This window comes from Cnephaeus nilssonii (genome assembly GCF_951640355.1).
Source record: "Cnephaeus nilssonii genome assembly, chromosome: 5".
NCBI lineage: Eukaryota > Metazoa > Chordata > Mammalia > Chiroptera > Vespertilionidae > Cnephaeus > Cnephaeus nilssonii.
The window spans coordinates 87,784,342-87,853,557 of NC_137076.1; the positions used below are offsets into that span (position 1 = coordinate 87,784,342).

Below are 69,216 nucleotides of genomic sequence, written 5' to 3' on the forward strand. Positions count from 1 at the left end.
GAAAGGTGCAGAGAGCCCTGTGGGGGCGGGACAAAGGGATCCCTCCTATAGCCAGGCTCTTTCTCCAAGGGCCGGGAGGTGTTCTTTCACAGGGAAGTCTGGATTGAAGGGAGGACCCCTGCATCTGCAGGCCTGGCTCTCCCACCGCCTGCCTGCCTGCCCTGTGGCTTGTGGACATCAAGCTGTGACTGAGCAGAAATTCCATCTCTTTAACGTGACCCTTCCTCCTTTCTGTCCATCCACTCCCTTCCTTAATCATTAAACCCTAGGACATCAGAGTCAGGTCAGCATCAAACTATCTTAAGAACAAAGCCTCGGGTCTGTTGACCACAGAAACAGAGCTGTGGTCAAGCTAACGATAACTTCTTGACTTCAGTCGTGTTTCAGCCCAAGGCCCATGAAAGTGGAACAATCCTTCGGACCACACCCTCATGAAACCAGACAGAACACTTCCCTGGCTGACGTGAGACCTGACCTACTGCTCCCTACTCTGGCCCTGGGGAGGCAGTTAGACATGAGCAGAGCTAGGATGATGGGCCAGGTACAGAGGTCACCAGGGTGGAAAGCCCCAAGTGTCTAGCAATGGACAATCAATTGTAGGTGGAACCTCACCCCCAGGGTGACTCTCCCTCCCCTAGCATGTCCCTGGTTGTGGGGTTTGGACCCTCTGACATTTCCTCCCTAGAGAGAACATCTAGGCCTCAGTTGAATTTCAGCTCCAGGCCCAGATACTCAAAATCAGACTCAGGACCAGCTGCATTGAATCAAGACCCCCTGCCCTGGTGCCGGCCAATCCATCAGTGGAGACCACAACCCTGAAAGGACACACCTGGAAAACTGCTGAATATTCTATTGAGATCTTCCCCCGGGACCTCCCCTAAACTCTCCACCCTTAAAACCCTTAGGGGAGGACCAGGTGTGCTCTCCCTGCAGGGAACACGCTCTCTTGCTCAAGCCTTTTCCTTCTCCCTTCCCCTCTCCCCTTCCCGCCCCAGGCACTTACCATTAGCCCCCTCACTCCCAAGCTCCAGGGGCCCCTCCTTTACCTCTATAACTTGTTTCCTATGTCCATTTCTTTTAGGAATTATTTTTCTACCGCTATGATTTACCAAATAAATGTTCTTTGACAGTTTGAGTCTTGGCTCTGAATTCTTTTCTAGCCAGAACCCAATAAACAAGGTTGCTGAACCCAGTTTTGGTCTGACCCCACTGGTCAGACACTTGGTGCCGGTTCACCATCTCCAACAGCCCCAGCCAATCAGTAGAGCCCATGACCCCAACTCCTTTAACGGTTTAATGGTCTTTTCCCCTATGTCAGTGGTCGGCAAACTCATTAGTCAACAGAGCCAAATATCAACAGTACAACGATTGAAATTTCTTTTGAGAGCCAAATTTTTAAAACTTAAACTATATAGGTAGGTACATTGTTATTAACTTAATTAGGATCCTCCTAAGCTGGCCTTTGCTAAAATCTCAAGGGGCCAAAGAGCCGCATGTGGCTTTCGAGCCGCAGTTTGCTGACCACTGCCCTATGTAACTCATCCTCTGGAAGCCATCAGGGAACCAGGTCTTTTAGACTGGCTTACCTGTGACTCCAGGCTTGGCACCATTTTCTCAACTAATAAACTATTTTCTTAGCTACAAACTCCTGTTTGAGTATGATTGGGCTTTGATGCACCCAGGTGAACAGAGATCCCCTTAGTCTGGTAACCAAGCTCCCATTCTGGGCTCTTCTCCCTCCTGCAAAATATAGGGCCTGGCCAGAGTCTCCAGGGACTTTTTCTTTCATTTTACAACCGTATCCAGAGAGCCCACTGCACCCCTGGTCTCTACCCTGGGATCTGGGCCTAAAGGAACTCGGTCCAGGTGTGTCCTAGAGCCGAGCCTAGGGTCACCCACTGGCATCTTTCCTGAAGGGTGAAGGGTGAGGCTGTTACCTGCTGTGGGTGTGTCCAGGGTAGGCTGATGTTTTGCCTTGTCCTCATGGTCCATGTCAACTCCCCAAGGAAACAGGCCAAGCCTTATATTTGAAGACACAGTAGAGCCCTGCCTTCCAGAGCCCTGAAGTCACTCCTAACCCCTTGCAGACACACTGACAGGCTCCTGGTGGTCTACGATGTAAAAGCCTGTTTCTATCATCTGGTCTTCGTGAGCCCCCCAGTTGAGGCACCGCCCCATCTTTCCCCTTCCCCACCTGCACTCAGCTCTTCAGAACTCTCCTTGGCCTCCTCAACCCTCAGAGGACATCCCTTTCCACCCTCAGCCCTTGCTTTGGCTCTTCCTGGAAAGCCCTCAACTCCACCAGCGAGACATTTGCAAAGTCCTTTATATTGACCTGTTTTACAAAACATTATTAAATTATCATAAAAATTTCATGGGGTAAGTGTCATCCCCTCCTATAGAGCTGAGAAGTTGAGTGATTTGCCTAAAGTCAAACAGCTAGTGTGTGGGGGGCTGGAAGCCACGCCCAGACTTCCCTCCCCGCCACCAGAGACTCCAGTGCTGAGATCTTGACCACACACAAGCTTCTCCCAGCTCCTGTCTGCAGGTGGGTCTCTTTGCTCCAATAGACCTGAGTTGTCCGAGGCGAGGCCGGCGCCTCCTCGGCCTCGGGGTGTGGCCCATGGTTGTCTAGTACATGCTCTTTCCCCAGTGCCACTGGGAGCATTCCCCATTGCCCATCTCAGGGCTGAGAGCAGGCTCTTCCCCGGGCAGCCACCCCGGGCTGGACTGGCTTTTCCAGGTGGCCCCAGCCTTTTCTCCACGAGGCAGGTAAGGCTAACTGCTGCCCAGGCATGCAGCACCCATGACTCATCCACAGCAGGACACCACCCCAGCCGCCCCAAGAGCTGGGGAAACCAGCTGGGTGGGTCCAGCTGGCAAAGCAGTTGGCCTGCCCACTTTCCCTACCAGCTCAGACCTCAGCCATGTGGCCCTTGCTATTCCAACTGATAATAAACTTGGACGATGATAAACTTAACATTTCAATCCATCAAAATCCACCTAATCTACTATGTTCCCCAAGATCATGAGAAAGATTTCCTAGTGAACCAGGCCTCAAATTCTGGGCAGCGCCTTCCCCTTGGATATTAATACTGGCAGCTAACAGTCAACAGCTCCCTGTGTGCTTGGCACTGTTCTGAACATAGCAAAGCTTTCACCTTCCCCTTGATCCCAGGTAGGAGGATAACACAGAGCAAAATTGTGTATCTAATTGTTCAGATGCAACACCTGAGTCTCTGGTGGAGAGGCAGCTAACCTGGGTTACGGTCGGGAACAGAGTGAAGTCTAGCAAACCTCATCTTCTGTCTCCACTAATATTTCCAAGGTCTCAATCAAGCTGCCTTCCAGAAGCTCAGAGGATTCTGCTTTTGTTTCAGATCAAAGGTTAATGCAAGAGGAAGTTACTGATGTACACACACAGCTTTGATGTTATGACTTCATCTTTATTAGAAATGGGAGCCAGCCAAGGAGAGTGAGTCCTGGTGAAACCCGAGATAATGAATGTGGTCAGAAAGAGGCAAGAATCCAGGTTCAGATACAAAAGCCAAGTTAATGCCCTGAACGAAAATGCTAACGGGGGTGAGTTGGGGCCAGCACCACAATTCTCTAGAGTGGTCTAGTGCAGTGGTCAGCAAACTCATTCGTCAACAGAGCCAAATATCAACAGTACGACGATTGAAATTTCTTTTGAGAGCCAAATTTTTTAAAGTTAAACTTCTTCTAACGCCACTTCTTCAAAACAGACTCGCTCAGGCCGTGGTATTTTGTGGAAGAGCCACACTCAAGGGGCCAAAGAGCCGCATGTGGCTTTCGAGCCGCAGTTTGGCGACCACGGGTCTAGTGAATGGGGTAGAGCCAGCTAATTCCCTATGCTGTGTCAGAGCTGATTGTAAATGGCTCAAAAAGCTGACAGCGAAAGCTTTCAGGAGGTGAATGTGGTAGGTGAGCTCTCAGAGGCCATCTCTTTGTGGATGCTGTTTTTGAGAGCCACACCATCATTTCAGATGGCTGCTTTGATTTGCTAATTACACAGGGTGAGTCTTTGTCTCGCAGAGTCAACTCGGAGAGAGGTGGTTTGAGTGGGAGGCAGAAAACAATCCTGGTTTTCAGCTCAAGAGAGTTTCTAACACCAGATCCAGAGATTTAAACCTGGAAAGCGAAAGGAGTGAGGACAGAACCGGAAGAAGAGTCTCAGGGACCCCAGGAGGGTTAGGACCCTGAGGGCCGAGGCAGCCGGGCCCCTCTCCGGGGCCTCCAGCCAGTGGGCGTATTGTAAAACTGCTCCACCTTGTTCTAGAAGCTCCTTCAGGGAAGCAGCCTTAGAGAAAAGAGGTCCTGGCACAGCACTGAAGAAAGATCTAATGGAGTTGCTCACTGATTTTGGATCAAAGCGCTCTAAGTGATTTTTGGCGTCTATAGCATACACAGGAGATATTGCGGCTTCGGTTCCAGACCACCGCAGCAACGCGAGGATAGGCAGCTTAGTTTGGAGGAGAGAATGGAAGTTGTCAGGTTAGGCCTGCAACACACTGACCCTTTGAAAACTTAAACACAACATATACATACACATGCCCAGGATCAGGCACTGACAAATTCCTTTCACAGCAGGGAGATTACAATTCTATATTCAGGAAGCTGAATCTGGAGAGTTTAGGTCTGCTTTGGGGATGGTGCTGATTAATGTTGGAGCCATTTAAAAGTTTTGAATCTAAAATCAGCATGTAAGTATTTATTTTATTTTTTTTTGCATAGGTCCAAGATAGATGTGGCCTGGCAACAGACCTTGAAAAGAAATAATGCAGGATTTTAATTGACCGCAAATCCAATGACTCAACAGCTTACTGGTGTGGAAAGCAAGCTAATACTATTCTAGTCTGCATTAATATTCAGCAGCAGCTTTACGGGTGACCTTTTTGTACTAGGCTCTATGAACACAAGGGGAAAAAGAAGCTATGGCTTCTGCCCTAAAAGACTCCTCTTCCAGCAGGGGAGACAGGCTTTCCTTCCGAATTCTTATGCCGAAATAGAACTATAGCCGCCACCTCCCCCCAACGTCAAGCAGCTGTTGGTCATTTATGGGAAAGTTGCAAGGCTAAACCCTCAGCAAATAGGCAGGTTATTTCTTGCTGTGTTTACACATTTCCTAGCAACAGGAATGCATGGCTTGCTTTCCTGTGTGACAAGCCCTGAGGAGAAGCGAGGAGCCGGGCCAGAGAGCCGTCAGGGTTAAACTCCAGGCTCTGCCTTCCTGGATCTAGCCTGCACACCCGCCAGTTCCAACAGCAGGTCCCTGACACACCCAACTTTCTCTACAACAGCACTTGCAAACAATCCGTGACCAAGAAGATTAGAACTTCCGAAATACTTGTCCTTTTCCCTATATTGATGAGGGTTCTTGGCAGATACATTTTAGGTCTTACTAGGTCTGGCCAATGGTCGTTGAAAAAAAAAAAAAAAGCGATACACATCACTCCTGCTGAGGCAGTTCATTGCTGGTGTGCCTCCAGATCTAAGGAGAAATGCATTTTTCATAAAAGTCACTATTCTAGAATTTGTCCATGCCGGCAATTAGCACGAAGTACCTTGACTAATACAGCTTCTTCCTCCACCCCCGGCTGACTTTCTGGAGGTCCTCTTTTGTAACTACTCCCCATCCTCCTTCAGTAATTCATCCTGCTTTATCCTCCTATGCCCCAGAGTTCTGTGTTCAACCTCTTCACATCCAGATCAAAACTGAGCCTGGAAAAACTCACTCCTAGTTCCACTTATCGCCCTTGTAGTGACAATTCTCCACTACTACATCTCTCTCACCCGGGGCACTTCTGACCCCAGGCCTTAGTTATTAAAAAGTATGAGGCTTCACAGGATTTAGAGGAGTTGATAGAAAATGAAGTCCTTAGGTTGTGTAAGCCAGACTTTTCTCCTAAATTAACTTTTTTTAAAGTTTGCAACTTACAAGGATTCTAACTATCACTTAAAAAGTAATTTTAACTCAAGTTCTGAGAGTTACAAACCAGGACAAGGGACTTTGTAATCGAGCCAGTGGAGTGCTGGGGGTGGGAGTGGGCGGGCAGCCCTGGTTATATAGGGTTTTCCCATTTCCACCACAGCTACTTCGAGTTAACGTGTCACAGGGTGTGGAACTGGGCAGGGATGCTTCAGCCTTCCACTGTCTGGGGCAAACCTTTTGACGTATATGGTTTTTCTGACCACTCCAGACTCAACCAGCAGCATGGTGACAGCCTAGTGATTATTCCTTTTATAGATGAGGAAACTGAAATAGATCTTTACACTTAGGTCTCTTGCCAGTTCATTTTGGCCAGTGTTTCTCACTTTAGTGCTGATTCTGCAGGTCTGGAGCAGGGCACGAGAATTTGCATTTCTAACAAGTCCCCAGCTGCTGCTGGTCCCGGAACTAAGGATAACTGCCCTGGGCTTAGTTTAGTGACAAAAAGGCGCCAGCTGGGTTCCGTCCTAGCCCTGCCACTAATCAGCTGTGACCTTGAAGAGGATATTTCATAGATCAGAGCTTCAAAATGCAATGATCTTTGTTTACTTTCCATGCATTGCTATTTTCTTGCTTATCCATCTTAGCTTGTTACCACTCTGTATATAGTATCTGGAGACAAAAGGCATAGGGTTGGGTATCTCGAGACTTTGAAAGCTGCAAAATCTTATCAAGGCTCCTGACAATGCACACTTGAGTAAAATTAATGTCTGGAATTTTCCTTCCTGATGCCCAGTTATAAATATAGCACATTTCCTGCTAAAGATAGAAATCAAAGATGGACAAGTGGCATTTAAAACATTAGAATATATTTAGACCATATGAGATTATCAGCCTTAGCATCCAACAGACTTGCTTCAATGTGATTGAACCCAAGGAGTCCTCACCACAAATTTGAGGCTGTTTTCACTTTATCCACCTCCTCGGTCCCCATTTACCTCATTATCATTCAGATCTCCTTGTAGACCAATGACATTGTCTTTATATAGACATGGCTGGCTGAGACTTTTCCTTACTCTAAACTTGACTTACATACTACTCAGGACAATCTCATTATCTGATAGATGTGAACCTCTAGCACTCACCACCTGTATCACTCATCTTGGCTCTATTACACTATTCACGTGGGTGTTTTGCTATACCATTCTTCCAAGGTTAGTTTCTTCAAGGTGAGTCTACTTGGCCTCGTAAAATCATACTCATCCTTCAAGATGCAATTCTGAGATTATCTTTTCTGGTCTCCATCTGCTCCACAAGTATTGCATTCATTTTGGCAAACATCCCACATAGCAAATACCCCAGGGAGTAGCAGTTTCTGGCACTTGAGACTCAGCAAATGCTCCTTAATCACTCTCTATTTGTGAGTAAAATTAATCCTTATCACTGTTTGTGCAGAACTTGCACTTTTGTATATAGGCTAAAAAAATGCATGCTGTCACAAAATTCAAGATAAAGAAGCAGCTCTTCACTATTTGACAGGGGCCGCGGGGTAAAGACTGTTAAAAATTGTTCAAAGTATTTTCAGATTTTTTTTTTTTGGTGGACACACACACACAATCCAGAGACTAATTTATGTTTTTGTCTACATCTATACTAAAACACCACTCTTAACAGAGCTGCAAGCTAGCACAGTGCAAACCAGTCTTGCAATTAAAAAATATTTACTTAGCAACTGCTGAAAGCAGTTTCTAAAAATATTCATCTCCGCCTTTCTTCCAATCCTAAATGTCTAACGTAGCACTTTATCACCACTATGACTTGTGCCACTGTCCATTGGCAGAGAACCAATGGACGGCTGCCTGACATCCCAGGAATTGTTTCCAATGGTTACTCAAATTATTTCATTTCTTTGAATCAGTAACATTGCTGACTTAATATGGCAATGTTAAGAAAGACTACATTTTTTACCCAGACATTCCATTCCATAAATGACATTACCAGGACAGTAAAGAACTTTAGTACTTGGGGGGAGAGAAGCCTCCTTCAGTAAGTACCAGTATATTAGAATAGCCTATACAATCCTAGTTACATGGAAATGCTCCAAACATGGAAATAAAATATTCACAATTGCAAGCAAAACGATCAAATTTATCTAGCAGAATACAAATTTTATTAATGCATCCTACTCCTGAATATCATAGTGTATCTTAAATCCACCTCATATTAAAAATTTTCATCAATGGTTAACTGATTAAAAAAAAACTAATTTCAATTTTTATTAAGACTGTAGTAGCAAAACTGGCTTTTTCTTGCTATCAATACACAGCTGAGGTACTTTGTGATAAGTAAAGGTTGGCTGACAAATGCAATATAATAATTGCTCTGGCTTAACGGTGTCACTAAAAATGTTTTTTTTTTTTAAAAATGTGAACAGTACTATTTGGCCCTGGTGATGGTACTCGTCGTGGGAACCTTAACACACCTGTACATCTTTTTGGGCTTGACTTTCACAAACTGATCTCCAAAAAGCCCAAGAAAACAAGATCTAGCATTTAGTCCTAAATGTGGACCCTGACAATCATTTGAGTGGATGACTTATTTATAAAAACCCTCCCATCACATCATCCTATTTGATATTCATTTAAGACACCAGAGAACTTAAGCACCCCCTCCAATCCTGTGCTTCGGTGTCCTCAAATGTAAAGTGGGTCCAGACTTACCTCATGGAAGCTGAGGATTAGGTAAATTAATACTTGTAAAAAACTCAGAAAAATACCTGGCAGATAGCACTGAGTGATATATATCACTTTGAATTTTAAATGGTGATAAAAAATAAAAAGGGGACATCATGGTTTTAACTGTATGAAAACTTAAGGAAATCAAGGTTCAGTCCTGGCTATGAAAAATTTACCAACCCATTTCAGCTTTAGTCCCACACTTTTCTTGGTTATCTAATGGGAATAACAGTTAACCGTTTCTTGCAAGATATTCCATAAAAGCATAGCAATCTTTAAATGGGGATGATCATACTTCCCCACTGAGAATGAGGATAAAAAATGTTAATGTCTGAAGTGTTCAGGCCAAGTATTTTTAAGCAAGTAAGACCCTTTATGGCCCTGGCTGGGTAGGTCAGTTGGTTAGAGTGTCATCCTGATGTGCCAGTTTCAGGTTCACAGGTCAGGGCACACATAAGAATCAACCAGTGAATGCATGAATAAGTGGGACAAATTGATGTTTCTCCTTTCCTCTCTAAAAATCAATAAAATTAAAAAATTTTTTAAACAAAGAAACTCCCTCAACAAGTAATGTGATGTATAGATATTTTTAAGACAATGTAAATGTTCTCATCAAAGTTGTACTTGCTTTTAGGTAAATGATTGTCTGATGCATTATTACATTTACCTTTATTAGCTGACATTCTAAGAGCTTTCCCTTCTCCCCATTTTTTTATATCAATACTAGAGGCCCGGTGCACGAACTTGTGCATGGGTGGGGTCTGGACTGGACCAGCGGGGGGGGGGGGGGGGGGGGGAGCTGCAGGCAGTTGGCTGGGCAGCCCCGCACCCGATTGGGGTGTTTCGGGCTGGCCGGTGGGGGAGCCGATCTGGGCGGGGGAGCCGATCTGGGCCGGGATCAGGCTGGTTGGCTGCTGCAGTGCATGGCACAGCCACCAGTCGTTCTGGTCGTTCCACCATTCCGGTCGCTGCACTTTTATGTATATAGATGAGAATTTTGGGTTCTCATTCACTGAGTTATGTTACTACCATTATTTGAATAATGTATTTGATGTAGATTTGGCTAATAAGAACCCTTCAAGTGGTTCCCATGCCCTTTGGACATGTACCCATCCTTTTTTGAGATTTCCTTTCTTCCCGAGAACAACAGAATGTTACAGGTTCATCTTGTACTTTCTCTGTCCCGGGATTGAAGTCAGACATTTCTCCAAGAAGCATGGTTCCTTTCTGTATTTAGAAATTGAGATCTGGGTATTAGGTGTACTCATTGCTGCTGTAGTTACTACAGGTTTTAGGTCCTCAGTGAACACAGCTGGGAAATAAAACATTACATACACAATCGCAAAGTCATGAAAGACAAATTAAGGTCACTACACAGACCCACTCAACAACTGAACACAATACATGATCCTTGCTTTGGATCCTAGACAGAGTTTGAAACTGAACAGACTGAACTACAAACCTGTGTCAATACTAAAGTGTCCTGATTTTAGTAATTGTACTAACCACACTAAAAATATTAGGTGTTTAAAGAGACAAGATCTGTAACCTATTTTCAAATGGTTAAAAATTACAGAACAAATGAGACAAAACGTTAAACAGCCTAAGGGAGAACCACTGTACTATTCTTGCATTTTAATATCAAAATTAAAAGTTACAAAAAGCTTAAAAGCAACTTGTAAACTGAAGGATTACGAACCACATGTTATTTCTAAGGGTAATGACTCAGATCACTGAGATGGCCTAGTATGAGGCTTGTTCTGTGAAAGTTTGACCCGTATCGCATTCATTATTTAGTAGATAAATGGGGCAATTTATTCTTTCTTCAGAGACAAAAGCTTTTATCTTAACTGAGGATAAAGTTAAAACAACTTATATTAATATTTAAAATGGTATCAAAAGAAACTTTTACATTTTACTACGGGCAGTTTTTGAGAGTAACTGGAAGTAGTTCCATACAGCTGCTCAATTTCAGCCTAACAGGGAATGATCCTTTCAAGCTTCCCCCAGATGAGATAACTGAAGTTGGAGAACTGAGATTTGGAATGAAAACAGACACAAACCCCTTTTAAACCCAACTACGATTCTTGTCACCTTCAGCCAAGATGATGCTTCAGTCTTTTTCACGCTTTTGACAGAATAAGGCATAAGCTGCAGATTCCACCCTGTCCTCTTTTCACTACCAATGGATGAGCCAATCCTCTCCGTTTTTGTCTAAATTTCCTTCCAAAGGGCACTTCCAATTTTGTCCATCCCTTTAATGGCCCTGCAGTTATTCTCTTCCTGACATTTTCAGTCCTATCCTTAGTTCAGATTTTTCATCTGCTGCTCTCACCTCTGTCTAGATTTCTAACCTACTCTTTCCAAAAGCCTAAACAACTTCAAGACTGAGTTGGCTGTCCTTGCTAGGTGCTCCAATAGAATCCTAATACTTCCTCCTTTGCAATGTTTATACTGTGGTATAAAATTGCTCTCTTTTCTACACCGTAAACTGTTAGGATGAGATTGTTTTGATCACTTCTGAGTTCCCTATAGCTGGCACAGCTCCAGACAGCCCAAAGGTACACTGTGATGCCAAAGCAGCTCAGTTCATTTCTTCAAACTCTTCTGCATATATTTACCTATGAAAAAGACATGCTTGGGAGTGCTAAATGACTAAGTAAAACAGAAAATCCTAAATTTAAATAACTATAACATATACTCTGGGTGGCCACCTCACTAGGAAGAATGTGGACCTACTGGTCTAATAAGACTTTCTCCACATCCATTTTATTCTTCCATTCATTCAGAAATCACCCAATGTATCAGGTGCTCTGACTCTACTCTTGGGGTAGTACGGACACCAATCAACTCATCACTGCTCCCAATACTTAAAGCAACCAATATTACAAACATTTCTTCATTATTCTGATTGTACATTAGAGACAACAGGAGTACCTCAAAAAACCTCTTCAAGGGATCTGGTTAGACAAAGGTAAAAGGTAGACTGAACCCATTCACCCCCCCCCCGCCCCGCTGGAAAGGAGCACTGAACCCATTCACCCCCCGCCCCCGCCCCCCCGGCTGGAAAGGAGCACTGAACCCATTCACCCCCCCCGGCTGGAAAGGAGCACTGAACCCATTCACCTCACCGGGCTGGAAAGGAGCAGACACCAAACCAAAAAAATTAAGTGGGAATTGTCAGGTCTCTTAAACTTGCTGAATCTGTAGTACCACAGAATTCCGGTCACTGTGAGTCCACAGTGTCAATCAAAATAAAAGGCATTTGATCAACAACTTGAAACGTGTTTTACAGTTACTCTAATAGTTCTGATACTGCTCAATATTTTCATTACATTTTTGCATATACAGTATCATTTCCGAAAACAATCGTTTTACTTCAATTATATACTGGTTAATGATTAAATACAGAATGCATAGCCTGATTAAACTTATACTTGATTCACCATCTCTAGCCTTTCCAGATAAAAAGTAGACTAAAAAGTTTGTCATTATTAAATATATTCTAAGGAGGAAGTGGAAAAATTTGTTTTGGGAGTTAATCCCCAAAATGTTGTGAGCAATAGAAATGTGATTAAAGAAAAGTAGTCTCACGAGTCTATTTTAAAGGGGAGAGCACATCTGAGATACACCACAGACTGCTGAAATGCAGCTGAGCTGAAGCATCTAGGCCACCCCTTCTTGAAATTCTCATGGTTCACTCTAGACAAGTTAAGAACTTATTGATAGCTGGTTCGGCAAACATCAGGGAAAACTAGCTCATTGGCTCGGGTTCTAAAATCCTTGTTTGTTCTCTTTTATTATAATGAAATTAAGTTTGTAATTGTTACAGTATACTCTGCTTAAAACATTAAACAGTACTGCAAGGACTGGTAGAGATTAAAATATCTCTTAATATTTGCTGATAAATTATAATAAAAGCAACCCCCCAAGATTCTACTTGTAGGCCTTAGGAGTATGAGCACAACCATATGGGAGGAGATAACCAGTCTCTCCCTTCATATATATTTTTTTATTTTCTTGTTATACCTTCCCAAAACAGAGACATTCAACAGTAGTTAGAATGGCCATCTCCCAACATTAAAAAAAAACCTGTACACCCCCCCGCCTCCCCCCTCCATAATGGGTGAACAAAGTAAATAGTAGTAACCTAGAGTTCAGCTGAGCGAGCCATTGTGGAGCCTTAAGTGGTGAGTCTTCCAATTTCAGAGTGATGTGTCTTCAACTTGTATCATCAGTTTAGTGGAAAAACATAATTTAATTTTGGTGAAATGAGATTCATCTCCCAACAGGATTAGTAAACAGCATTCACTGAGTTTCACATTCTTCTTTTGTGAACTGTGAAGAAAATGAATGGTAGCTAGAAGATCAATGGGATTCCAGCTCCAGCTGCAGATGGAATGACGATATACCAGGACAAAAACACCTATATTTTGATTTACAAAGCTAACAGCAGTTATAAATCTGCAACTTAATTACAGACCAACTACACCACAACCTTTTCAAATGGCAAAAATACAAAAAAGTGTTACAAAAATATTTCAGAAAAAGTGCATAGTCTAAGTGCATAGTAAATAAAAGCACTGAAAAATATCTTGCTAGAGGGAGTTCAGCTTGGAAAAGTTATTACCAAAGCTAAACATTTTTATTTTACACAAGCTATACTCAAAAATAGCTTTATGAGACTGATTTCTGGCTAAAAGTTTCAAAGGGTTTATTAGTCAAGAAACAAATACCTTAACTGATAGAAAAGAAGCGAAGCTGCCTACCCCACAAGTTCATACTCAGGATTTCTGCAGTGTGATGGTGCTAATATATCCTTTAATAGCAGAATTATTGCTAAAGTAGTTTTCAAATAAAAAAGAAAAATTAAGCTTGACACAATCTGACCAAACTAGTGTCAATTTACAATTTCAAGATTATTTTACAAAACAACTACATTTTTTTACACAATAGGCTCCTGGCAGCATTTTCAGACGAAAGTACTTTTAAATTTATTCTGACATGCTCTAAATGAATAAATTACAGTTAAAAAAAACTGTCAACAAATCTTTCTTTCTCTTGGGTCAGAAAAAGAAGAGCGGCATATAAGATTGAGGGAAGTGCAGAAAAACTACAGAAAAAGAACGGGTTAGGGAGGGTCAGTGATCACATTAATCTCACATGATATGATGTTCTCCAAGGTTAAGAATCAATCTGCTCAGAGCCAATTAACAAAAAATTTAAAGAAAAACTTCATTCTGCAGTTAAACCCTTTAACGCTTTCATTTATTTGGAATCAGTCCCGCTGTTCGTCTGAGGCGCTGGAGTTACAATAACCAAGTCCTAGCAGTGGTAGCTCTAGGTATTTGTGCCTGCAATTCATTTAAAAAAAAAGAACAATGCCTTTCTCCTCCAGACCAAAAAAGTTAATTTGAGTAACAGTTTTAACACTAAACCTAAAATGATTTGCAAAGGGGTTTTATGTAACAAGTGGCTTGAAGTAGTCTATTAAAAAATTGGGGAGGTTTTGATTTCATAGTGACTCAGCAAGGCATTTTTGTTGTTAAAAAAAACAACCCTCATTTCCTTACAGAAACAGTTTTTAGTTTTTAATGAACTTGTAAACAAAAAAGCTCCCATTTCAAAATAAAAACAAAATCCCAGATCATATAGATGTTTACAGTGATTACATTTATCTAAGCAACATACATACATATTCAGTTTTAAGATGTTAACTAAATTTCTGTGACAAATATGCTTTGTTTTTAATACCAAGAACATTATAGAGTTAATGCAGAGTCCTAAGGATAATCTAGTAGTCACTAAGTTTTTCTTAAGTCTTCACTTTAGATGCTGTTATTCCTAGCACAGGTAAGCAGGCAGTCTTTCATATGCTCAAACACTGGAATCTTTGGTTGCTACCATATCAGCTGGCTTGCAAACAAGAAGCCAACCATTTTAAGAATGTTTTAAGTGAACAACTTGCAAACCCCAGGGGTGGATAAACCCTAAGAATGCACAATTGTGAGCATTTACAACCATCACAACTGTGGCTGAAGACTGTTCATGCCGTTCTTCTGAAATGAGATCTCAAAGCAGTATAGTTCAAAGAAAAAGATTTTAACAAAAAATTGGCATATGCACAATTTCTCCACCAATTTGTGGTGTCAACCATTTAGTTAACTTTTCCACTTGAAAAAATGCAATAGAAAACTGGACACCATGTTTCACTATCTCAGTTAATATTCACAATTACAGCGGCTACAACTCGGGACACAGCATCACCAATGCTGCCCAGAGCCAGTTTATACTGAAATTAAGTTCTTTACACCAAGTAAATGGTTGTCCACAACCACTGGCTAGTGTACATATGAACTAAAATTTCTAGATTTTGGGAGAAACAAACGCTGCTCCGATCATCTGCACTGCTTCTTCTGTTCCTTGATTCATGCTTAGAAACCTGTTAAAAAAAATAAAAAACAGGAATAAAAGGTTAAAATTCCAAGTTAAAAAAACCTCTTAAGCCACACCCAAATTAAGGAAATTAGGTAGATCTGAGCCAATGATTACTTTAGAATTGTGACTGTTGATTTTTATCTATTTAAAAATCATGAGCTCTTTTTAAAAACAAAATAAAACAGAAAAACAAGAAACATTTTTGTTCCTGATACTTCTAGGTAGGAATAGTGTGCAGTGACTTAAAGCCTCCCAATCAGCATACAATCCTCAAGCTAGAGAAATAATGGTAATTCCTATAAGCCCCTGTTTTTTTAAATTTGTGTTTCTAGTACCTAGAACATATTATGTTTACAACTATTTGTCAAATAGATAAAAAACAGATTGCTCTAACAAACGGAAAGTATAGTTTTAATCATACTATGTATGAGTAGGATTTTTCTGCACATTATTTCTGATACAAATAAGAAACAATAAGTTTTAATAAATGTATTCAAGGCATAATTATTTGAGTTATTCCACTGAACACAAAACTGATTATGGTTTTTTTTTAAAGAAACCTCAGACTCTAAAAATTTTTTTTATCTCCATCAGTTGCATTAAAAAGGCTAGGTTTTGTCTCTGATTTGAAAAAGTAGGCCAGTTGCTCTTTTGGCTTTATTTACTTCTCATGACTTCCCACCCTGCAAACACTCCCCTCTCAGCCACACTTAGACTCTAGGCCAGTGGCCCACATGTTTGACATGCTTGCTGGGCTTCCATGTAAAGGCATGTTACCCTGATAGCCAGCTCTATTTGATCTCTCACTTTCTTAGCACAAACCATGCTTCTGTCAATCACAAACTGCTCCTTTTTTGAAATATTCTCTCACTTGCTAACTAGGAGTTTGTTTTTTATCTGAAGCCAGAAAGTCATCTTCATTCATTTAACAAATATATTGTGCTAAGCCCCGAGGACAAGATGTCAGTGCTACACTTCCTTGTCTCTCCATAGTGCCTTAACACAAGGCTAGGATCAGAACAGATCTTTATTGCCTATCCCAAGTACTATGTTCATATACCAAATGCCAAAAATAAAAGATAAGGAACTTTCTGAAAATGTACTTTACCAAAAGGAATATCATTATCTGGCATATATTATTGATAGGATTAGCAAGGTAAACCATTAAAAAAAAGCTATCAAATCAAACCTGATTTTAAAAATCTGACCATATTCTGTAATCTAATCCCAATTTTAAAATAGAGTATTTTAAAGCAAATTAATACTATGTATGGATTAGCAAAATAAAATGACCTTTTTTGTGATGAGCATTTGATTTAAAGTACTGCAATTATTGTTAAATGCCATAAAAAAAGTTTTCACAACTATGAAAATTGTTGGGTTTTCTTTTATCATAGCTTGCTTACATAATTATATGGAATAATTACTATGTTGAATATCCAAACAGCTTTAAATGGAAACCATAGTCACTAACAAACTAAAAAGGAAATATGTTACATTGGAGGCAAAATATGAAAAAAAACTTGTCTTTAACAGGGATAAAAATTATATCTAGGTAAGAATTTTATCTGTTCATCTTTTAATCTGATTTGAAGAACTGCTGGGTCAATTAATGATTACAATTGTTACGGATTGGTTAAAGGCTAGCCTAACAATATTCCTGATACAATACAGCAGTCAAATCCAGATTTAACTCTTCAGGTTAGCCGGTAGTAGGTGGGACACTCCGCCCAGAGATCAATGTTTCTCCAGTGAATTGTCCTAAGATGTTACTACAGTTTGTTCAGAAAAAAAAAAAAAATCTCAATAGGAGCATCCAGGAGGTATCCGACATTCCAACTTCAAGTACTAAGCATTCTTTTCCCCAGTGTGCTTGGTTTTGATCTTGTAGTTTAGGTGGCGTCTCCAGGCTTCTCAAAGTCCAAACCCATCTTCACTGCAACAACAGTTAAAATAAAAAATGGGTGCCTTTGTTCCTAAAATAAGAGGGGAAAGAAAAGTTAAAACAGGTTTGGAGGGTTAATGTGACAGATTCAAGAGTTAATAGCTATAATTAAGTTTCTTTTCAAATCTGCGAAAGAAAAAATATTTATTTTTATATAACTAAACAGGAGATTCTACCCCTTAATATGAAAAGTATTTATCTGCTCCTATTTGTGAATTAAATTCAGATGTCCCTGAATATTTTTTATAGACCCACAAACTAGTTCAAAGGAATTTTTATGATATTATAGTAAGGCTTAAAGTTTATGATGGGCTTTTAAAATTTAAAATCCTTTCACAGTATGACATTAACTTTAAAAATTTTTTAAATATAATATTCATATTCATCACTAAGCAATGTCATTTATATTAATTAACTTTTCCTATAACGTGCTTATGTGGTTTTCTTTTTTTGGTCACACAGAAATAAGCGGACAGAATGTGAAGCAGATTGGCAGTATAAAAGTTAAAGAAGAAAAACAAAAAACCTATAGTAACTCTCCCTTCTCCACAGAAAAGCATTATATTAGGAAAGATAAAGGAAAAAGATTTTATTTTTATCACTGCAAATAAGATAAATGACAACTTAAGTATACCAGGTATACATCATCCCTAAACTGCATTAAAAAACAGACTGATGATCTGATTTCTTGTCTTCCCTGTCACAGAATTCATTCTGCTACAGATTTCTGAGTTTGCAGAATTTTAAAATACCTGTTACAATTGATTCCTTCCCCAAATGGTAGATGGTCTGCATTATACGCCACTGAGTCACAGTGACACTGTACTCTTCTGGGTCTTCTGAACCACTGTATCATCCAGACAATCTGACAGGTTGCAAAGTTTGACAGGTCCAGCAAGCCTTGAAGATGTGGGCTTCAAATCATCACCAATCAACTCTTGCACACTCATCTTCATTTCCTGTTCATTTGCATTAGTTCTCTTCTCTCCAGGTTTATTGTTCCACAGTGAAAAAAGCTGACAAAAATTTCAGCAAGCAGATGCAGCTCCCTGGTACTTCCTTGAACTGAGTGTATTCAGAGCACACCACTCGCTCCAGATATTTCAAGGTCTTCCCCTGTGATTTGGGTTACGTTGCTAAGTGACCAGCCACGTTCCTAGCAGCAATTGGTGAAGTCAGAAAAAGTTAAGCTAGACATAAATGGTAGGTGAAGCCCAGTAAATACTGGAAGGTAATTCAAGGAAGACCATAGATATGGTAGGATAATGTGATGGAAAACCATTTCTAATCTTTTGAATGCCAACAATTTGACATCCAGGTGCTTATGACAAAACTATGCTTAGTACTGATGGCTGGAGTAGTGAACTGACTGATAGATGGGTTAAGGTGATAAGAACAGTAGACTTATGTGAGGATCAACCTTTGATTTACTTCCTTCTGAAATTCTCCCATCTCTGCCCTTAACTAAAGAAATGAGCAACTTAATTGGACTGGTAATATCTTACAAATATTTCCTTTTCCTTTACTTTTTAAATGTCTTGAAAAGTACTTGGAAGTGTATTAGAAGTGAATCTTTTCTTTTTCTCTTTAACATGTATAAAAACAATAATTACAATCATGTGATATCTGAGCACTGAAAACTAGTACAGAGCACAGTAGGCATTAGGAGAAACACCTTGTTTCTTATATCATTCTTTTGATGGGCTTTGGAATGGAACATTTCAAAAGATCTTTTCTTTAACAAAGTGATTAGGATAGAAGCCTATTACATATAATAAACCTTTCTTAGCTGAATTTAGACTTTTAAAAGTCTGGACATTTTTAAGTGAATTGCTAAAACAAGTCGTTATAGCTTTCTATGAAGAAACATTAGATATAGATTTTTCAAAAATAAAAATAATCACATAAAATATACTAGTGAATGCCACCATTTGGGGGGTTTTTCCAGGAATACATATTCCTGTGATACAAAGCTTTACTTGCTGAAGATTCATTTAAGAAACTGAATTCTCTGATGTAAGAAACTCTGAAAATATAACTCCGTGCACAACAAATAGACAAGATGTATTTTAAAAGCACCTTCTAGCCCTGGCCAGTGTGGTTCAGTTGGTTGGAACATCATCCCATGCACGGAAGGGTCTCGGGTTTGATTTCCTGTCGGGGCACATAACCTAGGTTGCAGGTTCAATCCCTGGTTAGGGCGCGTGATGAGGCAGCCAATTGATGTTTCTTTCTCACTCTTCCCCCAACTAGAGATGGAATCAGGAATAAGTAATCCAGACCGACTTTCAAACTCCATACTTCAACAATTTAATGGATGGATGACCCAGAAATGGCTGGGGTAAAGGTTAGGGGAATTGGCTCCCTTTACTCATTTCATGTCACCTTCAAACCCATTAAAACGCTGTTTTGTGTAAAATTTGCTGGGGCACTAAGTTCTATATCCAAAATAAATGTTTTCAAGAAGTCAAAGATCAAAAAGAATTTTGTTGTTTGTATTCTGTGGAATGACACATTTTAGTTGCAAGCAACTAAATATTTTGCTTGGAGTCAAATTATACCGCATGGACATTCATCTCTGAAAGTAGTCAATGACATGTAATGTGTTTTAAGCAAAGTCCATTTTAATGTAACAATTCGTATAACCTCTGTGTCGTAATGCTATAAGATTTTTATAAGATTTTTAAATTGCATTTTATAAAAAATAGCTACGTACAAAGTAAGGATTAAACTTAAGTTTAATTTTTTTCCCAAGGAAACATACTAACTCAGTGGATCCAACTGCTCATCTTTAAGACCTGGATAGGGCAGGGCAGGACAAAAATTTTACTTGTTTATTGAGTAAGAAACAGAGTAAACTAACAATGAAACTAGCTCAAAATAAGGTATAATTCTTTCTGAAGGCTGCTGAATGCCTGAAGTGAAATGTTCTAGGTCAGCTGAGATTTCAATCTAATTTTAGTTCTAGAAACTGCAAATCATGATGATCCTATTATCCCAGCTAGCTTTAGGCAAAAATTGGTTTCATTTTGTGAGAAAAAGCAAATATACCATAGGTGTCAGATATAACAACGTCTCAGTTTAGAGACTCTAAGTTCTTCTACATTCTTGGTGCTATGATTAGTTTTACAATGATTAAAACACTCAAAAGGGGCAATTAAGTCCCAACTGAGATGCACAGGCAGAACACTGGACAAGCATTAGTGTTTGCTATCCTGAGCTGAAATTTCATCGTCTAAGAATCCTCACTACATTAAAACTTCAACTGTGAATCTTGCCCAATATGGAAGCATCTCAACTTCATTCCTAATAGATGAGCTGCTGGGATGAGGATGACATCAGTTAATTATACTTCTTAAAGTATCCTCAGATTAGAGCCTACTTTTATATTACAAAATAGTTTTAACACAACACTAAAAATATGGATCAAAGAAGACCAAGTTCAGACTAGAGCAGTCATTCAGAAATTAAATAATTAAAGCTCCCAAACCAAACTTTACCTGCCCACTACTTCTAGAAAGTAGGCAGGTGTTAGGAGGTAAGCCCCAGAAAGGTGGGGAAAAAAACAAACAAAAAATATGAAACACAGGAGTCGAACTGTATGACAACAGCAATAAGAAATGGAGCTGTACCCTAACAGTTCTACTCCTATAGCACCAAGAGTGCTGGAGAAAGACAGAAAGAAAACAGACTAGCAGTTCAATGGCATTTGCCCCAGTTTTTTTGTTTTTGTTTTTTTTCCAATTTGTAAGGCCTAACTGCAGAATTCAATTCCACATCGGACTCCTAGATGCTGAATATTAGCATGATTTAAAAAAATAAAGCCAAAAGCAAAAGATCATTTGAAAATTAAATAACATATGTAGGTAAATATTAGCTAAGAGATTTATGTGTCGAGCTTTTCAGTTATTTGAGCATATAAGAGCTTAAACTAGATGCTCTACAACTGAGAAGATAGACACTTTGGGGGCAATGCCAAACTCAGACTCACCTCTTGAAATCAGATCGTGTTCACAATATTCCATTTTAAATGCTAAAGCATTAACATGCAGAAAAAGTTCTTAACACTGTTAGTCTGAAAGAAAGTCAAGACATCATGGCTAACCAGCTTCATTATTAAAAATCAACAAGTGTTAGGTCTAGGATTTTGGATTTATTGACTATACCATATTCCCAACACCAAATGTTTATTTTGGAAAGAGTTAATGAATGAGTAAAAAAGATGCAGTTGTTAAAAATGACCCAAAATCCCAAGAGGAAATGATATAATATACACACATATATGTATATACAAATACATATACATGTATATATGAACAAGGACATTTGGGTTTAAAGTTAGTAGTCAAATTTTCCAAGGACGTTTTTTTTTGTGTTTTTTTTTTTAAACAAAGCCAAATTTTTATGTATTTTAAAACCACCTCCTCGATCTAACACTGTTAGAAATGAATGAATTACCCAATTTTGTGTTCAATTTTTTTCCCTGTAACGTCACTTGGTTCTTGGCTACTAACCTTTCATGTTACTCTTGGTTTTGTCAGTTTGCTTGCCTGTGGGGGTTTGGGCCTGCTGACCCTGCCCACTTGAAGAGGCTGCCTGCTGTGCTGCTTTCTGCTTTAACATTGTCCAATCAAATGTGTAGTCATATTGGTGGTTCAGGGTTCTGAAAAATATAAAATTATATGTTAATCCTTCAATAAGACTCTAGTTTAATACACAACTGAACTTTCAAGACAGCATTTTTTTTTAAGGAAATGAATATTTTCTCTTAAGAGTGATAACTTCGAAAAGATTTCTTTCCCTATTGATTTTTTTAACCATTCAACTAATTAATTCTCACTTTATACATGTCATGATAAAGTGGGAGGAAAATGATGTCACCACATTTGGTCTGCTATATTTGATAATAAATCCTCTACCCTTAAAAAAAAAATAAGCTGCCTTTAAACTTTCTTAAAAGGGGCAAGAGGGTGGGAATGGAAGGCAGCATAAATAGCAAAAACACTGTCAATTATTTTGGGGGGGATAATCATAACAAGGGGGTACTGCTGAAAACAAATAGGATAGGAATGGGTCTCCAAGTTTGTGAGAGAGATAACTATGCTGGTGGCTTGGGAAGACTCTTCTGGGGTTAGAGGATTACCTCCAATTCTTATTATATCCAACCCCGTGTACTGTATCTCTCCCCTCCCCTCTTCAAGACCAATTCTGGGGTTGCATCAAGAGAACCCTAGAGTTTGGCCTGCCTCCACACTATCAAATACTTTATGATTGATATTTTAATTGCTTTTCATTTTGGTATTGAATAAGGTCCTGTACCAAAGTTGGAGACTTCCATGGGCCACCAATGACACTTAGATGTAATGTAAAATGCAATTATTGTGGAAAAGTTTGATTCTACTTTGAGCCTGATTCAACCGCTTATCCATCCCAAACTAAAATAATTTCAAGTACATTAATACTATAAGTGGTAAAAAAAGCCAAACAAAATCAATTTCTTAAAATTTTACTCATGTTGGCTGGGCCCACTTTAATTTTCCACTTGTCAGAATAGATATGTTGAGTAAATTTAACTAATCCCCCTTCACTGGACTTTAGAGTCTTAAACACCTTAAAAACGGACCTGAAAAGAATGCGGAATAGCTGCCTCAGATACATGTAATCTGGGGCTTCCTCAAAGCGCAGCCCACGACAATAGTTTAAGTACATGGCAAATTCTGCAGGAAACCCCTGTAAGTTCAAGAGTAAAACACAAAGTTATAAAACAAACAAACTTATTTCAAGATAGAAAAATAAATGCATTTAAATACAAGCAAAATATGTATTTGAGGAGGGGGTTTATTACTTTACTGGATGATCTGAAAGTAAAATAACTGACTTGGTATCCTCATAAACTTAACAAAAGTTCACAATCTTGACCACCTTATTATTACTTTATCATTTAATACTGGTAGAGAAATATTTTCCCCATTAACATTATATTGCAAGCATCCTTTTGTTATTTCCAACTGCTTCATAAACCTCTGAGTTGGCTGCATAACAATCAACCTTACGAATACATCATAATTAACTTGTACTCTTTAACTAGACATTTAGGGGAGCCCAACTTTTTTTTATAAACAATACTAATAATCACATCTGTGGGCATAAACTTTTTCCATGTTCAATTTCCTAAGGAAGATTCTCAAAGATGTTTATAAACATTTTAAGGCTGTAGATATTAGTCATCAAAAGTATTCTGCCACCAGGAATGTAAATGTGCGAAGCATTAAAATAACAAAAATCCCCTACATCTCCTCTCCTTCAGTAAATGTGAAAGTGAAGGGAGGTAAGTTAAAAGTCTCTTCGCACAACCTTACGATTTCAATGAATTTCTCACATCTACAACAAGGCAGGATAGAATGGATTTATTTGCAACATTTATTTTTATTGATTGTATTGATATAAACAGTTTTAAGTTTTACAAAGTATTCTTATGCTACTTTATTTTCTAGGGTGAACATCTGAAAATAAAGTCATGAATATATTATACATCTTTGTTTTTTAAACTCTTAACCAGATTTAAAACATTCTCACTATTTTATGGTAATACCTAATACTTCTGTGTTTACTACACCCTGAATCAACTGTATGTGGCTAATCCAAACAAGATAGTCATAGCCCACAATTTCTACATCAAAATTAAGATGTAGTCCACACGTAGAGACTATTATAATCCTTTCTCTTCCAGAAAAATAACTGACTTTTCTAATGAGCCAAATGAATCTTTCTGTTCCATGGAAATGTAGTCTATAGAAAATATCTTTTGCTTCTTGAAGCATATAGGCTTTAAAGTTATTTGGGTGAATTATAACATAAAAACGTTTTACTTATTAACCTAAAATATATTTCATAATTTGAAAAAATGAATCCCAAGGTGTCTCAGAAAAGATCATAGTCTCCCACTCCATTAGCTCCTTTATTATAAACTAGAGGCCAGGTGCACCACATTCGTGCACTGTGTGTGTATGTGTGTGTGTGTGTGTGTGTGTGTCCGTGTCCCTCAGCCTGTCTGGGAGCCCTCGTGCTGCTGCGGAGGCAGGCTGCTGTGCTCACCAGCCGTAACCATCAGCTGGCTTGTGGCTTAGCAGTGCTCTAACTGCGGGAGCGCACTGACCACCAGGTGGAAGCTCTTGCGTTGAGTGCCTGCCTCCTGGTGGTCAGTGTGTGTCATAGTGACCGGTTGTTCCGCCTTTCAGTCGATTTGCATATTACCCTTTTACTATATAGGGTATGTATAAAAGGGGAAAGCAAATTTGTGAATGGGGAGACACATAAAGATATCACCAATTACTCCCTCCAGAGTACTATTTCAACTCATGCTGATTTCTACTTTCTATCACCCAATTATGTAATTACATACTATTTTCTCATTATTTTAGGTATTCAATAGCCTAAAAGACAACCATGTGGTCTTCTTTCTGTGGGAAACCATGGCTAACATGGTTTTCCACAGAACATCTTTCCATTCTAAACTCACGTGCTTCTCTACAAAGTCTGAGATTTCAGAGAAATAAGCCTGATTCATTTATATTGTCACACATGTGGTATTTTATATTGTTCTGATCTGCTAGCCTTTGTTTCCCTACTCCTTTTGTACCAACTGTTGATGTCCTTTTTTTATTTAGAATATTTTTAAATGTAATTTTTCTCATAAATTAGTGAGGCTCTATTAGAAAAGTTTGCCGCTCTCTTATTTTCCCTATAATTTTTAACAGATGACAGAGCTCAAAGAAACCAGAAACAGTAAAAAAAACAACAACAACAAAAAAAAAACACTTAATGGCAAATGGCTAGCTCCTAAAAGGATGTTTAAGTTCCAAAGCTGGCAAGTAAAGTGTTTAATGGCAAATGGCTAGCTCCTAAAAGGATGTTTAAGTTCCAAAGCTGGCAAGTAAAGTGTTTATTTTTTTCTTTCTTTTTTTTTTTTATTAAAAAAAAATATATTTTATTGTTTTTTTACAGAGAGGAAGGGAGAGTTAGTTAGAAACATCAGTGAGAGAGAAACATCGACCAGCTGCCTCCTGCATACCCCCCACTGGGGATGTGCCCGCAACCAAGGTACATGCCCCTGACCGAATCGAACCTGGGACCCTTCAGTCCGCAGGCCAACGCTCCATCCTCTGAGCCAAACCAGTTAGGGCTAAAGTGTTTCTTTTTGTTCTTGGATCATTTATATTAAAAACAAAATCGAACATGCACACCTACCTTACATAAAACTTCCACAGGAGTGGACATCTTCTTTTCACTAATTTTTTCATATTTTTGTTTCTTTGTTGCAGCCTGTGGAAAAGAATCAAACCACACAGACATGTTCAGTACTACTGAGATCCTTGATAGTTTAACATACTAGACATAAATGTAAACTTAAGATTCAAGAGATCATAACCTAGATTTAAAAAAAACCCCAAAGTACAACATATTTAAGTCCCCTCCCCCCTCCAAATTGTTAATTTCTATATGAGTTTCTATTTCAATAACATTTTTAGCTATTAAGAGAGGGTGAGTCTAATAGGAACATGAAGGTATATATGATTTAAATAAAACATGGGTGGTCAAATTTGAAATTTCCTTAATCCATTGTCAACACAAGAGCAAAGATATAAGCAAATCAACACAAAAAAATGAGCCCATCATTTAGTGACATTAATATCTTATGTCACCCGGCCAGTGTAACTCAGTGGTTGAGCATCGAACCAGGAACCAAGAGGCCATAGGTTCAATTCCCGGTCAGGGCACATGCCCGGGTTGCAGGCTCTATTCCCTGTGGGAGGTGTGCAGGGGGCAGCCGATCAATGATGTTTCTCTCTCATTGATGTTTCTATCCCTCTATCCCTCTCCCTTACTCTTAAAAAGAAGAAAAAAAAGCAATAAAAAATATATAAAAGTAACTGGTGTTAAGTCACAATACTTTTCCAATGAAAAATATTAATAATCAATAAAGCTACTCACACATAAACACAAAACAATTTCCTAGTCTCAGAGATAACTTAAAAAAAAATACAGAAACCATTTTCCTTTAAAGGATGAATAAAATATTAACATAGCCATTCAATTCTAAGACAGAGATTTATCATTAATACACACAAAAGAAATGTTAGGATAATTAAATAATACAGCTAGTATTACTGGCTAAACCAGTTTTACTGTACACAAAAGTATAATGGCAACACATCAAAATGAGAACGTCTCCACCTAATTTTTTAGCCCACGTTAACTTCTATCCAGATAAAGCTTCTGGTTGCCAATGGGTACCTGGCTTCCTGTCTCCCAAAAAATTGTTCTTCAGGTGTGAATGTGGGATTCTATTAGCTTATTCTTACTGAAATGATCAGATTTTATTTCCCAATAAAAAGTAAAAATAAAGTAATTCCATTTTAGAACACCTCATATTTGAAAGAGACTTAAAGATCACCCCCAATATTATTTTTATTCTTAAAACAAGAGGGGAATAAAAGGGAAATATGTGTAATACTTTCAACAATAAAGATAAATTAAAAATAAAAAACTGGTCATTTGAGTCTGGTTTACCTTTAATCCTTGCCATGGCAGGCTGGTTCTATTAAAATACATCAAAACATATCCTAATGATTCCATGTCATCCCGGCGACTAGAAAAGAAAATGTAAATGTATAAGCTGAAATTATTATGAAAAACATGTGAAAGAAAGCCAGGTACACATAAGAATTTTGTCAAGTGAGGAGAGAGCAATTTGGTGTCTTGTACAAGAAGGTACATAGTTAAGGTAATAAAAAAGTTCACTAATGGGTTACTTCTAAATAAAACTCATAGAATCCCCAATTATAAAACCTAACATTGCCTTGCAACTTAATTTTTAGAGAAGAGCAAAAAGGATTTAGCTAAACAACTTTCCAAACCAAAGAGCAGGACGCCTGTTAAGTTTTGCAGAACCTCATAACTATCGAGGCTGAAATAAATTAACAATGTAAACCTAATTAAACATCTATACGATCTCTCTCTCTCTCTCTCTCTCTCTCCCCTTAAACAACACAGGTTTGAAATGCAAGGCTCCACTTATATGCAGACTTTTTTCAACTGACCACATTCAACAGAACAGACCCAGAGTAGTTCAAACCTGACTTGTTCAAGGGTCAACTATCACATACATACATACATACATACATACATACATACATACATAATACATACATATATTCAGACAGATCTATATATTTAAGAACTGGTAATACTCTGACCTATAGAAAATGTGAAATCAGTTTAACCCAGGGTATTCAGATATTCATGGATATTTTCTAAAGTTGGTTTAAGGAGCAAAAGATGATTTATAAAAGAAGGAGAACATGAATACCTAGAACTCAAGCAAAGAAACAACAGAGATTATGAAGATTTATTCAAACTAGATGCTATTAATTTATGTTATGAAAGAGTAGGACAGAAGATAATCCACCAACCCCTGGTTCGTTAGTACTCAGATAACATTTTCCTTGTAAAAATAACCTACAGTCTTCCTCCAAACTTAACTTGCATCACTACAATATAAAAGCCCAAGATCAGCATTAAGAAAATGAGTACTATCTTCAGCTGCAAATATAAACGTCTTGATAAAATTGCATTTATGCATATAACTTTTTATCATGCAATATTTTTCTTCCCAAGGGATGAATTTGAACAAAGAAAACAAAAAGGCCTCATTTAATTGGCTTTTCTGCACTGGCTAAAGCAGCAAATAAAAGGATTAATAAGCACCCTTCAAATCCTCAGCCAAGAGACATCTTTAGATAATATAAGAAAATAAGTGAAATACTTAAAAAAAACATTAATGGCCTTTGCTATGAATTTTATTAACACATTCAAATGTCAAACTCACCTCTGTTCAATACCAAGATGTGCATTGATGCTAGCATATCGGGCAGTGCCAGTGAGATTTTTATCTTCTCTGTATGGTATGTGTTGCCTTGTCCTGTTGTCTCTGTACTTTTTGGCCAAACCAAAATCAATAAGGAATAACTTTAAAAGAAAATAAAAAGACATTATTAGGTTTCCACCTTGTTTAATTAAACTACTTTTTATTCATTAAATGGCATCTACTTTCTTTGTTCAAATACATCAAAGTATCATAAGTAGAACAGATAATGAACAAACTTAACACTCCAATAAGCTTTTATTAGTCCTCATCAATAAATTAAGTTTGAAAAAAAAACAAACAGTTAGGTCAAGTGTTTGATTCTGTCAACTGAACAATTTCACAGGCTCAGTTCATTCCACACCCAAAAGCCTGTGTGCTGTGTGCCATAATGGAACCCGATATCCAGTTACTATTGGTAAACAAGACAGCTCTCAAAGTTTGATATTGACAAGAAAAAACAAGATTTTTTATTAACAAAAAATAAGCATTTTTTAAACAAGCATGCATTACATTCTACTACGTGAAGGGACATTTATGCATGTGATCAGGTTAAACTTCTAGAAACTATAACAAGTTGACCTAAAATGTTTAAAAAGTACTTAATATCAAGGTGGCTTACAATGAGCAGTTTAGATAACCTAACCAAACACCAAACTAATATTGTATTATAAAATAAAGTTTAGTGCTCTCTCATATATATGGTACAAAGAGATTAAGATACTCATTTATAATGTTGATTTTTTAAGTAATTCGAGTTTACTCCCCATAATTAAAACCTTTAAAAGAGCCCTAGCCGGTTTGGCTCAGTGGACAGAGCATCGGCCTGCAAACTGAAGGGTCCAGGGCTCGATTCCAGTTGAGGGCACGTGCCCGGGTTGCGGGCTCAGACCCCGGTGGGGAGTGTGCAGGAGGCGGCCAGTCGGTGATTCTCTCTCATCATTGATGTTTCTGTCTCTCTCCCTCTCCCTTCCTCTCTGAAATCAATAAAAAGATATATTAAAAAAAACCCCACACCTTTAAAAACAAAACTATTTTTATAAAAAAATCCAAATATGTTCACATTTACCTAGCTTCTAAAGCAAAATAAACAATATTTACTTAAAAGTGTAGTTTTTATCATAAAATCACATTAAGATTATTAAGGAAAGCAAGCCTACATGCCCTTACACTAACATAGCCCTAGACTGTTATTCTTCACTAGTTATGCCTCAATTTTGTAGTTCTTTCCATTAGGCTGACACTGGGGTTCCTTCTGTCCCAGTTTATAATTTGTTAAATGCTGGAAAACCTGATTACCGAGTCTGTTAGGGTTTGTGTCAGAAAATAAAGCAAGTTATTGATTTAAATGAAAAAGATCTTACCAAGTGTGTCTCTTAGGAGGATGAAAAATACCTATTTCAGGCAGGCACTGTTAACCTAGTCTCAGCTTTAAGCTGGATCAAAAAGACAATGAGGTTTGAGCTTCTGTAACTATGTTAACAATATTTATTTGATTTACTACTATAAAAAAATGAAGATTAAAATTTTTTAGTAAAATGTAATTGAATAAAGAAAGCTCTCTTACAAAAATACTAACCTAAGCAACTGAGTTATAGAAATATGAAGTGTTATAAAACACACACAAAAACTCATGCTGTTTGTCTTGTTATGAGTATCAGTTTAGTACACAAGTATCAAAATGAGCAAAATATTTCTCTTAGGCAAAACAGAAATTATGACTTAAGCTCCGGAGATTCACACTGAAAATCAATCAAGGGAAAAATAAACACAAAAGGACATCCAGCCTCAAGGTATTTAAAAAATATCCCTAAGAATTATGTGGATTTTGAATAAAAAATAATTAGGACATAGAATCTCCTCTAAGGGCTATTTTCCAGGATTTCTTCGTTCATTACTTCAAAGTAGAGAAAATAGGAACATCTCTGACATGATTATGTCTGATAGCTTCATTCCTGTCTAAATCGACAATCAGAAGCTCCATTTGCAATTCAATAACCAGACACTTTCTCACAACTAAAAAGACTGCTTTATAAACTGTTCACTAGAGTATTTTTCCTTCCACAACTATAAAGGATGAAATGTAATGAAGAAAACAAAAAAACATTCAAACACTATCTTCTTAAACATCTCAATCATTGGTATCAAAACAAAATACTACAAAGCAAATCAATTTAAAAATTTCTCTTATAAAATCTAAGTCAGGAAAAGTAATGTCACTGCCAAACAAAGGTATCCTATTTTAAGAGCAAACAATTGAAAAACTAAAATTTAAAAAAAAATTTTAAATTTCTTGGTAATTCATCATTTTCTGGGACCTATTAAGCATCTTTAGTAGCTCTCTATGCTTTGAATTTAAAAATGAATGTAAACATATAATGGAAGTATATACATGAAACCACGATTCCAAGGATACAAAAAGCCGCAGATATGTAAAGATAGAACAAACAAGGAAGTCATTATTTAGTAAGTCATAAGATAATGCATTTTTATAGGTTTATATGTGCAAAGAGAGGCCTAATCTCTTTGGTGAGTCCAGCATATTTTCTGTGGGTTTTAAAGATATGTATATTCTAAGTAAAATTTTTGCCTGTCTTAAAGAATACAGCACGATTCTTCAAAGGCATGTGGAAATGAGTTAATGTTGGATATACTGGGATAACTATTCAGTAGAGGTGTATTTTCTTCAGAAACACTACTGCCAATTTTAGTTTTTAGTATTTGCAACAATTTCTCCTAATCAGGGTCACATTACCCTGCCCTTCCAAAAGACTTAACAAAGTCACTTTTCCTCACAACCCAGCTAACCTATAGCGAATATAAACAATTCAAAAAAATTTAATGGAAATTATTAAATAATTATGGTACAAAATATAAGTAAAATGTGTGAATTAATGAATAAGTAAAAAAGGAGAACCAAAATTGCTTTACAATGTGCCTTATACACTTACAACACTTCCCTCTTTCCCCAACCAAACCTAGTCACCACAGATGGTACTACTTCTTTGTCCATGAATAAAAATAAATGTAAATTTATGAAACCTTTGTAACATCAGGAGAAGGTGGTCCCTAAAATAATGCTGGGTAATATGGACAAAAATTAAACATCACTCAGATGATGCATGTGATAATTAAGGAACTACAACACATGCTCACATATAAAATACAATTTTCTTTTTAAAATTACTCATGGCAATACTTCCTTCTCAGTTATCTTAAATTGATAAAGACCCATTTGCTCTGGAGCTTCAAAATTTATCTACCTAAATTTTATGATTAAAAAAACTATTATTTAAAAAGAAAAAACCCCACCTCTTGCCCCTTGTTTGTCTGAAAATTCATCCAGTAAGAAAGCTATCTAATGTCTACAAATGTAAAAGATTGTGAAGAGTTCTGCTTACGTTTTAAAAATAGTTAGTAAATTATGAGGGTGTTTATCTAGCCTGCCAAACACTAAATCATCAGATTATACTTTCATTTAATTTGTGTTATTAATGGCAATTGTTTAATTATGTTATTGTTATATTGTTAGAATGCAATGTCTTCTATTTCCAGAGCATTTGTTCTGAGGTAAATCAATTATAGAAACTCTAGAACTGAAATCTGACCTACACTTACCTGAAGGTCACTAGGAAAGGAGAAGAGAGTTAAGGCATAATATATTCACCATACAGTACTGATGTATTTCATGCACTGAGTTATGCAACTCCAAATACATTTTTAAACTAAAAAGTCTATCTCAAGTTTATCACTAAGTAAAGAATTTCCATAGTAGACTAACATATCATTTTCTCATATGGATGTTAGAGATCTAAACACAATCCTGTTTTCATTAGGTTTTTTCTAAACTTTAGAAGTTTAAGCGACAGCCACAAAGAAACATCTTAGTAATGTTATGTTTGCCAAGTATGTCTGAATAATGCCAACGTAAGAGGTGCTTGAGAAAGATCTACATTCTCCAGAATTAAAATAAAACAAAAATAATCAAAATAAAACAATAAAAAAAGAAAAGCACATGAATTTGGGATTGAGTTTGGAATAGGAGACAGTTTCAGACCTGGTTTAATCCTGAGAAAGATGGGTCCTGAGAAGTACTAACAGTCATGCTTCTTTTCCTCTTCCCCACTGGAGATTCTAAACACTAAACAGACAATAGAGGGTGGCAGTGCATCAAACAGTATTGCTTACATTGCAACAATGGCCGGCGCAGACAGGCAACACCGAGGCATTAGAGAAAGAACAGGGTAGCCAAATGCCATCCTTCTTCCACCAAGCACTGAGCTTCTCAGTTTTCCAAATAAGAATCACATGCTCAAGAACATTTGAATTCTGGAAAATACTCAGGTTCTTAATGCCGCTATAATGTGTCACTGCCTGAAACAGGGATAGCAATGGTGACATTTGGCTCTTTAATTTTTTAATCAAAAATGGGGAATTTGGATTTGTAATCTTTAGAACCATAATCTGCCCTTCTCTCCCCAAAAATTATACGGGGGGTGAGGGGGGGGGGAATCTTCAGTAAGGAAGAGGTAGAAGGCATTTAGTCACCTTAAAAAATTTATTTTCATAAGCATGCAGGGCTGATTACTGGAAGAGATGAGCAAATTCACTAAGATTGGAGTGGCCACTCCTAAACATCAAATTCAGAACAATTTTCAAAATAATAAATTTTACTTGAAAAGTCAACCTCAAAAGCCCCCCAAAACTATGTTTTCCAATTAATAGAAAACTACTGGAACAAGCTGACCAAAGAATCCAGTCTCATACAACTGGCATTTTTCAAACTACAATACAGAAAACACTAAAAACCAACTACATAAACAAAACACTAGTCTAAAATGTTCAAGAACATTTAGAATTTGAGTCTTAGCTAAGTTAAAACACTGTGCTTCTACCCTAGGGGCTCTCTGAATCTGTGTAACAGCAAGTAGCTCCACAGTATCCTATTTAATATCTCTAAAGAGGACACAAAATCCTAAAGATTTTCATCGGGCAATTTGGACTTTCTAACACAACTGTGTGATTAACAAGCTATTTTATAGGGGGGGAGGGAGGAAGCAAAGAGGAATTATCTAGATCATAATTTTGTTTAAGGCAAAAACCATGTCCTTCAATGTCAATACGGATCACATGAGGATAACAGATCTTAGATTGGGGGGTGTGGGGGGTGGGGAATGGGAAGGAGAGGGCTGGGAAATGCCCCAAAGATTAGGGTCAAACTGACAAAATTGCTCCCAAATTAAGACCAGTAAATTCTTTCAATTATATAACCAGGTTTGGCAATAACAATCAAGAACCTGGATGCTTCAAAGAGAGAAGCAACATAATATTTAAAAAAAAAAAAAAAAAAAAAGATGATGCAATTTGGGAATGGCAAGGTAAGTTATATATAGATTTAAATACCTTTATTTTTTAAATATTTAACTCAGCTTCCAACAAAAAAAATTTAATTTCCTAAAACTTGGTCAGACCAGCATTAATAATGTCTCACACATTAACAAATAACACCAGTTCTAATGGTAATAGCTCCAAGTTGGCATTCATACAGGCAAACAAAGGTAAACATATATAGCTAGACCTAAAACACCAAACATTTCCTAATGATTTAATAAATCAAATGGGAATCTTCCTTCCAAAAACATAACAAAACATAAAAAACAAAAAGCCCCCAAGTTGTCCTGAAGTTGAGAATTTCTATCAGATCATTAGATCACAATAATGCTTAGTGTATTGCCAATGCTGCCTGTCTGCCCGAGCTCAACATTGAATCAATTGATAAATAAAGCAATTCACTCAATACACTAATAATTGCAGAAAAAGTTAACACAATTTAGTTTCTAACTTCAATCATGCGTCACTAGCTAAAACCCAATCATCCCAAAAAGTTCAACCGCCCTGAGACACCAATGAACACTAATTTTGTTGTATGAATATTCATTCCACTTAATATTTTCCTTTGAAAGGGGGAGAAAGGATAGAGAACCCACCCAACTTGGCACCCAAAAAAATGTCAACTACTTTTGAAGCAGGCCCAAAAGTTATCCTTTTGAATACAGAAGTCCAAGGACTGAAGAATGCTCATTATCAACCCATGCTCAGTCAGCAAATGTCAACACTATGGTTTCCATGCTGGCACAAGCACATATGAATACAAAATAGCTAAAACTGTTCAATAGTTCAGTAACAGATGATTACATTTCATTATAAAGCCCTTGGGAATTTTATATTTTATATAGATAACTAACCTTGGTTGGGTAAGTTGGAGATTTATTTCAAGTTACTAAGTTAATAAGAGTTAGCTGATATTCTTCTAGTACAATATTTTAAAGCAATTATCAACAGCAAATTAAATTTACTATAACTTTTTAAAAAACGCAAGTTTACCAAAGCAATTCTTCGAGTTTTTACTCTGTGTTCTTTCATGCAAAGAACATTTGACTAACCTTATTACAGTGACGCCCAATACCCATTAGGAAGTTATCTGGTTTAATGTCTCTGTGTATAAAATTCTTTGTATGCACATATTCAATTCTACTGATCATCTGGGGAAAGAAAAAGGAAAGAGAAAATTGAGTCGAACGATTTGAATTAAACGATGAAAGCTATAAATTGTGATTGTTTTAAACTGAAATAGAAGCACTTTATTAATTTTATTTTTGTTTGCTTATTTATTTTTAACTACACATATCCAAAACATTCCTGGAAGTTGGTAGCATACAAAATAAGCATATGACTTTATATAAAGGAAGACATATACATGCTAAATTTCCTTTTTTTTAAAACATTTTTGGACCCCCCCCCCCATTTTTTTCTCCACACTAATATAATCATATTCAAAATCTGAATTGTTAACATGCCATTCTGACAAGTTTTTCTTGAAAATTCTATCAAGTCAAATGGTATAGGTCTTAGCATTCTTTAATCGCTACAAATATTCTATGGTATAGATGAAATTTTCCCCCATCATCCCCAACTCACAGTATTGCTAGTTTCCAGTAAGCAATAATGCTATTAATAAACTTAAATATCCTACCTACTAGTGCTTTTATTTCTATGGGCTATAAGTCCCACACAATTTCAGAGAGTTGCTGGGTTAAAGGGTATTTTTCATTTTGATAGGTACCTTTTAAAATAGGTTATTAACAATTCATTTTTTAACTAGGAGTATATGAGAGTATTTTTTTTCCCCACTAGTAAAGTGATTTTTAGTTCTTTCTAAATTTTGCAACTTTGACAATTATTCCCTAACACTTAGTTTGGAAATCTGTTCATTTGTACCGATCATTTCAATTTACTATTCTATAAACTATCAATATATATTTTTTGTCCATTATTCTTTTCACTTGTTCTTTTCTTGTCAATTTTTCAAAAATTCTTTGTATACAATAATCTTTTATCTGTAATTTATTATGTGAATAGATTTACATTTTTAAAAACCTGTCTTTTAACTATTTATGATATCTCTTCTAAAATAGTTTTAACTTCAAATGATCAAATATGTCTACCTATTCTGTAAGAGATACTTAGAAATAGTTTTATTTGACAATGTTTGCCATAGCCAGACTGCCAACATTACCTTTCTTCCCATGTTCTTGCTCTTCTCAGTAGTACGTGTCAAGATTATATATTTTTTTTACTTGCCCTCATTTTCCTGAGTTTTTATTACTATGAATATAAAGATTCTAAAATTGTTTACCTTGACAAATATCTTTTGAAGCCAAATCTGTAATCTCTGGCTTACACTGTTTATACCCTCAAGGAAGTAGATATATGCAATGTCCAAGTACCACCTTGTTCATTAAGGAAATAAACAAACCATTTGGCTCACTTACTGTACACATTCGTCCTAGCTAAATAATACCCTTCATTAAACTGTGACTATTAACTCACTGGGAAAACACTGGGGAAAAGACAATGGTACAAACTTTAGACTAATTCGAGTGTTGCCTATCATCAAGACTTAGCTGTTACCTGCTAAAACAAATGCTTTCCTGCATCCTGAATTATTCTTTATCCTTCGCAACCAGTGTACCCAGAATATACTTTTATCACAGAACCTAGAACATTGTATTTTTCCATTTTTTTCTAATATTAGTAAACTCTAAGCTCCTTGAAGGAACTAGTTATGTTTCTTCATACCTCCCCCTCCCCCCAGTGCTAATTACAGTAGCAGGCCCTAAAATGTTTCCTTATTAATGCCTATGTGTTACTGAGGCTACAGAATATAAAACTTTTATTAGGATTCACTTACATGTTAGTTCAAGCATATTAAAAGGTATTAATGTTTGAGCCCATAATATGCCACAAATAGAACACAATACTTTAAAAATATGTTAAACTTGGGGAATATCAGGCACTGATTACAAAAAAAGTGAGCACTACTTTCTAATCCTTTGAATGTATTTTTTCCTAAAAATCTACCTCAAATGCTAGTTCTGTTTATCATCTCATTTTACTTTCTTATGATATCTGATCTAAATTTTTAAAATGTTTTTCTCTTCCACAGCAATTTTACACATTAAGTTAATATGACCCAATTCCAACAGTTTCCTGCCCTTAAAGGTATCTTGACCAAAATTTAAAATTATACATATTATCTGTTTCTGACTCCATTCCCACATCTTAAAATTCTTTAACACAAATTTTCTTTCTTATTCTCTAAGATTAAAAAAAGAAAAACCTAAGCTCTGGCTTTAAAACAATTTAATCTAACACTACCCAATGCATGGATCGAATTCATGACACCTCAAAAAATTCCAACTTTGCTTAAATTCTACCAATGACTGAGTTTCCATCACTTGGAAAAACATCTATCTGGCAAAAAAAAAAAAAAAAAAAGTTATTGATTTTAGTGCCTTATTTATTAAAATAAAGCTTTCATAGGGTTCCAGACCTAATACATGGCATTCAATCTGTTTAATTTAACCAAAATGTCAATATGTACATTTATCTATATTTATATACTACAATCTGAACCCTTTCTTCAAACAAAATCTTATAAGGAAACTTGCTACATTCAACACTAAAACAAATGCACTTCATCTGATGGAGCACCATGAAAACTAGTAATCTAGAGGGAGTAGTAAACCAGCATAATCTATTTTTTGTCCTGTGCTGATCGGAAAACATCTACAAGTCATATCAGAGTAGTACACTTGAATGAGTACATCCTACTATTTTATCTTATTTGCTGATCCTAAGGTTAAACAATGGTGAACAGTCGTATTCTCATCAAAACTTCACATACCTGGTCAGCTAACATAAGTACAGTTTTCATTGTGAACCTTCTTGAACAGAAATTGAAGAGGTCTTCAAGGCTGGGTCCAAGAAGATCCATGACTAGCACATTGTAGTCTTTTTCCTGACCATACCACCTAACAAAACAAAAAGGGAAAAGGAAAAGCAAAGGCATTATGAAAAGCTGATTATCACTTAATATCACCAAATTTTTTAAAATTCTTAAACCTTAAGAATAAGTTTTCCCCCTCTGGTTCAGATGATGAACGCACTGAGTAAGTACATTGTTGAACACAAAGTAAGGGTAAGGAGACTTTTCTTCTGTCAAGTGACCCCATTGACCTATTAAGACAAGTCTTGCCTGGCAGCCTTAACACCCCTCTTATGAGGGCAGCTGAAGTTTATACACATCTGCCACTGATTCCTGTGACCTTGGGCAAGTTCTTTAATCTCACCTGGTCTTACTTTCTAATTGAAGAAATGAAGACTATGCATATCAGTCATTTCAAAACATTTCAGAAAGCAAAGATCCCTAATATTATATCTCTTATCCCATTCCCCACCAAGTATTTAATCAATAATTACTTATCCTTTTTCTTTAAAGGGGTCACATTTTTTGTTTAGTTTCAGATTACAGGTAACAATCAGTATTACCACAAAGATGAAACTTGTTTTCCATGGGAATCATGTTTTCCTTATCCCATGCTGTATTGTGAAAAAATTTGTCCCCAATAACTCTGCTAATTTCAGAGACTTCAAGGGCTTGGAATCACTGCAATAAATGATTTCAAGTTTCTATCTATACTAATAAAAGCCTAGATGGCCTCGCGCACAACGTCGTCACAAGATGCCTGCACGCACAGCAGAGGCGGGGAGGCAGCCGCTCCGCGCAGTGAGGCCTGGGGGTCCCACGGTGTGGAGGAGGCCTGTCGCGGCAGTGGAGGGCAGTTGTGGGCGATTGGGCCAGCAGGGGAGGGCAGTTGTGGGCAACCAGGCCAGCAGGGGAGCAGTTAGGTGTCAATCAGGCCGGCAGGCAGAAACGGTTAGGGGCAATCAGGCAGGTGAGCGGTTAGGAGCCAGTGGTCCCGGATTGTGAGAGGGATGTCCCAGATTGGAGAGGGTGAAGGCCGGGCTGAGGGACCCTCCCCCAGCCCCCCTCCCCATGCACAAATTTTGTGCACTGGGCCACTAGTATGACTATAAACATTACTGCCCTAACCTGTGTGGCTCAGGCCCAGTTGTTTGGAGCATCATCCCTTGACCAGGTTTGATTCCTGGTCAGGGCACATACCTAGATTGTGGGTTCAGTCCCTAGTTGGGACGTGTGCTGGAGGCAACCAATTGATGTTTCTCTCTCTCTCATCAATAAAAAAAGTAAAAACTAAAAAACAAAAGTTCATATTTCTTTCTACACTTTAGCTTCAACTGTTCTTGAAAACTTGATGCATGAATAACTGCCATTAAACACAGAAGGAATTCATTTCACACCCTCTTTGCAGAAATAGGTATGTTGGTGGGGAAAGAGTTTCTGTTTAAACTTCTAGAAATCTTGCCTACTAAGCCTAAGAAAAGCAACAGATGTGGCTATGGCAGAGTTGGTCTGCCCTTATTGTACGCAAAACTGTTACTCACAGTAAGTATTCACTTAACATTGCCAACAGATTCTGTGACTTTATGCAAAAATTAAGCAAAACAAAATATGATATATATATATTTTTAAATATGATATTTTAACTCTTGATATAAACAAGATTAAGGTCCTACGGTATGTCATCAATGTTTTAACAAAATGACATTGAACAAAACATTATTTGAGAACCTGCTGTACAAGAATGTTCTATAATTTTCCCTCTTCCTTCCCTATTTTCCATATGGGAATTCAACACTTCACATTCCTTCAAATATTTACTTGAAGGGAAAGCTTGCAGTGGTGAAATAGGAAGAAGTGAATAAAACATAACAAATAATAATAATATTAAAAGGTAAATGATGAACCAAGTGAATAGGTTATGTTTTCCTTCCCTTTTTTCCCACCCTTTTTTCCTCTTCCATTACTTAATCGCAGAGGCAAATTTGTGCTAGAGAGCTGTCAGAAACTTCCAAAATCAGTTCTGGCCACTATAAATGCCCAATAATAAAAACTGTAGCAAAATTTTAATATAAACCTAATTTATTCAGGTTATAAAAAAAGAGAACTTATTCTATACAACAACACCAAATCCAGAAAGAGTGAAGGCATTAGGGAAAAGCACAAAAAGTCAAAGGCAAAAGGGAAAACATAAAATAACTCTCATAAGACCCCATCTCCTCTGTACATCAGCAGATTTGCACCAATGGCTTGCTGACAAAGCTGCAATAAACAACCATCCAAGCCCAAATCCAAACCTGAAATGTAAAAGACACAAATTCATACTTCGTATATTCATGCAATTAATTACACATAATTTCACAAACACATTTTGAGAAGTGCTTTAAAATAAGCCTTAACAAAATACTCTTATAGTTATTAGAAACGAGAATTAAATGAGCTTAAAAAAAAAAAATCAGGTTTTTTTGCCCAGCCGGTGTGGCTTAGGGGTTGAGCATCCACCTATGAACCAGGAGGTAATGGTTTGATTCCCGGTCAGAGCATATACCAGGGTTGAAGGCTTGATCTCCAGTGGGCAGTGTGTAGGAGGCAGCTGATCAATGATTCTCTCTCATTACTGATGTTTCTATCTCTCCCCCCTTCCCTCTCTAAACTAAATAAAAATATATTTTAAAAAATAAATAAAGTTTTTATTGGGTATTTTTCTCCTTACTTGCTTAGTGTATAAGACATATCCACTATTCTCAATGTGAAGATAAATCAGCCATAAAAAATAGTTTAAAAGTAAATGTTTCAAAGGCATTTTCCCCCCATGGAATAACCATGCATTTCTAAAATAATTAGATCTTCCTGCTGTGTGTATGTCGGTTATACTTCCTTTTGGTCTCAAGGAATTTATAATATAGCTTATTTCTCTAAAGCTAACACCTCATACCCTCCCCATCTGTGCTTTCCACCTGTCTAACTCATCCAGACATTATTACACACAGATTAGAAGCTAGGAACAGTCTTCTGTTTATCTGAATCCTATTTATTCACTTTCTACCTTCACCTCTATATTTCCCATTTCTATTCTGGGAGCTTCTATTGCATCTTAAAAAAAAAAAAAGATACCTTAAGGTCTGAAGAATATGCTAAGACAGTGGTCGGCAAACTCATCAGTCAACAGAGCTAAATATCAACAGTACAACGATTGAAATTTCTTTTGAGAGCCAAATTTTTAAAACTTAAACTTCTTCTAACGCCACTTCTTCAAAATAGACTCGCCCAGGCTGTGGTATTTTGTGGAGGAGCCACACTCAAGGGGCCAAAGAGCCGCATGTGGCTCGCGAGCCAGTTTGCCGACCACTGTGCTAAGAGAAGACAAGGTCCACCTCTTTGTTATCATCTCCTTTCCCCTAAATCCATATCTAGACTAAATTAAAATATTAAGACACACATAAAAGCACAAATGTAAGATGATACATTCACAAGTCACTGGGGCCGACAAAAAATGTTAACATAAAATGCAGAAGACCCAAAACATCACGGGAACAAAATTTGTTCAAAGAAGCCTCATGAAAATGATCTGTTACAGTCAGATCCTGAAGAAGGGACAATATTCTGAAAGGAAAGGTAGAAAAGGGCATGCTAGATAGGGGCAAGAACAGACCTATAGAAGGAGAGTCAAGGTGGCTGATAGCTTCGGGCTATATTAACAAGGCCAGTGGTCGGCAACCCCCCCCCCAACCCCCCCCCCCCCCCCCCCCGCCGCGAGCCACACGTGGCTCTTTGGCCCCTTGAGAGTTGCTCTTCCACAAAATACCACGTGCGGGTGCGCACGTACAGTGCGAATGAAACTTTGTGGCCCATGCGCAGAAGTCGGTTTTCGGCCTGGGTGAGTCTATTTTGAAGAAGTGGCATTAAAACACTCAAGGGGCCAAAGAGCCGCATGTGGCTCCCGAGCTGCGGTTTGCCGACCACTGAGCCAGGCTAAAGAGCTTTTAAATTTTATAAATAACTAGGGGGATTATCAAGAGTGTGGCTGGAACATAATATAATTAAATCAATATTTTAGGGTTAGCCTTGGCATCAGAATGCAATATGAAAATAGAAAGTAAGGGAAGGAATGACAGTGGCATGGGGACCAACTAGAAGTGTTATATTACAGTTGGAGATTTGAGGCAAGGTTTTTTTTTGAGGATTCTCTATAAAAATGGAAATATCTTAGAAAATGATTAAAATAATTAAAAACAAACAAACAAACAAATTTAAGTGTTGCTATGAGACCTAAGGACTTCCCAGAGCAACAAATCAGTGTAATTATCTTAAGTATGCAGTTCAGATTAAAACACCCAATTATGTTCCATTCCTATGACTAGGACAACAACAGAAATAAAATGTATTTGTTTAATGTAGGTCCTCCGCTTTAGAGTATCAACTTGATATGTGTAATGGTTAATTTTATGTGTCTACCTGACTGAGCTAAGGGAAGCTAAGTAAACCATTATTTTGGGGTGTCAATGACAACTAGCACATGAGTCAAGAATGACATTTGAATGACAGACTAAATAAAGATGATCATCTTCCCCAAAGTAAAGGGCCTGAATAGAACAAAAAAGGTGGAGGGAGGGAGAATTCACTCTCTTCAGGATACCCACACTCCTGGTTTTCAGGCTTTTAGGCTTAGACTAGAATTAAACTGGTTTTCCTAGGTCTCCAGCTTGCAGACCAACACATCACAGGATTTATCTCCATAACTGTGTGAGCCAATCCCTCCTAATCCCTTTCAGTATACCTATATGTAATCCATTGGTTTTGTTTCTCTAGAAAATCCTAACACACAAAAAAAGAAAATCCTAATACAGTAGAGGCAGAAACTGTATCTGTCTTGTTCACAACTCTATATTCCCAGCATCCAGCACAATGCCTTATATACAGGAAGCTCAGTAACATTTGCTGAATTAAAGAATGAAAAGCCAAGTAAGAGGCTGTAAAACGCTAAGTGCTTGATTGGACAGATAAGGAAAACAAAAGGAGTACAGAATACTCTGCACTGAAAGTTTAAAGTCAACAGCAAGCACCTATTCACCTTTGATTCAAATAAGCCAAATAATTACACAACTTTAAAGGTGAAAGTTTTTATAGGCAAATGTCTTTTTTCCCCTATGCCATTTATCTTCCCATCTTTAGGTTATTCATGTCAGTCCTCAGTAAACAATTAAAAAGTATAAGCACTGAATCAGTGCCATAATATACCCATGTTCACAGCATCTACATTTTCAAGACCCTGTCTCTTAAGTTTACTCTTGACAAGACATCATCATCCAAACTGCTCTCAGACCATACCACTGAGTCAACTAAATATATTTAGTAAATATATATTTACTAAACATCATTATATACTGGGCTTCATTCCATAGCAAAACCCCAAACCTTTTAAAAATCTCATTTCCTGTCTGTTTCTTGGATGTATATTATTACCGCTTCCTAAAAACTGATTTCTTGTGACTTCAATAGCCCATTATCCCAACTCTCCCCTTGATAAACTTTGAATTCCACCAGTCGTTCTCAATTTATTTTCTCTGCTATCTCTTCTATCCTGATTTTGCTGGAATCTAAACCCAGTCCTAATTCCCTGACCTAAGTTTAGTTCTGTATTTTCTGCTACTAACTTCACTATATAAATGAGCTAAACTTGGGTTACCCTGTCGCTTTAAACTCAACATGTCTTTTCATAAAAGCCACCTATAGGACAGAATAGTCTGTGAGGAGAATCAAAGTTTTGCCACCCCAAAATATGCCTTTGGGGATACTGATTTAAGCTGGTTATTAAAAAACAAGATTCCGAATTAACCTTTCACTCTCCCCCTTACCTGCCTAAAGAAATGCAGATAGAAACTCCTGCTTAAAGGAAGGAAACATTCTTAGTATCATAATATGCAATGTGGCAGAGTGGGAGAAACCTAGCAATGCCTGTTTGAACTTTATTCTGTGTACCATTGTTTCTGGGTGGCCAACAAGAATTTGTTTACCATCTTTGCTCTTTCTCATCTACCTGCAAATTGTGGGCTTTAAAATCTCAGACCTCTGCCCCCATTTCTTTCTCCTTTGTCCAAAAGGGCATATACTGGTAAAAACCTCAACAGCCTAATGCTCCTTTGGGTCTCATATTTTTATGGCACCCCTGCACATACATCCACAATAAATTTTGGATATTTTCTCCTGTTAATCTCTCATGTTACCTTGATGATAAGCTCAGCTAGAACTTAGAAGGTGGGAGAAAAGCTATTTTTTGACCCCCTCCATTATCTGGCAGTATAGGGAAATTAACTTCCTGATGTTGCTGGACTAGAACTAAAATAAATTCCAAAATGCCAATACCACTGAGATGCTAATAGACACCTAAACTGATGAATGTCAACAGCAAGCCTTTACTGTGAAATTAACGGACACTGGCATTTAATGACTGGAATTCAAACCTAAATATTCTAGTTTACATTTTGTAAACTGGCTGCCAGTTAGTGAGTTCAGCTGAATGTTTAAGAAATCCAATATAATAAAAGCCTGATAAGTGTCCGACCGTCGTTTGACCAGTCGCTATGATGCACACTGACCACCAGGGGACAGATGCTCAGACCAGTAGGTTACCTTGCTGCTGGTGTTCGGCTGATCGGGACTGGGCCAGACGGATCAGAGCCCTCCCGCGGTCCCTCCCTGGCCGGCCAGCCCCAATCGGGACTGGGCAAGACGGGCGGACACATCCTGGAACCGTCCCGCAATCCCTCCCCACCCCGATTGTGCACCGGGCCTCTAGTAGTAAATAATACAGAGATGATGAATATTCCCAGTAGGAACTGGAGTTAATGATGCATGGTACTCCTAAAATTCTATGTGTGAGCCATAACTTTCTACAGGGCTCCATTAAAAAAGTAAATGCACATAGATAAAATGAATCATGCCTTCTCTTTACCCAGCACTATGTTAAGAATCATAAAAGATACTTTCATCAACGAGACACAATTCTTTCCCTCAAGAAATTTCTAGAATGCTTTCCTGTAGGAATGCATTAAGTGAACAGGAAAATGATTCACATACTGGTTTTCAGAAATCAAAGCATTTGATAGTATGAGATTACAGTGTACTTTCCAGTACTACGTTTCCTGGTATAGGGTTTCCTGAATTAATCTAATTCATGGGAGGCAGCAAGTAAGAATCCTTATCCATTTGTAGTTCTAAGAAAAAATGGGGGTCGGTGGGTGTGAACAGGGAAGCACTATTATTAATCTGTGAAATATGGTACAGTACAGTGGTTACTAAACTTTGCTGCACACCAGACCTTTTATAACTTATGATGACTAAGTCATACCCCACACCAATTAAATCAAAATTAGTTCAGGTTAGCTAGAAGCCAGGTGTCAATATTTTTTAAAGTTCTCCAATATGCAGCACAGTTGGGGAACCACTGGTGTAATTGAAAGGCAGTAAAATCTATTCAAATAACATATTAGCTATGTGACTTTAAGCAAATGAACCACTTAGACTCACAATTTACATGAAACCCCAACTTAGGGTATTGTTGTAATGATTAAATAAGACCAGGACAATACTTGAATAATGGGCAAGTATTTTTTTTTTCTTGCATGAAGACATAAAAAGGAATGTTTAGCCACAATGAAGTGAACCAACTACCCACTTATTTCAATAGTATTTATCAATGTGTCAACCATACATTAAAGTTAGAACACATCATTACTACATCAGAGAATGAAAGAGGTATCTTTTATCCTTATCATCCAATCAATTTATATAACACATTTAAAAAAACCTCTAAGACCAAGTTGGTCTTACAAAATCCCTTTTATAAATGAAAGCTGACATTACAAATTACAGTCTTCATTTCAGGTTCAAATCTATATGACATCACAGACAGAATCCTAACTCTCACTGTAACTTTTCCCATTTTCCCTTTATATTGAGGATTGGAATATGCTAAACCTTTTTGAACAGCACTTCCAAAGTCCCCATTAAAACAGCGCATTCCACTGATACCTTACAGAAAAGAAAAAAAGCAGTATTCTAGTTCTTCAAAAGAGTAAGGCAAAGAGCTCAACTGCTACTAAGCATTCATCATCCCAACTGATTATCTTATTAGGTAAGACTAACAGTATATTTCATGTTAATAAATATTACTAACCTGCAGCCCTGTGTAGACAAATAACATAAAGTTCAGAAAAATAATATGTAACTGTAATCCAAAAGACCAACTTATAAAAAAAAAAAAAGGAACCTATATTGTCACAGAGTAGCTTTATCAAAGATTAGCAGTATTTTTTTTTAATCAAATATTCTTTCTCTGAGTAGGAACTACACCAGTGCATGTATTTGTTAAAACTGACTCAGTGGCACATTAGAATCTGAACATTCACTCTGTAAATTACACCTCATTTTTAAAAAATCCCATTAAGACATGCATTCGTTCATGTTGTATGATTATTGGTCATTCAAAATTTTCAAGAACCACCTGAGATGGTACTGGAAACAAAATAACAAAAAGCATCATTTAAACTAGGTAATCATCCTATCTAATAAAAGAATAATATGCAAATTGACCATCACTACAACACACAATATGACTGCCCCGTGTGGTCAAAGATGACTGCCCCCATGTGGACACAAGATGGCCATCACAAGATGGCCAGCAGGGGAGGGCAGTTGGGAGGTACCAGGCCTGCAAGGGAGGGCAGTTGTGGGTGATCAGGCCAGCAGGGGAGGGCAGTTGGGAGGGACCAGGCCTGCAAGGGAGAGCAGTTGGAGGCGATCAAGCCTGCAGGGGAGGGCAGTTAGGGGTGACCAGGCCAGCAGAGGAGGGAAGTTGGGGGCAACCGGGCCTGCAGGGAAGGGCAGTTGGGGGGGACCCATGCCTGCAGGGGAGGGCAGTTGGGGGGGGGGGACTAGGCCTGCAGGGGAGGGCAGTTAGGGGTGACCAGGCCTGCAGGGGAGGGTAGTTAGGGGCAAACAGGCTGGCAGGGGAGCAGTTAGGCATCAATCAGGCTGGCAGAGGAGTGGTTAGGGGGTGATCAGGTTGGCAGGCAGAAGCGGTTAGGGGCAATCAGGAAGGCAGGCAGGTGAGCAGTTGGGAACCAGCAGTCCTGGATTATGAGAGGGATGTCCGAATGCCTGTTTAGGCCCGATCCTACCAGGTAGAATCGGGCCTAAATGGGCAGTCCGACATCCCTCAAGGGGTCCCAGATTGGAGAGGGTGCAGGCTGGGCTGAAGGACACACACCCCCGTGCACAAATTTCGTGCACCGGGCCTCTAGTTTGTACTATGAAAGCTATTAAGGTACTCATTTAACCTCAGAAAAACTTCTGTTAAACTCAAGGACTAATTTTAATATAAACAGAATAAGCGTAAAATAGTCAAATTGTAATATGTGCTTCAAATTCTCGTTTTGTTTTTATAGCGTTCTTGACATTAACATTCTTACTATAAACATTGACAGATGAGAAAACGTTACTAAATGCTACTTTTAGGTACAGCTTAAATATATTTTGAAACAAACTGATCTAACTCTAAAAATAAACCAAGGTAGTAAAATCCATGTACTATACTACACATGGGTTCACAAATATTTACTCCAATTTAAAATACAAAAAAAAGTTTTCATCCTGCAATCCACAGATTGAAAAGGGAGAACAAGAATTATAAGCATCTAGTTAAACAATAATACAAGCAATACGTTTATAGAAGAGCTTTTCAGTTTCTCTGTGTGAGGCCAATGCCATAAAGTGAAGGAGGCAAAGTATGGCTCTGCAGGATCAAATGAAAAGGTGTGGGGCATGAGAACTGGCATGACTTGACGTTGGCATAAAGGTGAAAGTGGTTCACAGGAAAATTCAGAGTTAGGAGACTCTAGTACCCCTCTGAAAGTCAACAGTCTAATTTGTATTATGAGGTGTTAGGCTGTATCTCTCAGGTCTCTTCCAGTCAAAAATGCTACCTAAGCATCATTACATCATTCCATAACTAGGAATCCATTATAAGCCAATAAAGCCTCTTTAGTATACCGTGGATTTAGTTACCCTATGAGTTCAAATCACATTTCTCGTGCATTCAGTGATCTTTCTAATAAAGACATACCCAGTACAGATGTCACCTTTGTTCTCTGATAACAGCATTAGAATTTATTTACAGGACATATCCTCAGGGCCAAAAAGCTAAGATTAAAATTTAAGCTGCTTTTAAAACTGAAGAGGAAGGATTAATTAGTACTTTAAAAATATCTTCTAGAGAATACTTGACATTCAGAGGGGGAAAAAAAGTTAAAGTTAAAAATACAAGGTAACAGTTCTCCTATGCCCCTCCCAACTTCTTTATTCATGATTTCCTTATAAAAGTAGATTCCACTAATTTACTTCCTTCTAAACGATAACCTTGGTTTCCCTCACAGAGATGTCATTTTTAAGAATCTTTAGTGGTGTCTCATCCTATATAATAAAAGGCTAATATGCAAATCGACTAAACAGCAGAATGACTGGTCGCTATGACACGCACTGACCATCGGGGCAGACGCTCAACGAAGGAGCTGCCACCTGGTGGTCAGTGCACTCCCACAGGGGGAGCGCCACTCAGCAAAAAGCCCTTAGCCAGGCTCACAGCTGGCGAGCGCAGAGGCGGTGGTGGGAGCCTCTCCTGCCTCCGAGGCAGTGATAAGGATGATGACTGCCGGCTTAGGTCCGCTCCCCATGAGGGCATCCCCCGAGGGCTCCGGACTGCAAAAGGGTGCAGGCCAGGCTGAGGGACACCCCCCCCCCCTCGAGTGCATGAATTTTGTGCACTAGGCCTCTAGTTACTAAAGAACATTCAAAGGTAAGATCTAAACATGACATCAAACTGTGATGAAATGGTTTAGCTTCTATCTGAAAACAAGTCTTAAAATGTCAGGGCTGAAATTTCTGAAATCAACTAGGCCAGTGACTTTAAGAAGGGAAACTTGTTCAAACAAATCCCTACTCAAAAGCTCATTGCAAAACTTTTTCCAGAAGAGTAGGAAACTTTAAACCTTTCTGTCCGGTACTCTCCTTTCCCACTCTAACAAAATTAGTAAATTACTAAGTTGGTAATATCCTTTTTATTTCACAGATGTGAGAAAATGATAGGCCCAAAGAGGTTAAGGCACTGACTAACCCCAGATTACTCAGTCTGCACATGGCAGATCTAGAGCTTGGTTATACCATAACTGTTTCTTTGGAGAACACATTAATTCAGAGTGTCACAAAGAAAGAGAGTGTTGTAACAGAAACTCAGTAATTTTAATTGAGTTCCCAGAGGCCAATTCACAAGGTCCAAGGATTTCAGATTCTTAAAAATATCAAGAGACTGAATGTCATCCTCTCACTCTTGCTCTTTACACTGGATGCTATGTCTCTAGGTAACAATAGATACTTTAACAAGGTCCTTACTAGGTAAGGGGACCTGATTAGGCAGATCTGCTATGTAGGTCAGGTAATTTGCAGTTATTTTTTTCAGATCTATCGAAGTATATTAAAGAAAATGGGGGTCAGGGGGTGTCAAAACATCTAAAACAAAGGATAACATATAGTTTGCCTTATTCAATCTAGCTAAACTAAAGTCAGTTTAATTCATTATTTACCAAATAAATATTTATTGAGTGTATAAGATATGTAGGTAATGTGGGGAAAAATTGCCACCCAAAGAAAGACTTACCTAAGTCTTTCTTAGTCCTTACTGCTTCAGTGGGAAAACAATTCCCATACTTAAAACCAATGAACCACTTTTGTGTCTATGTACTGACTCTACCATTCCTAAAACAAATTTACTCCTTCCCCACCCTCATCCAATTACTACATTTCTGCCTGAGACTACTCCCAGAAGCCACACTCTATTCTTGGATGCCTGCCCCAACCAGTTCACCAAGCTCTCCTAGAGCCAGATCCTGAAATCCCATCTCCTCCCCCAGAAAGCCTTAACTTGAAAGCCAGGTTAATCTCTTTTAGCTCTACCCACACACAGTTTATAACTACCACAACTCTCTGTACACATCTTATAATAGATGCCTATTAGTTTGTTCACAAGTTAATTTCCTTTACTCATTGCTTATTCAGTATATTAACCATTACTCTTGTTAGGTACCAGTGTCATTATTAAATAAAAGCTACTGGATAAAAGGGCATGTATTTAATTTGGGTTTAGCACTGAAAATGCCAGGTGCTTAATGCCTTTTTTTAAAAATGCCCTTTGAAAATGATTCCAGATATATTAAATTCAACCTGATTTGTGAAATTTACAAAATATCCCAATATGGATAAATCTAAAAAGCATTATGCTAAGTGAGAGAAGCCAGACACAAATGTTACCTCATATACTAGTATGATTGCATTTACATGAAATTCTAGGAAAAACTAGTGATGAAAGCAAATCAATGGGTGCCAGGGATAGACAGATTACATTCGAAGGGAAAAAGAGTTTAAAATTTTTAGGTTAATGCAATTGACATTTTCTTTGAGAAGGAAAACACGTAGGTATTTAAATAAAAAATTTCATTCTTCCACAGTCACAAACTTACTTTCCCACAAAGCAGGGTGTTTTCTGTTTTTAGGGATGGGAATAATTTAAAATCTCAAATCTGGATCATTTTAGATTTCACATTAATCTTTATCTCAAACGATAAACCTGGCATTTTCTTCCAAATAATTTACTTTATCACTTAACAACCAACAGAACATTTCATTATTCAATTTCTCCGTTTAAAATGTCTATCAACATTGGAAATTATTTCAGGATAGTGTTAATTTGGTTGTTTCCACATCAGAATGAATGTATGTAATCTAGCTCTTAATTCAAGATTGGAGGAATAGAAATTGGAAATGGAAGCCACAGTGCATACCAATTCCACTTAATTCTCAACTATCCCTGGATCTTTTTGTTATTTTTGAGTAATTGCTGGAGAATCGCTGGGTTTTTAGCTATCTTTTAGTACCTATTCTAGGAAAGGACTCTTGAATCTCAAAAGCCAAACTATTCTAAAACCCTTTAAACATTTTCCCTGATGTGACTGACGAGTTACTGACAACTCAACAGGTTAAAGTTACTTATCAAACTGTGGTTTCGTGATTAAGCTTTCTTTTAATACAACTGAGATCTGAGTATAAATTTCAACATAGCGCTGCGCTCAAACTGCCTTTGCCATTACCCATAGAAATTTAGTACCCGGACTGAAATGTAGCCAACACTGCCATTCTTGAAAGAGTAATTAACACCTTGAGAAGGACTTCGCATAGTATCATTTAGTAATTTCACGTCGAACTGCTGCAGAGATCAGACTGTCATTATGCCACCTCCTTTCTTGAACCCCACTACCACCCGCAGCTTTCTTCTTGGCTTTTCAAAGGTTTAATCCACTCAGGACTGCTAACGGGGGAATCCAGGCACCTTCCCTTGTGAACCCACGCAGAGAAAAGGGCAGGAAAATGCGGTTGAGTCACGTCGCTCCGCCATTTTCTAAGCGGAGGAGGAAGACATGTTGGAACAAAAACACAACAAAAGAGCAGCCATTTCCCAGGCCAGCTCCAATAGCAGCCCGCGCTGGCTGAGCCGGTCCCCTCGGCACCTTCAAACCCACCTCCCGGCACAAACCTAACGCATCCGAGGTGCCGGGCGGAGGGAAGCGGCCTCCGACCCTGCCGCGCAGGCATCAGAGCTGACCCGCAGGCTCCCTAACCGCAGCGCCTCGGGAAGGGCGACGCAAGCTAAACGGAGCAGAGTGCAATCCACTGAAAATCGACATTAAGTTGACAAACTGAAATGTATTCTGTGATGGTGGTGACGAACGGTTCAAAGGAAACCACTGGCTTAAAGGCGACCCAGGTATAACTCAAACGCCAGGGCCCGGATGCAGCTGGTCCTGTTACCTGCCTCGGCCACTGCCCCATTCCCGACCCGAGTGCTTGGGGTTCTTACCGTATGTGGGGGATGCCAACCCCGCCCTGAAGAATTTTATAGAGTTTGCTCTCGTACAGCAACTGCGGGTGTCTGGCCTTCTGAGACTCTAGCTTCACTGCCACTTCCTGCAGAGGGGAGAGGGGATAATGGCATCAACATCCCTGTGGACTCAATGTCACTCGGAAAGGAAGGGAGACAGGAGCAGAGCTCCAACTCGTGACCAGAAGGTGAAAGGGGGAGGCTGGGAAGAGAAAGCTCTCTTTGTCATTATAAAAGGAGGCTCCGGCCTCAAAGGCCTTTTCAGGGGGGCAGTGACGAAATCCGCACGTCCTCTCAAGTGCAGGGAAATGATTCATGCAGAAAACGTAGTGAGAGGTTATGAAGAAATCGGGCGATCGGAAGCCGTCCTAATTTAGAACAAGAAGCCCAGTCGAATTAAAAAAATAATCGCTGGAAAAAAAGGTTCTGCCGTTTTCACCTTAAACGACGGTAAAACAGATTACAATCCTGGGAAACTTCCCAGTTCACCCAAGCTTTCTATCGTGGTCTTTCCCTTTTAGGGCAAGAGCTTGGGAGAGGTTCCTAAGCCAGGGAAGCGGGCTCCCTCCGGACCCCCGGTGCGTGCGGTGGGGGTGGGGTGGGGGCGGAAAGGCCCGAGCAGTTGGGGCGCGGGGTGAGGACAGGCGCAGCGTCGTCGCGAACCCCACCCCAGGAGATTACCTCGCCATTGGTGATGTTGATCGCCAGATAAATGTCCCCGAAGGAGCCAGACCCGATCTTCCGTACCAGTTTGTATTTCCCTCCGACAATGAACTCGGCCTTGGAGCCGCTGCTGCTCGCCATCGTGGGAGACGAAGGCGGAGGCTGGGGCCCAGCCCCGACACCTCGGAGAGGAGGACGCGGGCCTCTGGGCTGGTCCCCTGAGCAAGGCTGCGGAGGAAGGCGGCCGGGAACCGAGCACGTCGGCTTCTGGCGTCACAGGGCCCCGAATCCGCCGAGGGGAACCCGATCGCCGCCGCCCAGTCCGGTTTCTTTTTGCTAGGTTGCAGTTTAAGCGGGGTTCTCGCGGCTCCCAGGCTGGGCCACTGGTGTCCGGGCGGCCGCCACTGCCTCGCTTCCGCGGCGACGTCGCGGGCTGGAAAAGGGGCGCGGTGAGTTAGGGCGGTGATATACCGCTGCCACCACTGCCGCCGGCTCCCGCCCGGAGGGACCCCTGTCACTCCGCCGACGCCGCCATCTTGTTACTCCGGCTCTAGCCAACGCAAAATGCCCCCAGTCCCCGGGAGCCGCTTCTTCACGGCGCAGAGCACTCTGGGAAAGACTTCTCAGCACTAGCCCCGGAGGGTCGGCAGTGAGAAGAGGGCGGAACCGGACCCGTGAAAGTCGCGGCTCACGCTCCAAGCGTCACCCCGTCACCGCCCAACTGCTCATGCGTACTACAGCTCGGCTGACTGCGCAGGCGCGTGATGGCAAGCTCCTCATTCCCGCCCCCCCGGCTCATTTTCACTTCCGGTCGCCGGCTGTTCCACTCTTGCTACCTGTTTGTTAGTCACCTCGGCAACGCCCGGTCCCTGAAAGGCCTTGCGGCGCCAGGCCTCCAGAGCAGTTAGAGAGGAGTCACCTTCGTTTTTCTTGTAAGATGTCAGCTTCAGGTCTTGGAGTTGGGTCTTGACCTTTGCTTTCTGAAGCGGTTTTAAACCTTTGATCTTTCCGCCACTCCCTCCGCCCTCGGCTGACCTAGTCCAGCTCAATTTGTTTTGAAAGGAGCCGTCGCCTCTGGTGGAGAGGTAGAGAAAAGCAGCCCAGGACTGGCTGGGTTTGTTGAGGGCTCTCCAAAAATCAATAGAAACATATTTAAAAATAAATAAGTAGCCAAGCCAGTGTTGCTCAGTGGTTGAGCGTGGACCTTGGAACCAGGAGGTCAGGGTTGGATTCCTGGTCAGGGCACATGTCCGGGTTGTGGGCTCCATCCCTAGTATGGGGCGTGCAGGAGGCAGCCCATCCATGATTCTCTCTCACCATTGATGTTTCTGTCTCTCCCTTTTCCTTCCTCTCTGAAATCAATAAAAATATATTTATAAATAAGTAAATTTAAAAAAATAAAATTGTACTTTATGCTGAGGTTTTATAAAATGGTGCTAATGGTAGGTAGCTGTTTTGTTAATATCCTTATTTGACAAAATTAAAGTTGACATTTTATCTGCCCTCTTTTTTTTTTTTTTTTTTTTACTTTTATAAGCTTTTGAAATCTCACACTTTGGAACCCATTAGTTTAAATGACTTTTAGAAGGCCTTCCAACTGAGATTCTGTGATTTTGTGTATATATTTGATGTCTCCTCATTTGTTTCCAGCACTGACAATACCCAGCAAAATGATATGAGTGGCCATAGCCTTTTCAAATGTTATTTCATTTTATTCCATCTTAAGATTTAAATTTGCCAGACTTAAGAAGGACAAAGGTTGGTTTTTGTTTGTTTTTTAAGAAAGTGAAGTTCTTAGGTGTCAGCTATGACTCAGCCTTTCCCTTAAAATTGTGTATCATTTATGGTAACTTTCAGCCTCAGCAGTTGAAGAATTACCTGTTTTAGGTCCTGCTATTTTAAAGTTACAAGACATTCTGTGCTTATTGAATCAGCAGCAGCTTTGGTGTAATGGAAGGAGTCTTCTAAAATGTGCCAAAATGCAATTTCTAACTCCTGGATCAGATGAATTCACTAAAAATATAATCAAAAGTGTAGGCCTAGGGTGGGCTGGGTGAAGGGGGGGGCATGGGAAAAGGGGACATCTGTAATAAAGTATAGGATAAAATTTTAGCTTTGAGGGAGATATCACATCTAGTTCAATAATCATATTTTTAAATGCTTTACAATTTCCACATATCAGTTATGCCCTACTAGGACAAAAGTGGCTTGCCCAAGATCATACAGATGATATTAGAGGCAAAGAAAGGACTAGAACCCCAACCTCTAACAGAAAGATAAAAAGGAAAGAATAGGATGCAAATTGCGACAGTCATGCCACAGTGATTACTTCTATGTTCATAGAGAGGTCAGATGAATTGAAAAAAAAAAATTTAAGCCCTAGTGTTTACCTAAGAAAAGGTCACTGGTAACCAGAGTATGTTTTGAGTAAAATGATAAGGACAAGCACCAGAAGTATAGATAGATGTTGTAAGAAGGAAAATAAAACACGAGGGCAGCCTGCCAATTTCTAGAGTTGTTTGGTGCAAATAAGTAGAAAAAATGGAATGCCTTAGAATATGTCACTGTTTCAGGTGTTAACTGTTCCACAGCCTCGTGTATAATCGGTTATCAGATAAGTTAGTGGAGTGATAGAAAACATGAGAACATCAGAAATGTCCTTTTGGGTCAGAGTGATAATCCATTCAGCCTGTTTTCCAGTCATTGACTATGACAGCAATTTCTGTGTCCCTTTCTTGTTTCAGTTCCTTCCCTCCTCTGCTGTTATTCAGAAGGTTTTGTGAAAGTGGACTGCTGCATCTATGATAGCAACTTCAAACACATTTGAGATATTCCATGAACATTTCTTACTTTTTATGTAATCATTAACCACACATTTATTTCAATCAATTTCATTTGAACTTATGCTTTTGACTCATAAGGCTTCAAGACTCTAAAGATTGATAAATTCCATGTGTAGGCTACTCAATGATCTTGTAATAATCATATGTATATATAAAATATTCATTATTCTTCTTATAAAAGTGACAAATATTCACTTGAAAATTTTAGGTAAATCAGAAAAAAGAAAACAAAAATCTTCTAGAGATAATCAACAAATGTTAACATTTTGTGTTATATAAATGTACAGTCTTTTCTGTGCATATCATGTGTATATGTTGTATGTATATGTGTGTATACATATATTTGATTTTATTTCTTAAAACTTGCAGCAAGTAATCATAGTGCACATTCAATTTTGAGACTTGTTTTTTTTCATTTATGACTAAATAATCTTCCAAAATATCATTTTTAATGTCTATATATTAAATATGTATTGTATTGATGGAACATTTAACCAATCCCAATTTAGTGTTGTAGTTATTTTCAAACTTTTGCTAGTAGTATAAACAATGCTTTAATGAATATTCCTGTAGTAAATCTTTGCTCATATACAAAATTAATTGGTTAAGGTATATTTCTGGAAATGCTACTGGTCTTAAAGCCCCTTGTATAATAACAACTTCTGGTTCTGTTTTGGTACAGTTTGTGATGGATAAAACTATGTTCATGTGTTATCCTATTTTCTCCTTTCTTAAATTTATCTTCAAATTTAAATTCTAACCCTTCACTTTCTTAAAAGTGGTTGTTGGATTTTGTCTGACCACCCATTGTTGTAAAACCCAATAACCTTAGAAGAGCTCTTTGCAACTCCCCTATTCCCTTCCCCACACATTTCAAAATCTCAAGAATTTTGCAAGTCTGTGGTTTGTGATGTGCTCATACAATTGAGAATGTCCCTTTTATGGACACAGCTAACAAGACACATTTGTTGGCTTGGCCATTGGTGAAACAATTGTGTTTTATAGATATTTAGATTTAGTTGAAGGAGGGGAGAGGGTGGGGGGAAGAGTGGAGGGATTAGTTTCCTGTAAGAGGTCAAAGGACCCTCAAAATCAATAATATATTTAATCAAGTATGAAAACAGAATAATCTCATATATGTTCAAATCTCTCATATTTTGCATGAGCTCAAGTTTCCCACAGAAATAAATGTGCAAGGTCTTAGAGATGGGGAAGAATTCAACTTGTCACTGTTCCAAACGGATTAACCCAGGCTTTACTACAGAAATAGTTTACATTTTGAGTTAGGCATTTCAGTGTACATTGTTAAATGAGAATGTGTCCTTTTCTACCTTTTGTTTACAAATAAAATGTTGCCATATACATTTAGAGTAGTAGAAAACCAGTAAGTTTTCCTAACTTTAAGCAAGAACCATGGAAACAATACAAGAGTAGTTGAAATTTATTTTATTTTTAAAAAGTAGTTTGGGGTGGGAGAGGAGAAACCAAAGTATCTCTTTATTTGGGTATTTAAGGGCTAGGTTAAATGATGTAAGGAAATATATGCTGACCTAAGTTGTCAAGAAATCTGAATTTTAGTTGTGACTGAGACAGGCCAGTAAACCAGGACAAGTGGAATAGGGAAACTGAGACCAGATAGTTAAATAGCAGTGTGCAGCCATCTAGAAAATACCTGTGTTCCCTAAACCAGGGACATCTACACTAATAAAAGAGAAATATGCAAATTGACCGTACCTCCATGGTGCCCGCCAACCAATCATGAATGAATATGCAAATTAACCCAACAAAGATGGTGGGTTAATTTGCATACGCAGGTGTGGAGCGGCCAGGTGGGGCAGGATGCCTGCTATGAGGGGGCGGGCAGGGGGTGGAGGGAGCTACGGAAGCGAAGACTTGCAGGCTCCCCGGCAGCTGGGAGCGAGGACTTGCAGGCTCCCGGGCGGCCAGGAGTGAAGCCAGGGAAAGGAAGGCCTATTCTTGCATGAATCTTCATGCAATGGGCCTCTAGTTTAAGAATAAATGATTTACACTTCTCTCCAACCAGAGGGTAAATAGCTTAAATCACCCTACTCAGGGAGACAGACAGCAGAAATCCAATTAGTGCCATTTGCCAACCATACCGAAGGACACATAAAGTTAAGAGAATAGCCCTGGCTGGTTTTCTTAGTGGTTAGAGCATGGCCCATGGACCTAAGGGTTGCGGTATGATTCCTGATCAAGGGCAGTACCTTAGTTGCAGGCTCGATCCCCTGCCTTGGTCAGGGTGAGTTTGGGAGGCAACCAATTGATGTGCCCCCAGCCCTTTCTTGTTTCACTGTCCCCTGCTTTAATAAATGTCCTCTAAAACTCACCTGGACTCATGCTGTGAAATTTTTCTGCAGGAAATCAAGAACCCATACACTACCCGCTGGCCCTAGGCAGACCCATTTAGGGCCAGTTCCCCTTTCCAGTAACAACTCTACCTTAAATATTTTTCTAGACTTCAGTGTTGTAATCTTTTAAAACAGTCAGATTCTAGCTTTAAAAATACTGTGCTAACGCCTGGCCAGTGTGGCTCAGTGTTTGAGCCACGACCCATGAAACAGTCATCTGTTCAATTCCTGGTCAGGGTACATGTCCAGGATGCGGGATCCCCAGTAGGGGGTGTGCCAGAGGCAGCCAATTGAACCCTGTCTGTCCTCCCTTGCTCTCACTAAACTCAATGGAAAAAAAATTATGCTATTTACTGAAGATGACTCGTATACTCTGGACTCCCAAATTAGAAAGGATTGGGAAATATCTTTTAAAAATATTTAAGAAAGGCAATACAGTCATCCCTCAGTAGCCATGGTGAGTAGGGGGATGTTGGTTCTGTAGACGGCAGTTAGACATGACCAGTATGGAAGGTCCCATACCTAGCAAGGAACAATTACAAGGTGAGATGTCTCCTCCAGGGTGACCTTTCCTCCCCTAGCATACTGCTGGTCATGTGATTTAGACCCCCTCCCCTCCCCATACACACACCTTTCATGGTCCTGGAGAATAGCCTCCTACTGCTTCTATACAAGCCCTTGCACTAGCACTCCCTTAAGTGTTAAGCCTTAAAGATAACATCTACGTAGATGTCAATTGTGTTTCAGCTCCAGACCCAGAAATGCAGCAAGGCCAGGCAGTGCAATGCCATGGCTGCCATCAGGACTGGCTGCCAGCAGGACCGGTTGCCATGACGAATGACCCCCTGCCCCAGCACCTACCAATCAGTGGAGACCAGGACCCTGAAAGGACACACCTGGAAAGCTGATGAATGTTCTATTGAGATCCTCCCCTGGGACCGCCAGATAAAAACCCTCAAGACGCGTAAGAAACATTCAAACCTGTGAAGAATTTTTTGTGAGTTTATTTGAGCCAAACTGTCGACAAATGCTGGGAAGCAGAATCTCAACGGATTGAGATAATGCTCTGGAGAATGTCAGTTTTGCACTTGTTTTATAACTACAATCAAAAGAGGAGATGTAGGTGGGTTACATGAAATCCACTGGTCATCACCAGATTAAGGAGGCAGGAGAAAGCAAAGCAGGGCAGGGGGGGGGAACCTTTGGGGTTGGGTAAAAAGTAAAATGATAGACACATACTTCAATGAGGGGGTTTGTGGTCTCTGCAGAGCAGTGCCTGTGTTTTGGAGGGGTCCAGAAAAAGAAAAATTACTTTGACATTCCAATGATATGTTATTGTAGATGCAAAAAGACAATAGGCTCAGTTAAGATAAAGATTGACCTTTGTCAGGGAAGATACCGGCCTAGGACATGACTACCCGCCATAAATTGCTTTTAGTTAAAAAGTTTTAATTTTAGACTATCCTTGTGGTTACTTTAGGTCTCTGAGTTTGCAAGGCCACCACGAAGGGCTTCCCTGAGCTAGTCAGCATGTGGCCCCTTTTCGTCCACAAGACCAAGGTCTCTCTCTGGCACATACCTTTCCCCACCACCTTCTTTCTCCAGGCTAGAGCTCTCTCTGGACCAAGCTGGGATCTTTCTCCCTCTCCTTCCACCAGGCGCATTTTCTTTGCCTTTCTTTCTCCTAAGCTCCAAGGACCCTTCTTTTCCAGAGTCCACACAGCCTTAATTGGCTCACTTCTTCCCTGGCTCACTTCTACATTGTGATTTTTTAGATAAACTTTCACTTGTATCTGAGTTCCTTGGCTCTGAATTATTTTCTTAGCCAAACTCAAGGACTGAAGTCTAATATCTGGTCCTGATCGCTGCTAGCAGTTTCAGGATTCCCAAGGATACCAAAGTCCACAGATGCTCAATTTTCTTATATGAAGTGGTATAATATTTGCATATAACCTATGTACATCCACTCATATACCTTAAATCATCTTTACATTACTTATACCTACTACAGTGTAAATGCTGTGTAAATAGTTGTTATACTGTATTGTTTAGGGAATAATGATAGGAAAAAAAGTCTGTACTTGTTCAGTACAGACGACCATTGTAGGCCTAACTACATAGTACGTTTCAGCAACAATGTCAATATCCCCTCCCCCAATATATTTGATATGTTTGAATTCACGGATGTGAATGAAGAACCAGAGATACAGAGGGCCAACTATAATGGTATCTTAGTTTTCAGTACAGCTCTCTCTGGAGGTGAGGGAGGGGCCTCACTTAAACATTATCTCTCAGTGTCCATATTCTGCAACTTGGTGATCAGTCAGAGTCTGGGTCCTGTCTTCCAGCTGAGTCTGAACTCCCACAATTTTGAAGGCTGACACCCATCTCTTACATGGTCCTTGTTCTTCTTAAAAAAAAAAAAATCCTTACTTATTCTCATAGAGAAAAAGTATGAAATGATTTTACTTTTCAACAGTCTTATTCTTGGCAAGGAATGAGATTTAATAGTGAAAATCAAGCAAAGCTAGTTTTTCTCCTCTTATATTACTCTTTCCACAAGCCCCACCCCTGCCTCTTAAGAGTTGCATTGAATTAATGCCTATGGCTTTAACTCTTTTGTCTGCAGTGAACATTCTGCAGTGTAATATTTAAATGCCAGAGATCTGTCCCGACAGGGAGGAAATTCAAATCATTGATGTTCCATGCACTCATTGAAAAGCTTGCTAAGGCCAGGACTTGAAAAGCACTTAAATGATGTAATTCCTGAGTTTCCCGTGTGTTCCCCAACCCAACTCCATTATCTTGTTCTGGTCACTCTGTCTGACCTGGCAATATTTAGATAATCAAATTGTACTTTAAAATCTCTGTTTTAATCAGATGAACCATTAATTCCTGGAAATGCACTGTGATGCATGGCATTTGGGGATATTTGTGCTAGCTATTTTTATTTGGAAGAATTTTATTAGTGTGTTGAAGTTTCTGCAATTTCTGTCCCCCCTTTCTTTCTCAGCCCTATTCTCTTTCTCTGCATTGTTCATTAGCAAGGGCATGAAACTGTGTTCCTTGTGACTCATTATTACTCATTATAGTAATCTATTCTTCCTTGTGAGACTAAATTTGGAAGATGCTTGAGTTGCCATTCCTGAGAAAAGCCAGTCCTAAGAGCACATCCTGTTAACTCTCAACTCTCCATGCTAATGCCATGCATCAGTGATAGAAATCACAGGAAATGAAATAGCTGCTGCATTTGATTCTGGCTAAGCCTAGTATCACCCCAGAAAGACTTTCTACAGTCAACAAAGCCAGGGGTTTGATTGAAAAAAAAAAAAGTCACTCTATATTTATATAGCCCTTTACAATTCATTAAGTATTTTGTGCTGCACTAACTGGTGCTCTTCATGACCAGTATTAGAAGTAGGTAAAGCAGCTATTGTTATATTCATTTTGCGTGTGAGGAAGCTGCAAGAGGTGTGGTAACTTATCCAACATCACCAGCTTTTGAGAATTCCCCATCATCCACACCACTGTTCTGTGATGTGTGCTTGTTCATCCTTGAAGTGAGTGTGTCCTGTCCAGACCCCGGTGCCGTGCTAGGTCTGAACAGGGAACGTATTAGCAGTCACCACCACAGTAGACCTACATTCGATTTAAATCACCCCCCTCCAACTGAGTGGCTCAGCTCATCTGCCACTCAATTGATCTCTCAGTGTCCATATTCTGCAAGTTGGTACTCAGTCAGGGTCTGGGTTCTGACCTTCAACTGTGTCTGAACTCCCACAATGTTGAGGGCTGACACCCATCTCCTCCATTGCTGAGTCTCAAACCAAGTACGTAGTCCCCGGCTCTCTAGCTGGTTCCTTGATCCTGGCTACCTGATCTCAGTTATTTACCTCTATCCTCCTGTCCCCACCAGCCATCCCTCCTAGACAATGCTGCTTACTCCTGCCTTGCCAGTGTTAGTTACTCCTGTCTCTCATCTTTTGAGATTCTGAAGCCAACTCATCTATTTAATAATAATCTTAGCTACCTCCTGGACTTTCTAGACCCTTTTTACTTCCTGTTGGACTCTGAACCTGATCTGAACTCCTAAGAACCTCTTATCTGTTGTGTAGGCCAGGCAAATGATAGACATAGGCCCTTTCTACTTACCTGTCAGCCCCCTGTAATCTATATGAAATTCATACTTTTTAATATTTTGTTGCTTAGAATTTCAAATTCTATTGACCTTCTAAGCCTGTATTTTCTTGTCCATCACAATCATTGATTGCCATAGGTTCTACCCTAGTTGAAATAGGATATCTAAAAGCACTTTGTTTAAGCCATAACCCTTGTACAAATATACTCTACTGCTGTTATTATTAGGCAATTCAAGCCAAAGGTGACCTTTTTTTAACCTTCCTGGTGGAGGGAAAAAGGCTGTTAGCTGAAGTAGGACCTTTACAATTATTGTCCAAAGCCCAAATAAGACAAGTATAACAACAACAAAAAGTGTAATAACTATGATACTACCACAATTGGTTGAATTATGTAGATTATTCCTTCTGAGAAGGTCCCCATCCTAGGCTTTAAGATGTGTCATAGGAAACAAATATTCTAGGCGGTTCTAAAGGCATCAGAACCTTTCTTCCAATCAACTTGAAGATGCTGAGTTTTCAGATGGCATCTACCCTGATTGTTAATAATTCTACAGCATTTAAAAATACGTTTTTATTGATTTGAGAGAGAGAGGAAGGGAGAAGGAGAGAGAGAGAGAGAGAGAGAGAGAGAGAGAGAGAGAGAGAGAGAGAGAGAGAGAAAGAAACATGGATGGGAGAGCAAAACATTGATTGGCTCACCACCACTGTGGATCAAACCTGCATCCTGATATGCTCTAACCGGGAATCAAACCAGTAACCTTTCAGTGCACTGGATGATACTCCAACCAACTGAGCCACACAGGCCAGGGCTATACAGCATCTTATGTCATAAAAAAATATTGTGGAGAAAGTAATTTTATCGTTTTAAATTTTTAGATAGGACAACTGAGGCCCAGATATCTTAGTTAACTTGCCCAAGTGCACTAAATGAGTTGGGGATATCTTGTATCAGAACTCAGGTTCTTCTGACTCCCAAATGAACTGCTCTTTCATTTCTCTGGTCCATGCATCTCAGAACAGTAAGACTTCTGGGGAAGGAAACTGCCCATATATTTCACAAGTAAGTGAAGCTATAAAAACAGGCATCCACTTAATAGATCACAGAATATGCCACTGAGGGGTATGTTCAAGAACCTGGCCACACCCGGTTTTCAATAATTATACAATGCTGCCATCTTGTGGATATGCTCATTTGCTGTTACTACTTTGTCCTGCGTCTGTAGCCTGGTATCATGCATGGCCAGAATTGCCTAGTTGAATCTGAACAGTCAAATGGTAAATGCCCAGGAAAGGGCTGGAGTCAGGGAACATAGAATAATATTTAAGCAGTCATTGGTTGATTCTTGTTATGTGCCCAACCAGGGATTGAACCCCAACCTTGATGTATCGGGATGACATTCTAACCAACTGAGCTACCTGGCCAGGGCCCATCACCAAATCTTAAAAGTTTATGTAAAAACCTTAACTGGGGTCTATCATGTACATAGGAGGCTTTAACAGAGTTTAGTCATATACCCAGTCTAAATAGTCTCATCACCACATTACTATCTTAAGGCTGTGTCCTTGGGCAGCTTCTATCTAGCTTCAGGGAAGACAAGTAGAGTGTACAGGGCAGGGAGTGGGGAGCCTCTAATTGCCCAGGTCCAGCTCACAGGTCAAACTGGTGGTCATATCTTCTTGATGACCTTAAAGCCGAATGCTAGAACAGAGGCATTTATTCAGTAATGGAGTTCCAGCAAAGTAAACTTAGAGGGACTCCCCTAAGCTTTAGAACTAAGGCATGTAGTAGCTAGTATCTATTTTTATTACTACTGTAGAAATTAGAGTGGTAGATTTCACAGTTGAATGAAAAAATAGATATGATCCCAAGACTGAGACTCTAAAAGAGGTAGGCAGTTGTTTTTATTTCAGAGAGAGGGAGAGAGAGATAGAAACATCAACAATGAGAGATAATCATCGATCAGCTGCCTCCTGCATGCCCCCCACTGGGGATTAAGCATGTGCTGTGACTGGAAATCGAACTGTGACCTGCAAAGGTCAATTCCTGAGCCACACTGGCTGGGCGAGGTAGGCAGTTTTTATTTTTATTTTTTTTAAATATCTTTTTATTGATTTCAGAGACGAAGGGAGATGGAGAGAGAGAGAGAGAGAAACATTAATGATGAGACAGAATCATTGATCAGCTGCCTCCTGCAAACCCCCTACTGGGGATCGAGCCCGCCACTCAGGGATGTGCTCTTGACTGGAATCCGTAGGCCGACACTCTATCCACTGAGCCAAACCAGCTAGGGCAAGGTAGGCAGATTTTAAAAAAATACATCAGAAAAACAAGTTGGATTCATTAGTCTCATGCCCTGCCCCCCCCCCCCATTGTTCTGGTAAGTACACATTTGGCACAATTTAAAAAATATATATATTTTATTGATTGTTTACAGAGAGGAAGAGAGAGGGATAGAGAGTTAGAAACATCGATCAGCTGCCTCCTGCACACCCCCCACCGGGGATGTGCCCACAACCAAGGTACATGCCCTTGACCGGAATTGAACCTGGGACCTTTCAGTCCGCAGGCCGACGCTCTATCCACTGAGCCAAACCAGCTTTGGCACATTTGGCACAGTTTACCTCTTTCTTCTCCACCTTTCTTTGCTCTACTCTACAATTGTGATTCCAACAGGAAAGAAAAGGAGAGGCTTGGGAAGAAAATATTGGTGTTGTAAAGAAGTTCTTGATGAGCTAAAAATTTTAAAGGGTGAGTAATAACCATGATAGGCACCCCCTCTGTGTTTTTTTTTGTTGTTGTTGTTTTGTTTTTTAATCATCACCTGAGGATATGTTCATTGATTTGAGAGAGAGGGAAAGAAAGACAGAGAGAAACATTGATTAGCTGCCTCCAGTAAGTGCCTGAGTGGGGATCAAATCTGCAACCAAGTTATGTGCTCAGGCCAGGAGTCAAACCGGATAACAGTGTTCCAACCAACTGAGCCACCCAGCTAGGCATCTTTTCTGGTTTTGAGAGTTCAGGCCAGGTACTGTATTAAGTACTTTATATAGATTATACTCTAATTCTTTCTGTTTTGGGCCTACAAATTATTAGAAGACTAGTAGCTCGGTGCACGAATTCGTGCACATTGAAAGGAAATTAATTAGAGGAAATATTTTAATATCACTATTCACCCTTTCTCTGTAATAGAAATGTCAACCAAATTCACAATCGACAATGACAGATGGAAACACACACATGTGATTGGTGCCAGCAAGAGCTTTATATGTATCGCGCATGTGTGAGTCAACTTAGCCTTTTATATATATATAGAATAAACTTGCTTATTAGACCTGCTTTCTGATTTAGCTAAACTTTTTCCAGCCCAGTGAAGCACCCCAACTTCTCTTTCAGGTAATTGTCAGCAACACAGCAGTAAATATCAACACAAAGCACATTATTATTGTAGATCACACAGGGAGAACAAAGGGTAAAATATCTAACTGCAGCAGTGTTTGACTATATTCTGTGCAGTGAGGACACCTGAAGTCATTTTCAAGGTCCATCATTTCTTCTTTTCAGTCTGGTCAAGTTTCTAAGCTTTCCAAATCTCCGTTTTCCAGCTAATGAAAAGAAAATAGGATTCCACCAAGTCTCCTATCTACCTACTCCAGGACTTCTGTGAGGATCAAATGAGATGAGGCACGGAAAATGCTTCACAGACATTTGGTTAAAGTGTAAAATGTTTGCACCTGGCTATAAAGCAAGTCGTGTTCCTGGGCTGAAGAAACTGCAAGGGGGCTAGTTGTTGCTAGGGAGAGGAAACTGGATGCTGCTATGTGACGCCATTACCCAGAGCCCACAGTGAGTGTTTCCAGGCTGGCCATGGGGTCTCAGCAGTGTTGGCTGTGATTTGGTGGGCTGTTGCTCTGAGGTGGTGGCAGGGCCTGTGTCCCACTTAGGGGAAGCCCAGTGTTTCTTTGTTGGCCAGGTCCGCACTGCCGTTTCTCTGTAAATGGCAAGGGTGCATCATGGCAGCTCCTGCGTTGAGCATCTGCCCCCTGGTGGTCAATGTGCATTATAGCAACCGGTCGGAAGATGGGAAGGACACTTAGCATATTAGCCTTTTATATAGATAGATGACTGCATAGTGGGCATTTGTCATATTTCTGGTTGCCCAGCCCCCAAATTGCCTTTATAAGTTTGGGGAATAAGCCACTGTGTGAGGCAGGGCCCTGGTATCAGTTTTTCTTGATCACTGACTGCTTGGGACCCAAGCATGACTGGTGAGCTAATTCTTCCTGGATTGGGTTGCTAGAGATAGGAGTTGAGAAAAGCAGGCAATGTGTAAAATTTATGCTGGTAGCAGTGACATCCAGTATCTTGTAGTAGTGACGGCAGCTGGGTCAGCTATGGCACCCGGTCCCCAGGGCATTGCTAGTGCCCAACAGTGGCATCTCATGGCATGGTTTTCCTCTGTGGGTCTAGCCACCCAGCCTCCCTTGGTGCCTGCCTGTATTCCTAGCCTGGCTCTCTAGCCTTTTCATTGATTCTTTGAGCTCCCACTACTCTTTAAAAAAATTTCTTTTCTGCTTTAGTTAACTAGGTTCAATTTTTGTTGTTTGCAAACTAAAGACTCTGGCTAACACATAGTCTTTAGGTAATTTTCAACCCAAAAGAGTATGATGCTACTGGATAAAGTCATGGTCAAATTTGCAACTGGGCCCTGGCCGGTATGGCTCAGTTGGTTGGGCATCGTCCTGTGCTTTGAAGTTTGCCGGTTCGATTTCTGGTCAAGCCATATGCCCAGGTTTCTGGCTTGATCCCAGGTGGGGGGTGTGCAGCAAAGCAGCTGATTGATGTTTTACTTTCACATTGATGTTTCTTTCTCTCTCTAAAAATCAATAAAAATATTTTTAAAATTTGCAACTGGCATGGGAGTTTTGTCTGAGCTTCCTTTGAACTCATGCACCTCAGGTAAAATGTCTGCTGCCCCGCCCTACACCACCTCTTTCTCTGTCTTCCACAACTTCTTAATTCATGCTCACTCGATAAACACTTATTCAGCACCTACTATATACAAGGCAATATGCCAGGCACTGAGAGGACTCCAAGACCAATAAGCTGTAGCTCTGACAATACTTTCAAATTTGAACCCGGTAAATATATTTTCTTTTCAAAAAGTAAATTTAAACATTGACCTCTCTGTTGAGAGTAGAAGTGACAGGGAACTCTTTTTATCTTTGATTTAGTATCACTGGGGGCAAAGTGATGTCCATTTCTTTGTAAATGTTTCAGAAATAAATCCCAAAAGGTAACTGCATTCCTTTATTAGAGGTTTCCAGTAGAAAAGAAACAAGTAGGTCTCTAGAGCACTGAGAAAAGAATACCTTTTTTAAAAAAAATTGATTTTAGAGAGAGGAAGGGGGAGAGAGAGAGAAAGAGAAACATCAACCAGTCACCTCCCTTATGTGCCTCGACTGGGGATCAAACCAGTAACCAAGGTATGTGCCCTGACCAGGAATGGAACCTGCAACCTCTTGGTGTAAGGTACTAATCAACTGAGCCACCAGCCAATAAAAAATGCCTCTTTTGAAGTTGACAACCAGATTGCTGCTCATCAAAATATTTGTGATGAGGATGAGAGATGGGGAATTAGTGCCAGTGCATTAGAAATTTAACTCCAGCCCTAACTGGTTTGGCTCAGTGGATAGAGCATCGGCCTGCGGATTGAAGGGTCCCAGGTTCGATTCCAGTCAAGGGCATGTACCTTGGTTGCAGGCACATCCCCAGTAGCGGGTGTGTAGGAGGCAGCTGATTGATGTTTCTCTCTCATCGATGTTTCTAACTCTATCCCTCTCCCTTCCTCTCTGTGAAAAATCAATAAAATATATTTTTAAAAAAAAGAAATTTAACTCCAGATAATGCAGAATCCTAACATAGAATCAAAGAAACATCAGTTTCACATACAAATACTATCCAGTTTGTCTCCTTTTCCTTAAATTACCAAATAAATATTTCTCCAGGGAAGTGGAACCCTGTTACCTCTGGGACCCCTATAATACAGGAATTTCCCAGGAGGGTTGACACTTGTATCTGAAAACAGAACACTCAGCACAATCAAGGGAGAAGGGCACACATTACTAACGTAAAGCGGGTAAAGCAGATGTTTCCACACATCCAAGGAAAGACTGGTCACATACACCGCACTTACTTTACAGGAGCTTACACAAGACCCTCACCCACAAGCAGGAAGTTTGATCCAGAAGTCAGACTTTGTTTGGGGGTCAGGTCTGCACTGCTTGGGTGACTTTGGACAAGTCATTTAACCACTATAGGACTCAATTTCCCTTCAGACTTCCTTCCGAATTGGATGGAAACTTAGAGATGATCTAAATCAGTCCTTAACTTTTACTTGACTTTTCTTTGAAGAATCCCCAATCTGCTTGAATGCTGACGTTTATTAAAAGGATGATCGCTCTCTCCAGGTGACAGATGTCAATTTTGAAATGCTCTGATAGAGAAGTTCTTTCTCACATATTTGCAATGTGTCTCCCTATAGCTTTTTTCATGGTAGTAATCTCTAAGGCAGTGATGGGCAACCTTTTGAACTAGGTGTGTCAAACTTTGCCAAAAAACCGAGCATAATTCGGGTAGTGTGTCACTTTGAGGAAAAAACATTATTTCGCGAGATTTATAGTTTAAATAACATAAATGTTTCATCTGGCACGCGTGTCAGAGGTTCGCCATCACTGCTCTAAGGTCAAGTCTAATCCATGGACAGCTCTTTAAGAAAGCTCTCAACTTCCTTTGCTTTTCTCCTCTACAGGCGACAACCACCCCCTCCTCTTCCATTGTTCTCATCCATCACATTCAAGATAACAACACCATTCTGGGCTTCATATTTTTATGGATGTGGAGTAGAGGTTCAGACTCTGAGGCCTCAGACAGTCGGAATTTGAATACTGATCCAGTCACTTAACTGTTTGACAGTGGGCAAATTACTTTCATTTCTCTAGCCTGATTTTCTCTCTAAAAGGAGGATAATAAAAAAGATGATAAGCAGCAGCATACCTATCTCTTAGGGAAGTTGTTAAAGAGATAAATGAAAAAACACAAGTAAAATGCTTAGTATAGTACCTGGCAATATTACTGCTGCTGTCACTAATAATAATACATATATAAGCTCTAATAATGAGCATAAGAATAAATGTTAGAACCCAGAGGATTTAGAAATGTTAATCTAGCCTCGCCGGTGTGGCCCAGTGGTTGAGCATAGACTTATGAACCAGGAGGTCACCGTTAGATTCCCAGTCAGGGCACATGCCCAGGTTGTCTGTGATCCCCACTAAGGGGCATGCAGGAGGCAGCTGATCAATGGTCCTCATCATTGATGTTTCTCTCTCTCCCTCTCCCTTCCTCTCTGAAATCAATAAAAAAAAAAATGTTTAAAAAAGAAAAGAAATGTGAATCTATTCAATTCATGACTCCATAAATAAGGTTTGGTTGCTCTGATATGAAACTTCCCATACATTTTATAGTAATTATCACTTTCAGTTGTGTCTTCAATGTCTGACCCACCCCCAAGAGGGCGAGTTGACTGCTGAATACTTAGTTTCAGAACAGTGTCCCATACACAGTAGTAAGAGAATGGACACCTTCATATCATAGAAAAGGGAAATGGGGTGCAGGGGGCGGGGGCTGGCAGGTTTGTCTAAGGTTGTGCACAGGGCTCCCAGGAGAGCTGGGACAAGAACCAGAGGTACTGAGCAGGTGACGCGCAGAAGTAAATCAAGGTCCAGCCCTAACGTTTGGCAATTCAGGCAAGAGTACAGATATCTAGTGATCCAGGCATCAACACTCCCACTGGGTGGCCTAAGTGCCCCCCCCCCCCCCTGTTTTTGGGGTGCCGACCAAA

At 39.3% G+C, this 69,216-nt stretch overlaps 1 protein-coding gene across 7 annotated transcripts; it reads right to left on the bottom strand.

Annotated features, from left to right (window-relative positions):
- Positions 1-12,674: 12,674 nt before the first annotated feature.
- On the bottom strand, positions 12,675-52,639 carry CSNK1A1 (casein kinase 1 alpha 1; the record flags this gene model as incomplete). 7 transcript variants are annotated; one of them, XR_013813604.1, is made up of 12 exons in its annotated part: positions 51,983-52,639; positions 51,281-51,387; positions 37,240-37,366; positions 34,436-34,534; positions 32,050-32,133; positions 27,957-28,096; positions 26,639-26,717; positions 25,316-25,390; positions 22,692-22,798; positions 21,583-21,731; positions 17,821-18,224; positions 15,150-17,099 (listed from the first exon to the last, which is right to left on the bottom strand). XR_013813604.1 is itself a non-coding variant. In XM_079772838.1 (11 exons), exons 1-11 carry the CDS (start codon positions 52,103-52,105, stop codon positions 15,120-15,122), a joined length of 1,098 nt encoding a protein of 365 aa, XP_079628964.1. In that variant the 5' UTR covers positions 52,106-52,637. The 7 variants fall into 7 exon arrangements, 4 of the variants coding, with proteins under 4 accessions (XP_079628964.1, XP_079628965.1, XP_079628963.1 ...); XR_013813605.1 differs by having other exon boundaries at positions 21,619-21,731; positions 51,983-52,638; XM_079772838.1 differs by lacking the exons at positions 15,150-17,099; positions 17,821-18,224 and adding an exon at positions 12,675-15,127 and having other exon boundaries at positions 51,983-52,637.
- Between the last annotated feature and the right edge of the window lie 16,577 nt (positions 52,640-69,216).